This window comes from Equus caballus, chromosome 16, assembly GCF_041296265.1.
Source record: "Equus caballus isolate H_3958 breed thoroughbred chromosome 16, TB-T2T, whole genome shotgun sequence".
Taxonomy (NCBI): Eukaryota; Metazoa; Chordata; class Mammalia; order Perissodactyla; family Equidae; genus Equus; species Equus caballus.
The window spans coordinates 92,970,359-93,031,306 of NC_091699.1; the positions used below are offsets into that span (position 1 = coordinate 92,970,359).

Below are 60,948 nucleotides of genomic sequence, written 5' to 3' on the forward strand. Positions count from 1 at the left end.
ATTTGAGAGGTATAGGGGTGCATACGGGGATTAATCAGCACACTAGAACATCCAAGTACCCTTTAGATTTAAGGTAGGAATTGGAAAAGTAAACAGAGTGCTTTTTGGAGTTCGCCAAGTGACAACAGCATGAAGAGAAAAAGCATTCAAGTTCATTCCCTAAGAGAGTGGTTGTTACAAAGCTATTACAAGACAGCCAATTTAAACCCAATGCTCCTGTAACCTGTGCTTTTTCTCTGCAAAAAGGTATGATCCTGTCTTCTGGAGTGAAGAAAAGAAGTATGAAGTTACATTTCTAAAACAATTTATACTTGAAAATTATTATTCTAACAGACCCTATGATCCAGCTATTCCATTCCACGTATATGCCCTTGAGAAATGTGTGTATAAGTGGAGCCATGTACTGGAGTGTTCATTCCAATAACACCCATAATAGCCAAATGTCAACCCAAACGTCTATTCACAACAGAATTCATGTGGTAGGTATGTTCATAGAATGAAAGACTCTATTACAATGAAAATGAACAGATTAAAGCAATACGTAGCAACATGGAAATTTCTTACCAAGTTTATGTGAAGCAAAAGCAGCAAGATGGAGACAAATACATTAACAGCAGGTTCTATCTTTATGAAGTTTAAAATCTATATTGTTTAAAGATACATTCACTTGTGGAAAAAGTATAAAGAAAAGCAAGGAAATGATGACCACAAAGGTCAGCATTGTGCTGGCCTCTATGGGGAATGTGATAGAAAAGAGACACATGGGGGGCTTCTGACATGCTGGCCATGTTCTATTTTTTGACTTGGATGGTGTATTAGTCAGCCTGGGCCACCATAACAAAATACCGCAGACTGAGGGGCTTAAACAGACATTTATCTTCTCCCGATTCTGGAGGCTGTAAGTCAAGATCAAGGTGCTGTCAGCATTGATTGAGGCCTCTCTTCCTGCCCTTAGAGGGCTGCCTTCTCACTGTGTCCTCACATGGCCCTTCCTCTGTGTGCTTGTGGAGTGAGAGAGAGCTCTCTTGTGTCTTTTCCACGTCTCATAAGGACACCAGTCCTTTTGGATTACTCACCCCCCCCCCCCCCATGACCTCACTTAATTTTGTTGCCTCCTTATTGGCCCTGTTTCTAAATACAGTCACACTGGGGTAAGGGTTCCAACACATTTCAGTCCATAACAGATCGTATTTACACAGATGTTTGCTGTATATTTATTTACTATAGTGTATGTTTATTTTATGTATTTTTCCATATGTGTCTAATATTTCAGAATGAAAATGCTTTTTAAAAATTATTACCTGAGTCTCTTCTACTTGAACATTTTGAGTTTTACAATGAAGAGCCTTCTTGGTAATTAGATAGATGATTCGTTTCCAGGAAACTGTACGCTTTGAAATAATTTCCTTTGCTTCTTAATATTTAATTATAGCACTCACCAGATATAATAAATTAGAAGGAAAAATCCAAAACATTTTGTTTCTGCAGCCTTTGGAAGAGACATCTTAGGTGTATCTCTATGGATGAAGACAATGTGTCCCGGAACATGTGCCAAGCATCTGTTTTTGGAAGGGATACAGCATAAGAAAATATAACTGCATGGTTTGATCTCAGAAGAATTATAGTATGGAAACAATTAATAATTGAAATGATATCAATGTGCCAAAATATATATATAAATTTGGATTCTGGATAATTTTAGGCTCAGGGATTTATCAGGGTAAGGGTCAAGATTAGTGATGAGAGAGTGATGTCCTCAGGAACAGAGAAGTGGAGAGAAAGCAAGCCTAGAGCAAGAGGAAAAGGCCTACCGAAATTAAATTTAGCTTTATAAAATAGAGTCCTAATTCGAGCTGTGAAATAATTTATTCAAAGCATAATCTAGGCTTAATATAACATATTTGATTTCTATTCCTTGAAATTTAGAAAAGTTCCATTACACCATTACAACATGCAAGCGTGTTGGAGATGACACATCTTAGGCAATAGGAAATATTTAAATGGTAATTTAGGGGATTTGAGTATTATCCTTTTCTGCCAATTTTCTTTAACTTTTCTGTATTTTTACATAAAACGTAATTTTACCTAAAATCCCTTCCCCTGTCAAACTCCTTTTCCCAACATATTTTCCTCATGAGCTAAAATGTTTCCATATTAATTATGTCTTTATGCTCGATCATTCTTCCTTTTTAACGCCTTTCCCTGGGGCCTCCTTGCCCTTTGTGGTTAGCACACGTTAAGGACTCATGGAGCTGAAGGCGTCAGGAGTCACTGCATTGAGCGGGAGGGCAAGGAACTGTTAGTCCTCTGTCGGGTCAGGTAGCATTATCTCCAAACTGCTCGGGATGGACGGAGACCCCACCAAATGCAAACTGCAGGCACAACTGAGTTTTTAGCACACTTCTTGTGCTCCCTCACTATTTTTAGATTATATTTCTACAACATTCCTCAATTATTTTGAAAGTAGAAGAAAAATAGATGGAGCTTTTGACGTGGTTAATATTAAAGTTATTTCAGCATGGATTAAATAAACTCTCTCTATTATTTTTCAACCATTTACAAACATCTCTAAGTTTTCGACAAGTTTTTTTCACCCTGAGGAATAATCCATTTGCCTGCTGTCTGACTGTCAAGTAGCTAGAAAAGGACTGGGGGATGGCCATGCCAAGGCAATTGTCCTACGAATGACATCATCAGAGTAGGTGCCTAGACATATATACAGGAACGACCTAAATACAGTTATGTAGCTGAGAGTTGTAATTCAAGTTTCCTGAAAGATCTCAACAATTAGAAGGCAAAAAGTAAGACTAACTATAAAAGGAATCAATATACATTTTCTTTAAATTTCCAGAATGGAAAACAACAGGGAAATGGCTCCATTTTAACAGAAGCCCTTAAATCAAATGATCTCTAAGTTAGAGTAAATAAATGAATGTTTCATTCAAATCTCATCACCAATCAACTCTCTTGCATGTTGCAAACTAACTTAGAAGTAGGACAGGAAGGAGGATACACTAGAAAGGGGACTGGAGCATGAGTTAGTGTCTAGTTCTCATCTGCTCCCTTAGCTAGACGTCTTTGGGTACATTTAACCTTTTATCTTCGGATTCTTCATCTGTAAAAGTGGGCAGTAACACCAGACTTACCTGTCAGACAGGATTATTTTAAGGATCAAGTAGAATTCCTCTTAGCCGTCTTAGAAGGCGTCTTAGAAGCACCGTTCAGAATAGAGCCCACTGGGAAAGGATACACTGGCTCAACCAAAATTCAACCAAAGGGCACAGAGAACCAAAGGGAATCTGCCCCGCTGTGCACAGAATCCCAGACCCTCCTGCCTTCCACAGGATCTTGTTCTGCCAAGGATCTCTTCTCTCGTAGATCTATAATAGCTCTTCTTTTTCACATGGCTCTTTTACCTCCAAAAACTGGTCAAATTACCTAAATCCTAAAATGAAGGAACAAAACAAAACCTCTCTAGGCATTACCTTTCCCTTAAGGCATTACCTTAATTCTGTCTTTTCCTTCCCTACCAAACTTGTTAAGAAAGTCTCTATATTTTCTCCATGAACCTCCTCATTATTCTCCAACCTATTATACCGAGGTTTTTGCTCGTCTTCTCTAACGAAACCACTTTCACTGGATCGTCAACTACCTCCTATTTGAAAGATTCAGCAATGTATTTAAGGCTCACATGTTTATGTCTGACCCTTAACACTCCCTTTTTCCTTTAAACCAAGGTTTGGCAAACACAGCCTGCTCACCTTTTTATATCGCCCATGAGCTTAGAATAGTTTTCTCATTTTTCAAAGGTTAAAAATATCAAAAGAAAAATATTTTGACATATGAAAATTACATCAAATTCGAATGTCAGTGTCCAGAAGTAAAGTTTTACTGGAACACAGCCACACCTATATGCTTGTCTACAGCTGCTATGGCACGTCAGAGGCAGAGCTGAGTAGTTGCCACAGAGACAGTATAGCCCGAAAAGCCTAAAATATTTACTATCTGGCCCTCTACAGAAAATGTTTGCCAATGCCTACTTAAAACTCCTCCAGCCAAGGTTTCAGGATGCCTTTCCTGGACAAGCTCCTACTTCTCTGTTAAGTTTTCCCAGAGCTGTTGTGAAGATTAAATGAGACAACAAGTACCCAAGACGGCATCTGTCTCACAGTTGGTGTTCAAAGCAATGTTAGCTCCCTTGTCTGTTGACTCTTCTCCCTCCGTCTACCCCTCAGATGTATGCTCCTGAAGATTTCATCTTCATTATCTTCCTCTTTTCTCTCCACACTCTTTCTTGTAAACCTCACTTCCTCCCAGAGCCTCAAGCATCATCCCCACACTCATGACTCCCAAACCACATATCCCAGCCTAGTTTCTGCTTTACTTTGATGCCCTTCAAGAAAGCAAGCTGAACACATCCAAAATTAAACCCATCCATCCTCTAAAACATCAGGTATTCCTGATCTCAGTTAATAGCACTGCCATTTGCCCAGCCTCCCAACCCAGAAATCTCACCCTTTCCTTTCTACCTCTCTCTCACCCTTCATGTCCAACCAGTCAATGAATCCTTTCCACTGCATTTCAGAACCTTGTCCCACCATCCACAGAGCCACCACTTTAGTTTAAGTCCTCTTCATTTCTCTTCTGGAATTTTTAGCTCATCTCCTGGAATTTCTATCTCAACAGGCCCACAATCTGGTCCCATTTGGATCCATCCTCTACATTTCCACCAGAATTACTTTTCATCTTCTTCCATAACACATGGGATCAAGACTCCTTGCTCAACAGCCCTTGTGACTCTCATCACCCACAGGGTAAGTCCAAATACTTGAACCTGGCCTTTCACAATCTTGCCCTCACCTCATCCATTCATTCCTTCAACAAATACTTATTGAGCATGTACTATGTGCCAAGTGTTATGCCATACTATGAGTAAAGCAGCAAATAGGACCAGCATGGTGTCTGCTGGAGGAGTCCAATCCAGGAGACGAGATCAAGATTAAACAAAGAACCATTATATTTCCCTTCTACCCATATTAAAAAGGGCACACTGTCATAGTGTCATCTGCACATATACCTCTGTCTATAATACCCTAAACTTCAAGGCATGGCTCAAATACCTCCTCTGGTATGGGAACTTTCTCCAACTTGTGGCTATCAGAGTAATTCTGGCCTTCCCTGTATTCTCTGAGCATCTCTATTATTTAGACACAGCATTATATATCCCTGTTACTCTTACCTCACTGGATTGCAAATATTTTATATTCAAGGACTAAACTGATTGATGTCCTCAGGCCTAATCCAGTGGTCATTATAGGAGCTTTGATTAATTAATTGTGACTAAAGGCCAAAAACATGCTTATATATACACTATAGTAGTAAGCAATATTTGAAAAAATCAGAGTAAAAAAATACTTAAAGAGATAACATATGTTGCTTACAGATAAGTAATACAAACAAAATAGTGCTTTATCTGCATTTTTAAGTAATTAATTTTAAAAATTTGACTTTTACATTTTGTTCATTCGGGAAAAGCCAAATGATTTTCCAGTAAAGCCATGGTTAGCTGTTAATGCTTAATTTTTATCTGCTAATTTTGTTTCTCATTTTAATATGTTCAAAGTATATTTTAGTGAAATATAAACATCTTTGTTAAGAAATATTTGAGCGTATCATCCTCACAATAAGATATTTGCTTTATATGAATAATATGTTTATATCCTGTAGATCTTCAAGTCATAAACAAGGCAGAAAATAGAGAATGATGGACGGGCTGCCGGAAGACTCAAGAAAATAATTATAATAATAACTATTCTAATCTTTGAGATGTGCCAATGGGGAGATCCAGGAAATTACCAAGGAGTTAACGTCAATACTAGGAAAGAATCAGAACAAATAACAGCAGAATTGATCAGGAAGTACTTAGGCAAGAGCAATTTAATGAGCAACTAGCAGCATGAGTTCATGGAGAAAGATCGTGGAACACAAACCAGAAAGTGTGAACGCAAGCAGAGTCAGCCAAAGGAACTCAAATTTGTCTACTTAAAATTATACCAATTGCCATGTGAAAAAGTATCTTAAATTAACATAATCCTAAAAGAATAAATATAAAACCAACTTTTGGCTGATATACTAGAAAAGACAGCACTTAATTTAAAAAACTTGCTGTTCAGAAGACAACATCTACCCCAACACGCCTCTACCTCTGGCTCCAAGTGGTGCTGATGAGTGCCAATGGCATTCCTTCAACACTCTCACTCCATCTCCCAGCACATGATTGCTCAAACTCTGCTAATAAGTGGTTTTTCAAGCCAGCCAAATATAGACTATTTGTGTAGACTGTCTTTGCGAATGCCTCTAGCATGAAAGCTAGTGTGGATGAAATCCTAACAAGATGCCAGCTATTAGCAATCCAGGGGTGCCAGGTAAGTCCATCAAGTTTTACTTTTTTAAAGAAAATTTGTTTATGTGTAGGGAAGTATTTGGACTGCAGGGCCAAGTTAAAGATTCTAAGTGGGCTAGAGGAGGTCATTAACTTCATTAGGAGTTGTTTCTACCCTCATGGAGCTCAGATCAGCTATAAACATCTCCCCTCTGTCAGAGACATGCATTTCAGGGATTGGGGAGAAACCTTCTGCTTGGACCAGGAATCACGCAGCTCGATCAGCAGGATGGGAGCACGCCCTGGGCCAGCGGGGGCGTTCTTAAGGTGGCCTGGTGCCAGAGAAGCATCAGCCAAGTGGACATCCTGATATCATGACCTCGGCAGTGAGTAAAGGACGGCCAGCATGATTGTGTGACTGAACCAACGGACAGTAAATAAGGGGCCACCCACCAAAATTGAACCAAGATATGAAATATGGTAGAAAATATTTGGATTGTATTCTAAAGACAATGGGAATTTAAGTAAAATTGGGACAGCTGAATCTCCTTATCTTTCCTCAGCCAGTAAAATTCAAAAATGATTTTGCAAATGTTGCCCATTTTTCCAGAATTTTTTCTGAAAGCCTGTTGTGTTCTTTACATGAGCATACTGTTTGCCATCCTAAATACCTACCTGGCTCTTCCCAAGAACTTTGTGTCTCACCACCTCCATTTTTTCGAATTATTGTTTTAGAAAACTTCCTTCTTTTAAAGTTAAATATTTAAGAAACTGATAGAACTCTTATGGATGTCAGTTCCTCTCTACAGAGCATAATGTATTTATTCAATGATTGTTAACAATGATGTTCATAGATTTAAAACATTCACATATTACGAGATTCTTGTTGGGAATTTTATTTGTGTAGTATTTTTTAGTTCTTTCCTATCATCTATCAACATTTCTACTAGTAAATATAGTAGCCTTGCTTTTTTTAGAAAATGAAATTAATTCAATACTAAATTTATCCATCCTCATTTACTGCCTCTGACTTAATCTCTAAAGCTTTATTCCTATCACTTTTCTCCTCTTTCCTCATGAACATTTGATTTTAAATATTTAACTCAGAGCTAAAGCAAAATATAACTTAGAATAATATATTCTACTTTTTAGCTTCTTCCAAGCCTCTACAAATCATCTCACATTCACCAGCTTATTGGATAACACCCTTGCGCTCTGGCGAGTTATAGAACCTTGCAAATGTTCATTTTCCAACTTATAATTGAAGGTGATAAGGGATCGTAGAAATCCTGTCTGATTAATGACCTGTGAAGTTTATAACTGTTTTTTTAAAAAAAAGGTTACATTTGTAAAAGGTAGAAAATAAGAGGGGTAAAGCAGTTGTTTACTCAGTCTACATACATGACAGTACATAGTATAGAATATACATGACAGTATACTCTACAGACAATTGAAATAAACCACCTGAGACATAGCCCCTCACCATAGCACACAACATTGTAAAACTCAGTTACATTTAATGAGGCTGTCTAACCCCGCCCCAGTCAAGAACATTCAACAACGCTGTTTTGTTGTCATATTTCTCTCTTGCTCTATATTCCTGTGAAACTACTTCAAGCAGTGGGGATATCAATTTTGGTAAAGTACATTGAGTAAGATGCATCCCTAGCTTATCAAAAGGAGTTCTTAGAATAGTGACTGTATTTGAATATTTGGACAACACACATGTTTAGAATTATTGGGATTAATTAAGAAAAAAAAGGTAACATTTGTTGAACGCTAACTATGGACCAGGCACTATTCTTTTGTTTTACGTGTATTAATTCATTCGATCCTCATTACATTGAATTAGGTGCTGTTGGACCACATTTTACTTTTGAGTAAACTAAGGCATAGGAGGTTAAATAACATACCCAAGTTAACAGAACTGGTAAACAGGATATTGGAAAATCCTTACTTCAAGGAAAGATCTAGAAGTCAGCTGGCTTGGTCAGCCTCCACCGAGACCTCTTTAGAGAACGGAAATGGACTCCAGGTCTCTGAACTCCTAGTTCACATCTCCTCCCATAAAATCATGCTACTTTATATTTTCAAAACAGTACATAAAGTTCAAAGGAGAAAGTGGTAACTTCTGGCAGATGTGAGCAGGAAAATTAAAAACTGGCATTTGATGTGAGTCTTTGAGGATAGGCAGTTTTCAAGCAGCAGAGGTTGGAAGGTAGCCTAAAAATGGATCGGCACGGGCAAAAATGGAAATAACAAGCCGAAGAGATGTGAAGGGCATGTCTGACACAATCTAGGAATATGACTGAAAATTTTAAAAGCAGGAGAAATATTGGAATCAAAATGAAGCTTGACGTGAAAATTTAAAGTTTGTAAATCTTAATGAATTCTTTGAGAAAAATTTTAGAATAAGAGAAATATAGAAAATGCTCTTGTTTTCATTTTGAGTAATGTAAGAAACCATTTGCATGAATTTCAATTTATGATCTCCACTAGCTACGCAATGATTTCATTTGGAAGTCCGTGTAGGATAAGACTATGCACCAGCGATCAGTCTAACCCAGCGTTCTCTCTGAGACAATAAACTGAAGTACACACAGTAGCAGGCTAGGTGAATGCCTGCCAGAGTATCCATCTCAAAAGCTGGTTCTATTCTCTCAGCATGCCTGCGGTCGCTAGGATAGACCTCCACTTAGAAACAAACCTGAACTTGGTGAATATTTACATATTTTTATAACACCCTTTCTCATGTAAATACCAGATACTGAACTGCTACCAAATGTGGGCGAGCCAATTGCATCCTCTACACCATAGGAACGCCCTAAAGTACGGGTGTAGGTTCATTCACCTGGTTGAAGCCACTGGGCCTTCAAGTTTAGAGTCAGCAAAGACTGTCCACACAGATAGATGTTCCTTGCTCTCCAAAAAGCCCCTGTGCAAAGTTCCCTGCCTTCTTGTTCATTCTGCTAATTATTTTATAGTGATATAACTGGTATATAAAATATGGATAAATATACACAAACGTAAAAAGAAAGCATAATTTAAAAATAACCATAGTCACGACATTCAGAAACAATCACTTCTGCATTTAGTGACTCACCTATGCATCCAGTTTTTCTCTATGCATATGCATGTATATGTACACATAGAAGTAAAACTGCTATTCAAATCTCTGTCTCTAGTCATAAGTCTAAGGCACACTCTTTTGCATAGGATCAATGTGATACTGTAGTAGAAATTGAAGCGTTCAAACCATATCATTACTCAGCTGATTTATCATAATAATAATGATGCCATCAATTTCTTGGAAACTTGTCCTTCTCATCTGCTTGTTTCTGATGATATAATACCCCTAAGAGTAAATCCCACCCTTTTAAGAGGTTTCACCCTAAACAGCTGACCCTCTGAGAAACTTCCAGTCCTCAAAACTATGATCATTTCTAAAACCAAGTTGGAATTTAGTACAGGCATGACTATGGTCAATGATTTATAGCACTAAAGAAATTTTAAAATATAAAGAGTCTTAAAAATAATCATAGGAGCATTTCCCAATTTCACTCATAGACTCTGGAATTTGGTTGTCACCCACTTCTGGCTTTTCTACAAAGGTCTTGTGATAAATGGTTCCAAATATCTGTGATGCTATGAGACAAGTCACAAAATGTCCAACTTCAAAACCAAGCAAACAAGTAAATTAATGCCTAGGACAAGCTTTACACTATCCGGGAGGGTTGGCTGTTCTGAGCCTTCCCTCTGGTCCCATAATCATTCTGGGACCATGCCAGCATTTCCAGGCTGCAACAGAACCACCTGCAAACATGGCTGCCTCCCTCGACCCCCTCCTGTGAGAGGAGAAAATGCCAGTGACTTTGATCTCTGTTCCCCATCCCTTAGGATAGCACCAAATACAAAAAGCGCAAGAAACGTTTGCTAAATAAATAACCTAGGAGAGAGAACTGAAAACGATATACACAAGAAGGTGTTACATAAATAAAAAGAAATATTGCTAGTGTGAGTTCTTGATTGCTGGCAAGCATGGTAGGAAGGGGGAATAACACATCCAAGAAAGTGTTGTCTATTTAAAACAGGACATGATAAGGCTTGAAAATCAATGCGAAAAGGCAAGAAAAGTCCCTGGAGCCCTAGAAAAAGTGGCTGACAATCGCTATACCTTTGCTCTTCGTCTTTCGCCCACAGCACTATCTGCAAAGGCTCCACCCCATGCCCCATTGGGGTAACTCTCCGACTGTAGTGTTAGTCCCAACACCTCCCCTCTCCTGTCTGCCCATTCTCTTTCTCCCTGTCTCTTGTTCTCCCATCTCTGCCTATGGTTTCCTAAATTTTAAATATAGGCCAAGGTCTCTGTTGGATTCCATGGCTCTCTCTCTTCACCACCAAACTTCTTGCAAGGCTCATTTCTGCACCCACACTGTCTCCTTTGATCTCTCCCATGCTGCCATTTCCCTGATCCTGCTGTGCTCTCCCCTACAGCACAACTTTTAGATCTAATTCCTGGCAACCCTAGTTTCAAAGATAAAGACAAATCTTTAAAAGCCCCCGAAACCATTAATATCTTTTCCAGTAATTTGAGCTAATAACAAGCATTCCAAGAAAAAATGAATAAATAAAGCCCTTCAAAAGAGGTCATCTCTCTCCCAATTATAATTGCCAGTGGGACATCTGTGAAAGGTCCTTAAATAAATAAACCAGCTGCCTCTCACGACCAGCTCAATGCGTCTCCTTCCCGACCCACCTCCCTCAGTTATTTCCATAAGTTGTCTCTATTCTGTCTTGGCATTGTTCTAGTCCTAATACTACGTAGTGTAGATCCTTGTTACTTCTCGTCTGGTCCACTGTTATCCTTGCTTCTAGCATCTCCATGCTCTGATCCATCCTACACATCACACCCCTCCTCAAAAGCCTCAGTCATTCCTCAACAACCAAATTAAATGCAAACCCCTCTACTCATTTCTGAACTCCACAATCACGCCAGCCCTATCCTTCTACCACTACTCTCTCTTAGCAGAGCAAATGTGTAAGCTCTGATGCCACACAACCTAGAATCGTGGCTCTGCCCCTTACGAATTGTGTAACCTTGGGCAACTCGTTTAATTTCTGTACCTCAGCTTCCCCATCTGTAAAATGGGAATAATAATGTACCTGTTTATATATGAGTTTTCTGTGATAATTAATTAGATTAATAGATATGAAGGGCTTACTAGATGTCTGATTTATGGTAAGAATCCAATAAATGATAGCTCTTATTATTACTTATATACTCTAGAAAATTCCAGCAACCCTCTCTCCCACACAAATGATAATATTTTGCCAAAATACTTTTACACACGCTGTTTCCTAGGTCCCCAGTTCAAAAATCCTATCCGTCCTTCAAGATCCATCTTAAACATTTCTTCCAAGACACATGGCTTGTATGGAGTCAAAGTCAGTCTTATCTCAGTGGTTTGTGGGGATTCTTGCCACATGCCAAGCACCCTGCACATCTAGAGAAATGAGGCGGCACCCTGCCCCAGAGGGACAATTGAGTGGGGAAGGGCATGCGCCTCCCTGCCGGGTTAGCACATCCAGGGCTCCAGGACCATGTCTGCCTCCACCTTGCATTCCCACCAAGTCCTCCTGCAGAAACCTAAGCTTATTACATCCTTAATCACATTGTAGTAAAGCTGGTATTTTTAATTTTGTGAGAATTCAAAAAATATGTTACCATAAGGCAACTCTATGCTTAAGATTTTGAGGAGCTGCAAAAGTGTTTTCCAAAGTGGCAGCACCATTTTGCATTCCCACCAATGATGCCTGAGGGCTCCAGTGTCTCCACATCCTCACCAACATTTGCTAACACCTGATTCTTTGATTATAGCTGTCCTACAGGTATGAAGTGATAGCTCGCTGTGGTTTCGATTTGCATTCCCCTGATGACTAATGATGTTGAGTGTATTTTCATGTGCTTACTGGCCATTTGTCCATCTTCTCTGGAGAAACGTCTATTCAGATCCTCTGCCCATTTTTTAATTGGGTTATTTGTGCTTTTATTATCAGTTGGGAAAAGTTCTTTATATGTCCTGGATATATCCTTACCAGATGAATGATTTACAAATATTTTCTGCAATTCTGTGGGTTGTCTTTAACTTTCTTGATGTCCTCCTTTGAAGCACAGATGTTTTTAGTACTGGTGAAATCCAATTTATCTATTTTCCTTGTGTTGCTTAAGCTTTTGGTGTCTTATCTAAGAAGATTTTGCATAACCCAAGGTCACAAAGATTTACTCCTATGTTTTCTAATTTTACCTCTTACATTTAGATCTATGGTCCATTTTGAGTTAATTTTTGTGTATGGTATTATAAGGGATCCAATTTCATTCTTTTGCACATGGATATCCAGTTGTTCCAGTATCATTTGTTGAAAAGATTATTCATTCCCCATTGAATTGTCTTGGCACCCTTGTCAAAAATCAGTTGACCATATGTGCTGATTGAATTTCTAGACTCAATTCTATTCCATTGAGCTATTTATCTATCTTAACGCTAGTAACCCACTGTCTTGGTTATTATAGTTTTGTAGTACATTTTGAAATTGGGAAGTGAGAGTCTTCCAACTTTGTTCTTCTTTTCCGGGATTGTTTTGGCTATTCTGGGTCCCTTGCACTTCCATGTGAATTTTAGGATCACCTTGTTAATTTCTTCCACAACAGCTTGCTGAGATTTTGATAGGGATCGTGTTCAATCTGTATATTAGTTGGAGATTATTGCCATTTTAACAATATTAAGTCTTCCAACCCACAAACATGGAATGTTGTTCCATTTGTTTAGGTCTAATTTAATTTCTTTCAACATTGTTCCCTGGTTTTCAGAGCACAAGTTTTACACTCTTTTTGTTAAATTTATTCTTAAGTACTTTATTCTTTTGTTCTATGGTAAATGCAATTTTTTCTTAATTTCATTTTTTTATTCTTCATTCCTAGGATATAGAAATAAAACTGATTTTGTATATCGATCTTATATCCTGAAACCTCACTGAACTCGCTTATTAGCTCTAATAGTTTCTCAATTGATTCCTTAGGATTTTCTAAATACACAGTCATGTCATCTGTACACAGAAATAGTTTTACTTTCTTTCTAATCTGGATGCCTTTTATTTCTTTTTCTTATCCAGTGCCCTGGCTAGAACTTCCAGCACAATGTTAGAATGCTAGAAATGGAGAGAGCTGACGTCCTTGTCTTGCTCCTGATCTTAGCTGCAAAAACACTGTCTTTCACCTTTAAGTATGATGTTAGTGAGCTTTTCACAGATGCGATTCACGGTTTGGGGAAGTTTCTTTCTATTCCTAGTTCGTTGAGTGTTTTTATCATGAGAGGGGGTTGCATTTTGTCAAATGACTTTCCGATTTATTAAGAAGATCCTGTGGTTGTATCCTTTATTCTACTGGCATGCTGTTTGACATCAGATGATTTTCAGTAAACGAATCTTGCATTCCCGCGATAAATCTCACTTGGTTATGGTGTATTATCCTTTTTATATGTTACTGGATTTGATTTGCTAATATTTTGTTGAGGATTTTTATCCATATTCATAGGAAATATTTCTTTGAGTTTTCTTTTCTTCTGATGTCTTATCTGGTTTTGGTCTCAGGGCAATACCGGCTTCATAGCAAGAGCTGGGAAGTGATCCCTCCTCCTTTTTTTTGGAAGAATTTCTGAAGAATTTAATTCTTTCTTAAACACTTGGCCATATTTAGTTTTTTAACTTTTTCTATTTTTATATCTTAAAAGAATACAACTCTGATAGCATGTCCAATAGGAGGAAATGCGTGTCCACCCTTTCTCTCTGTAACCCTGAAATTAATCTATGGGATCTATGATCCACGACAGTATTGTCAAAGTTTGAGTTAACTCATAGGAAAGAGAAAAAAGTTCCCCAATTCGTCCTTAAAAAGTTTTCCAAGTTTAAAAAAAAAAGTAGGGAACATTCATCTCCGCGTGAACAGCTTCTCCTGTCACCCCAGCTCTCCTCCATTTCGAGACCCCTCCTCGATGCGGAGTTACGAACCAGGTGCACGCAGGTCGGATGGGCGACACTGGGGAGGATTGTGGCATCATCCTGCTTCCGTCAGCATCTGGAGAGGGAGGGGTTGGGCCGAGAGGGTCTCCCGGGGCGGGGCGGAGGAGGAGGGAATGCAAAACAGAGCCTCGCCCCTGGAACCCAGGGAGCAGCAACGCCCCTCGCTATAAATTTGGAGCCGCTTGGTCGCGAACGATTCCAGCGCCTGTCAGCCAGGGACCCAGGCAGTGGGCCACAGAGCGCCTGGGCGCGCGCGCAGCAAGCAGCTTGGCCGGGCCGGGGCGGCGATCGATGGGGCGCAGCCCAAGCGGCCCGCGGGAGTGAGGGCGCACAGCCGGCCGCCGAGGCTGCGCACCCAAGGCCCGCACGAGCGCGGCCAGCTCGCGGCCCGACGTGGGCGCAGCGCCCCGCGCGCGGGGGAGTCGGCGTGGGCGGGTCGGTTTCCTGTCTGGGTGTCCTAACTCGGGCGCTGGGCTGGAGGCGCCCGGGACGAGCAGAGAGCCAGCACAGTTCCGGTCGCCGCGCACCCGGAGCTGGCCGCCCTTCCCCAAATCAGGTAAGGGGCGTCTGGCTTGGGAGGGAAAAATTTGAGCTCGTTTGCCGCGTGCCCCGGAAATTTCAATTCTAATTTGACAAGACTCTTTCGAGTTCAAGCAAGAAATTTGCAGAAATGGGATGCAACCGAGTAAACTTTCTTCCCGAGGCTTTTAGCTAACTCTTGTCTTTTCACCGTGCCTTGAGTGGGAAGCCGGTATGACTCTGCCGGGCGTCCGTTTAAAAGTTGCGCTAGCTCTAAGGTGAAGTTAAAAATTTCCCCAACCTCCCGCTCTGCTTCCCAGGCGATGCCCCAGCTCATGTCCCCCTCTCCACTCCCTGGAAACCACATCGGTGGATCCTCGGCAGCGGACACCGCCCCTGCGTGGGGCAGACGCTCCCACCTTCAGGTGTTCTCTGCTGCCTTTGATTCATCAACTTGGGGAGGGGAGAAGCGGGCGTCTCCACACCCTAAACCCCACAGACTTGGCCAGTGCACATTGTAGCTGAGGCAGGATTGTAGGAAAAGCTCTTGCTGGCTCACTCCCTCCACCTCTCTATCTAGCCCCCATTCTCCAGTTCTCTTAAACGTCCAGCCTACTGTCTCCACAGTGCCAGCCCGCTGAGGTCTCCGGAAGACCTCAGCGTCTTCCCCAAAGCGTCTCCTGCCCGTTGTCTTTGGGTAGCTACTGGAGACCTGGCTCTTGAACCTGTCGGAGGCTTCCTTACCTAATCCGCGCTTGCTAATGGCCCAAAACCCCATCAGCGGTCCTCAGGAGCCCTCTCTTCTGGGTGAAAGTCTAGGTGGCCTCTTTCCTCTGGGCTCGCGTTTGGGACTTGGTCTATTTCTACCGTCATTCCGGGAAGAGAAAGTTTAAGTGAGAGAGGTAAGAAATCTGGCGCTGCTGTTCTGTTTTATAACTTTGTTGAGAAACTTGTATCTCTTCCTGAAGATGTCTCATCCCCAACATGGCACTTACCACCTGAGGGACCTGGGTCCCCAGGCGTTTATTCCCTTTAGCATCAGTTGTATCCCCCTTAGAAGTCTCCTCTAGTAAAGAACCAGCCTGCTTCCCTTGCCTGCTGGAGTGTTTCCCCGACTGCAAAGGCCGGGCGTGGGTAACGTCTCCCCGGGCTGTGATGGATTCCACCCTGCTTCCCAGCAGGGGACTGGGAAGGGAGACGCCCACGTAACTAGCGGGCGTTATTAGGAGAGTCATTTCAGAACTCTGAACCTCAAGTTTCCCTCCGGTGATAAAATTCAGTTCCTTTTGTTTCCAGTTATTGTTTGAAAAATAAAAGTTTAAAGTAATTCCCCTTTTAGTCCATGTTTGGGGTCCTCAAAACTGTCTAAATACCTCTCCTGGTAAATTATCTGCTCTGGGAAAGCACTAGGTTTGCCCATGCTGGCTCCTAGTGTCCATGCCCCACGTCATGGCTGGCAGTTCTGATAACCTGGCTGAAGGCTCAGGGAGTGGCCCCGAGTTGCCAGGTCTCAACTTTGGCTAGTTTCCTGATTATCCTGATTATCCATGTCAAGGCTGTTGCATACTCTGTCCCCCGCTTTTTGTCCTGACTTCTTTGTTCTTTGTGCCCATGATGAGGCCTTGATTTCTGGTTCAGCTCTTCTTTGCTTTAAACTGAATCAACTGCTCCATCATCCAACTCAGAAGAAAAGTGGTTTCCGCCACTGATGCCAGGGAAGACTCATCTTCTCTGAGATGCAGAAAGTGTCTTTCAGTCTCTGTTGCTTCGAGCAATGCTCCACACCTCAAGAGCTCTGAGCTTAGACCTTTCCTGTCTCTCTCCAGCCCTGGTTCAGTGTGCAAAAAAGGGCAAAATTGTGGATCGTTCAGGTTTCTTACTTTTTGAGTTTTTTTGTAGTTTGAGGTAAGATTTGTGTGTATATAATTTTTTGGTTTTTTGCTGCTGCTGCTGCTTATTATTGTTGTTTTGATGACTATGACTAATTATTTGCCCTACGCTAGAGGGAAAATAATGAAAGAAAATTTAATCTGCTACTTACCCCAAACCCAGGTAAAATACTTAGCTAACAAGGAGTTTGAAACTCATAGTTTAAGTGTTTAATGTGTGTCTCCTATAGTTTTATCTGTGCTGTCACAGTGTCCTTTTCAAGCAGCTATCTGATGCTGTGTTTTGCTTTCGAATTTGTTCGAGGGACCAAGATTGAGTCCTGTCACACTGACACATCTCGGCTGCCTAGTGCCGGCTCCCGGGCCTCTCCCCACGCTCACTGCTTTACCTAGATTTTTCCCCTCAGTGAGGACTGGGCAATGCCAGAGAGTCTCCTCAGTAGGTGAGCAAGTTAAGAACTTTATTTAGAAGTGCGAAGTAAACCCAAGTGTTGTGAAGATTAAAAAGCTGTCTTGAAGACACACTGTGGCAATAAACAAAGATGGAGCCAGAACAATAAAATATGACAGAGGATCCAAGGCCGGTGTGGGAATGCTTTCCTCCCACGTTATCTGGCAAACTGGACAAATCAGCTTTTAAACTCATCACTGTTGGAAAGTGGTCTTATTTTTCTTCAAAGTAGTTCTAAGGTTTCTCTTTCAAAATCGCCTAGAGTCATTGGATTACATGGTTTGAGTTCCTTTTCACACAGGTGCTTATTAAAACAGTATACTAAAACCCCCATGAGCAAAAGTAAATTTTCTTTCTTTCTGCCTAAATGTAGCTATGACTTTAATTTTCTATTTTATTCATGATATGAAGTTTTTCTACCAAAAATCACCTTTTCAGTGGTTTAATATATAAAGCCATCTTAAACCCAGGAGTATCTATAGGGATTTAAGGTAATATTCAACTGATGTGGCAAGTGAGTGCCCTTATCCTGTTAAAGCTCTAGAATATATTTCAATCATAGCAAAAAAAAAAATCTGAAGAGCTATAAATTTGCCAGATGTATCAATTTGACCATTGGAAGTAGAAAACAAAGTATATATTTAGAACAGTCATAGAAACGGCAAGTGAATCTTGCTATTAGCTGTGGTTGCATTAATATTAAAAGTTTTGCCATCTTATTTTGATTCTTTCTCTTTGTAGCAGATGGTCACAGGGGAAAAAATTCCCTTGAATATGAAAACCAAAATTGTCTTTCAAAATATTTTACATACTAACAAGAGTATTGACTATATACTGTAAATGCTGTAAGACTGTTTTATTTTAAATTATTCTTATACTTCAACTTAGAAGAGTTTGGTTTGGTTTGGTTTGTTTGGTTCCCAAATAGGTACATCGTCTAAATGTCTTAACTAGAAATAACGTCTAGAATCTGCCAGTTATACTTAGAGTTTCCTTCCTATACCCAAGAATACTTTAAATTGTGTTGCTAGTCTCACGTTTCATTACTTTTCCAACATGTACAAGTTCGGAAAGTGGGTGAGAAATGGGTATGCTTTGTTTTTCACAATCTCACTGTGCCTTCATATTTCAAATCCCAATTCTAGATGTCCTTAAAATTTTAAATGATAGAATTAATAATCATTCAGTTTGGGTCAACTTTTATGTGATTTCTTGTTTATTTTATATGCTTATAAGCTGCTGTGTTCTTCTCCAAATGATGTTAAAATCTTATTTATATCAATAGATTTAAGTACTTTGAATGGTTAACTTCAGACTAAAACTATTGGAGAATACAGATATGGGTTGTGCACTCTTAAAGAGAGTTTATGATTGCTAATTCACTCTAAGTTTTCTTTAGATATTTCCCATTTTATATCAATCAAAGCTCTTCTTATCTACCTTGGAAAATGAGGACTCATGTCTATGAAATGTGTCAACAATAGTAGAAGATACAGAGGAAATACTATGGATTTGAGTGATATCAGGCCCTGAGGACATACTCAATACAAAAATGGTCTTTGCCCTAGAGAGATGTTGGTCAAGCTGGTACATATATACATATGGGTCTGTCTCATCATCTCAGTGCCACTGGGGTGGGAAGCCATTTAAAAACAACCCTCCTTTGTCCTACCGTTCAGACCAGTTAGATGTCTACTGTGATCACATTGTTTGACTCCAGCCACTTCCATAATAACCACCACAACTCTCCCCTCCCCATGGGATTATAATTCCTTTGATGGTATGCACCACATCCAGTTCATCCTCACCTTCTGTCACTAAATGCTCCACAGCTCACTTGCTTGCCTGTTTGTTGTTTGTTTGTTTTTGGCTAAAGCTATGGAAAATGTTAAATACATTTCCAGATCCCTATAATTTAGAAGAGAAATGTTAGAGAGAAACCTTTTTTTAATCTCGTTTAAGTGTTATCCTATTACAATAAAATGATTTAAAATTGATGCATTAGTCTTACTAATTGAGGAACTAAGTATTAATACAATTGTTTTAGTCCAGAGCTAAAATGGCAAGGGAAAAGTAGAGGAAAGAAGAAGAAAAGTAGAAATGAAAAAGGGTAAAAGGTTGAAGTATCTAATCAGTGGTTCTGAAGGTGTTAGGGGACAAGTAAGGCAAGTGTGGTACGGTCGCCCGGGGAGCATTGTACATCTCACGGCTGTCTCCACTTTCCCTTCTGCCCCCTCCCCACTTCCTCTACTGAGAACCACCGTATTTCAAAGAGGAGCCACCACAATTACCGCAGGTGTCAAGGTCCACAGACCAGCAGCCTGGACATCACCTGGGAGCTGGCAAAATTGCAGAATCTCAGACCCGACCCAGACCCACAGGATAAGAATCTGCCTTTTAACGAGATTAAAGTTAGAGAAGCCCAAGTGCACAGGACCTATGCCTTGTTCAGAATGATGACCTGGAGGTTATTTTCTTGGCTTTTTAATAAACTAACATTTTAAATAAAGCTAGCAGCACATGTAATGTGCCACGCACACCATGTTCAACCTTTAAATACTATGTTTTATTTACTCCTCCTAACATCTCTATAAAATAGTCACTGCTTTAGCCTCACTTTATAGGTTGGAATACTGAGCAATAGTGCGATAAGTAGCTTACCCCAATGTGCTAACTGGTGGCGTCAAGATTTAAACCCAGGAATTCTGACTCCTGTGCTCTGAGCGGCCACCCCACTCTCTGCTCTGCACTAGGCTGCCTGCTTTTTAAGGCTGACTAATTGTTTGAGAATTTATTTCAAGTAATAATGTGAAATCAAGTTCTGTTTCCCTCATAGAAAAAAAACAAGATCTATTCCATTTTAGCAATAATATTTCCCTGTCATCTTACCTTTAAGTACAATCATGAAGAATTCTAGAAATTCCTTCTTTACTTGGGAAATAAATACTAAAACTATGACAGCTCATTATTTAAAACTTAGAGTTTGATATCTCTATTTTTTTCCCATAACTTAATTTAAATATACTGTTTTTACCTTTTGGTGTTCTGATGCTATGAAAAAAAAAGTCCTCTGTTGAATAAGTCATTCCCTACATACAGAAACTGTTCAGCATTCCAACTCGAATTATATCTCACTCTTTCAGCTTTCAATATAAACACTTGTTTATCTACAAGCAATGGCTTACAAAACTGTAGTTGAATATGGTTATTAACAGTCAGTCTGCAAGCAAGTGGTGACTTATTTTAAGCCATTGACTCCCCAAGTGATTCCGCCCCTGCACGATTTCTCCCAGTGCATGTAGATTCTCTGACAGTTGTCAGTTGGATCCTGCCAAATGTCTCTTGTTTTGACAGGGACCCATTGATCTTGCTCGAAAGGCTAAGGTGAGTCTGGGTTCCTTGTGACAATATTTGAGAGGGGAGAGGTGTGTCAATAGGACTGGAGCAGCCACGATTTTCTCAGTAATAAAGGGACATTCTTGGGAGACAGAATTTCACCAGCTACTTGGATCTAGACCTTTAGATACACAGGCAGCACTAACAGTATATCATCTAACTGGTAAGTTACAGGTTGGGGCAGCCATAATGCCAAGTAGTCAGGGTTCGGAAGGGAATTGGTGCCCAGGAGACATCTACACATAGCAGGCAGAGTTTCTTTCTTAGTGCTAAGAAATTATGAAACACCAACGATCTCTTATGACCCTTCAGAGTCCTGCTGGTCTCACTAAGCCCAAGTATTTGTGACTGCGGCTGAATATAATCTGCACCAGGTATTTCTCTAAATAAATTGAAAAAATATCTCACAGCATTTCTTCTAGTAAACTTTATACATCACATATAGTTTTCTTGACTTTTTGACTCCAACTCTTCTTGTTATCCAATTCAAATGCATTTTACATACTTCTGAATCTATGTGGTATGCCCCTAGAACAAGAATGTTCCATTAACCCAGCTTTAGTAATCTAACTCTCCTTCCGTTCAAATGATGTCACTTCACATAAAACACATTGTACCCTGATGTCTCCCAGCTCTTAACCTTCACACAGCTAATTGCTGCCACTTTATCAGGAATGGACGAGAATCTGATATGATTCCTACGTAGTGATTTCTTGAATGTGTTCTGGGTTTGATCTACCAGGTTAAGAGAATGGATTTTTGAGAGAAACACAAATCTATTCCTATTCTTTTAAATTCCCATTAGGTTAAGCCAAATGATGCAATATTATATAGTCATTATATATTTATATAAATATCTATTTAGTAACATTTAATGGCAAGGAAAGGTAATCATAAGTGAATAAAGCAATGTATAAAACATAAACCATGAGTGGGACCCAGTGTGTATGTGTGTGTATGTGTGTTTTGACAGATTCTTGTCAGGGTGGCATTAAGGTCTTACTTGGGTCTTTGGTGTTCTAATGAGAATAATTTAGTTATATTAAAACTGATTTGTGAGTAAAATCATTGATATATTTTTTAAGTGCCTACATATTTGTGGAACAGATAAGAAAGACGATGGAAACTATATAACAAATCTTAAAAGCTTTTGAGGATTATTAAGATCAAGGCTAAGATCAAAGGTGACTTTTTTCTTTCCCTTTTTTTTTTCAATGTGCTTTCAAAATTTCCTATAATGAACCTTACTTTCATACTTCTTACTTTTTGTTTGTCTTGGAATTTCTCTCACTTTCCTTGTAACCCACGCTAGATTTCAGATCCTAGACAACTAGTGTTAACTCTCTGGAGAACAATACTAGCAAATCTGACCCCGTCTCTAATTTTTTTTCCTGAGGTTCACTAGAGCCTACAAGAGTCCCCAGAATTCAGAGAGTAGTGGTATTTTCATAAGAGAAGCATGTTATGAGAAACTTCTTTTGCTATATCAGCAAAGCCACCAAGAAATAGAGGTGAAAATAGATCCTTCTAATGCCAAAATTCTCCTGTGCAACAATGCTTTAGTAAGTTGACGTATGTTGTTAACAAAAAAAGTAACCTGTACACAATCTTCTTGATTAACTCTTCAGCTTTAAAAAATTTCTTACTTAAAAAACTGCAAACCTATAATGAAAAATATTGATGAACCTGGCTACATAAGAAATTAAAATGATTATATGCTAAAAGCACCGTAAAGTCTAAAGATAAACAGGGACTCAGCAAGCTATTTGCAACACGTTATGTGTAAAGGTCAGTTCCCTTAACATAACATTAGCTCTTTAACATAAGAAACAGTGAACAACCCAATTGAAAAATGAGCAAAGGCCACTGGTAGAAGGCAAACTAGTAGAAGATTAACTCCATAAAATAAGAAAACAGAAAAGCTCAACCTCATTCATAACCAAAAAAATGAAAATCAAAACAGATATATACTTTCCACATGTCATACTTAGAAAAAAATTTAAGATTTGAAAAAAGTCAGATTTTTGGCGTCATAATTGGTGTAACCTTATAGAGGACATTTTGTAAGTACCTTTCAAAAACTTAGAGTGTACAAACAATTTGCTTCAATAACTATGTTTGAAACTTATTCTACTGATATTCATATAAGTACAGAAATGTATATATATATATATATATGATCAATGAGGCATTTTTTTTAAGCAATCAGAAAGGGAAACAAAAAAAATCTTTAAGGCCCATTAACAGTGGGCTGGTTAATAAATAAATTATCATTTATCAGTGCAATGACTAGAATACTGTATGGTCATGAACAGGAATGAGTTACATTTATGTATACTGATGTAGAAAGTTCTGCTAGCCATATCATTAAGTTAAAAAAAAGAAAGAAAGCAAAGAGGAAAATAGTATGAAGAGTAAAATGAAAAAACATGGATGTACACATCTATATGTACATGTATACATTGTTTAAAGTCCTGGGAAGATCCATAAACTGTGAGTAGGAAGCATCTCTTGGGAGTGGATCCAGAGACAATTAGAGGGGCTTGGAGACGTGTACTTTTATTTTCTACTCGTCCATAACGTGCCCTTTATACCACATGCATGTATTATTATTTCTATGAGATATAAAAACAGAGAAAGATCTTTTAAAACAATATTTTAATTATACTGTAATAACACTGTATCAGCTCTATATTAAAAAGAATCATTTATCAAAGTTTGCAGATTCACAAAGATCTAATCTGATATTTCTTATATTTAGTAGTTATATCTACAGAAGTGTCTTAGAATAAAAGTGCACTATTTTACCCCCAGACCTTCTTTTTCTCCGTCTCTCATGTGTCTGCGAGGCTATGGGGGAAGGTGTTGACTACAAGCAGGAAGGGGTGAGACCCCATGCCAGAGAGCCGCTCAGCACAGCGTGACCCTGGGTAAGGGAAAATACGTCCTTGCTGTGGACCACATGGTTTCATTCCCTGCAAAAACATTCTAAGATGTAGTGTTAATGCTTACTCTGTAGATTAAAAAATAAAAATCTGACCATATTCAGTGAATCACATTAATCTTTTTTCCTTTCCAGATTTGATGCATGATAAATTGGTCTAAAATAGCTGGGTGTCTATCCGACTAAGTCACTGAAGCCATCCCAGAGGGTCTGCATCCAGGTAAATGTCTTACACCTGCAGCACTGCATCTGCCAGTAGTTTCCTCTAATGTGTCGACAGTGGAGGTAGCACAGGAAGCCACACACACTATTGTCTGGTGATAGAAACAGAGGAAACAGAAAAGAACGAAATTCCAGTCTTACCCCATCCCTTCCAATATGCAGCTGAGGAACATATATATGTACATGAGTTTAAATATAAACAGCGTCACAATTACCACGACATTCACGCATTGATGATAAATCACGTGAGAGCTTTGCAAACTTTTGGCATCAAGGATCTCCTCGTGGCCGCGTGGCCGTGGGTGATTGTTCTGAGCGGCTCTCTGTGTATGGAGGGCTTTGGAGAGGCGGGAGGGAAATGATTGTGCTTTCTCATCAGCCACCAAGTGGGGGATGGACTGGGCTCTGTGATGCCCCAGCACTTACTTCCAGAGCACGTATCTAAAGACCGTAAACCTTGACACTTGACCTGCTCACCTCTGCAAACCCAAATGTCTCGGAGTGTCATTCTTACCAACGTCTCCCGTACTCCAAGAAGATACAGGGAAACAGGCCATATGAAACTGGAGCCAGAGGAACCCTTCAGTCCACGTGGAGTGCAGCCCCTGGGAGATGTGAGTGCTGTGGAGTTTACACAGGCATTACTCTCAGAGGCTGAAAGGGCATGGGGACAGCTCTGTCGGTCCAACTCCCGTCACATTGGCTTGTAGGATATTTTTTTCTTAAAAACCTCCTGGATTTACCCAGCTCACAAGATTTTTTTTTCCTGACAAAAAGTCAGCTCAAAGAACAAGCCTTCAGTTTCCCCAACTGATGGGAAGACACTCCCTAGTCCCTCCGGGGAGAATGAAAAGAGTAGCTTGTCCTCTTCTGCATAAGTTGTGACTGCATTTTGTCAAAGCGGAAGAGAGATGGGATGGGTGGTGGGCGAGGGGACAAACGTTAGAGTCGACTTTATGCTTTGCTTGATCAGGTGGGAAACACTGGCTGGACGGCGCTCCACGGTGCTGGGAGGAAACCAGGTCTGCTCTAATCTTGGGGACAAAACTGTAGTTCGGTGGCTGGAAATATTTAGGGTTCTTTTTTGGGTTTTTTGGCGGTGTAGGTAAGCTTAGGAAGCTGGGCTGTGCGTGTTTCTAGCAAAAATTCAGCTCTGGAGAAAATGCATTAATACAAATGTCCCAGTTAGGAAGACTCTAAGACAGGAAATTTTATTTTACATCCTAAGAGGACCGAGCAGAAGGAGCTCTTTGTCCGCGATACCCCGTCCACCTCCCCGCAGAAGGAGCAGGACGGAATCCCGGGGCTCCTGCTGAAAAGGATTCTTGCACCAGCCACTCTCGTCCTGCATTTTCCAAGCCCTCGGTTTCTGACCAACACTCATACATTTGTAGCAAAACTTTCGAAATAACTATGACATTTTGCTTACAAATAACAAAACACAGAAGAAAACATTCTGTAAAATTTTAAACTTTGTCAAACTTTTGTTTCAAATGAATAAGCAAAACATGCTTAATTCTAAGAAGTTATTTTTTTTCTTGTTAAAGAACTGATGCTATACCAATTCTGCCACAACTGGCGACTTTGCCTTTGGTTTCCTGTAAAATACTCTCCAAGACCCCATTTCAGCCTGTGGGCACTATAGTGAAAGAGAAAAACTTTTTCAGAAGGACCCTCGAACTTTGTAATGTACCTTTTACCAACTTACAGTGACAGAACTCTGACCTCTCATTGATTTAAACCAGTAATGTGTAAACAGCAGTTCAGAGCTTGTTTTTGTAGGAGCAAAAGAATTTAGGTTGAAATCTACTTATGACAAATGGGGAAAACCCAATTAGGACATTTAAAAGAAGAAAGACCGTATTCGGTGGCTTAAAATCTATAGACCTGCACTGTCCAAGATGGTGGCTATTTGCCACATGTGGTTATTTAAATTTAGATATAAATTAGTTACAATTAAAGGAAATCAAAAATTCAGTTCCTCAGTTATACTACCCATATTTCAAGTGCTCAATAGACACATGTGGTTAGTGTATTGGACAGCACGGGTATAGAGCTTCTGTCATCAGAGAGAGTCCTACTGGACAGTACTGCTATAAACAAATTATTAATAATGCATTGGACTTCCATTGCCACTTGGTAAGAAAGTTTATATTCTTTTAAACTTATGTGGAAATTATAAAGTATTTCTTAACCTACAACTAAGAACATTGGAATTCATCTTGTGTATAATTCTCACAGGCCCCTTTTCCTTTTTCCTATTTATTTGCATATTAAAATATATGGAAATAAGTATTCTATGTACTCTTCTAAATTTAGAGGTTCTTGTTTTCTTAAAAATTGTGAAAAGAGGTACACACAGTTATATGGAGCTGATATATGGCTGTTGGCTTTTTTCTCTGCATCACTGACATCTCCAGATAAGCAAAACTAGAAAAGATGTAGGATCATTTTTAAAGACCAATATTTTTTCTTGACTGTTTATGTTCAATAATATTTTATTTTTTCTACAGCTATAGATATGTCTCAATTGTATTGACTTAACTAAAGCTGATTTTTTTTAAGCAATTGGAGAGCTAAGCAAAATATTAGACTGTTTAATTCTTTTTTCTCTTTTTTTATGGAAATGTACAAAATATTAGAAGTCTCGGGGCTGGCCCCATGGCTGAATGGTTAAGTTCGCACGCTCCGCTGCAGGCGGCCCAGTGTTTCGTTGGTTCGAATCCTGGGCGCGGACATGGCACTGCTCATCAAACCACGCTGAGGCAGCGTCCCACATTCCACAACTAGAAGGAACCACAACAAAGAATATACAACTATGTACTGGGGGCTTTGGGGAGAAAAAGGAAAAAAATAATAAAATCTTTAAAAAGAAAATATTAGAAGTCTCTACTTTTATTTCCAAAATTGTATGTATCATGGATGTTTATTTTTAATTTTTTTTTTAAAGATTGGTACCTGAGCTAACATCTGTTGCCAATCTTCTTTTCTTCTTCTTTTTCTTCTTCTCCCCAAATCCCCCCAGTATGTAGTTGTATATTCTAGTTGTAGGTCCTTCTGGCTGCGGCATGTGGGACGCTGCCTCAGCGTGGCCTGATGAGTGGTGCCATGTCCGCCCCCAGGATCCGAACCGGTGAAACCCTGGGCCCCCGAAGTGGAGCACGCAAACTTAACCACTCGGCCACAGGGCCAGCCCCTTTAATTTTTAACTAATATAGTCATCCCCTGTTATAGTATATTCTTAAAGTTCTTATTCACCACTTTTCCGCTAATATGAAACGTCATTATTAAAACATCAGTTTCAGTTATTCTCCAGTCTCTTATGATGCGGGGTCGGTGAGCCGAGGAGTCGAAAGAAAGATTTCTTAGACTCTTAAGATCTGGCAGTAGTGCTCTTTTATTTAGAGAATAGTGTAGCATGGGGACAGGAGCCATGGGCAGTCAGAGCTTCTGCTGCTGCCTCTGCTTCTGCTGCCCCCGCTGGCATGGGGACAGGACCCATGGGCAGGCAGAGCTGGTGCGTGGGGACAGGACCCACGGGCAGTCAGAGCTCCTGCTGCTGCTGCTTCTGCTGCCCCCGCTGGCATGGGAACAGGACCCATGGGCAGGCAGAGCTGGTGCGTGGGGACAGGACCCACGGGCAGTCAGAGCGACTGCTGCTGCAAAGTTGGGTGGAGAGTAAGGCTAAATTTAAGGCATAGGTATTCGAGTTATCTCTTTACAAGACAAAAAATATGTAAAAAAGTTAAAATGGTATCAGTGCCTGTATGGTCTGGCCATTTGGCGGTCCCACAACTTTTAGATAAGAATCAAACCGGATTGAGTAAATGGCAGAAGTCACCGCTTGAATTTTATCCTCGGCTATAGACAAAGGAGGATTTGTGTGTGTGGGGGGGTGGGGGTCAGTTACATGAGGTTGCCAGACAGTAACCAACTTAAGTTCTTGCCTCTGGCATTGATTAAGAGCTTCTAGAGATAAGACCATCCCCCCTTCTTCCTGGCACAAAGAGGGAGGCATCTTCACAGATAGAGGTTTCCCTTAGAAATGTAAATGTTTCCCAACAAAGGGGCAAACAAATTCCACTCCTTGGAGCCTGAATTTCATCTGTAGTTTTAAAACTAACCAGCCTAAAAATCCTCATCATAAGCCATTTTAAAATTAAGCAGCCTAAAAATCCTCATCATCTTATACCTAGTAGTTCAATTACATTTGGTTCCTGGACTAATGGTTGTGTGTTACACAAGGCAAAAAATTAAAAGCAAATTTGTCTTTGAGTCATCGAAGCATCGAGGATTTGAAATAGCTATGTAACTAGCTGTGAGAAAGCATATAAATCTCCAGCCAACATTCCCTTTACACATTTAATAGTGTCATTTTTCAGGGAAAGCATAAATAATAGAAGTTTGGACCAGTTTGGAATCATTGAATATGAATCCAAGAGTCCAACCAATGGAAAAAAGGCACAGTAAAGGTTGGCCATTTGTGGGGTGTTTTTTCAATAGACAAAAATATAGCTTTCTTTAGAGATAGCAGGTTTACTCCAAATAACCTAATATTCACACAGTTTATCTACAGTAACATTGTTCCTAGGCTTGAATAATATAGCTAGATATGGTGGGCACATAATTGACCATGTAGGAGATTCTAATTTAAATTAGATTACCATTAATATTTTTATGCTTAGAAGAGCTCAGAGAATTAGTCTCTAAATTTAGAGGGTCTGTTTTGCTGGCAAGAACTTTTGACTAGTACCGGAAGTGTTGTCATCCTGTCCCTTAAGCTAGTTAGCTGTTCCTCTTAAGAAGATTTAGACGAAGAAGAGTCATTTTTTAAATTCCAGAAAGGTCTAGGATATCTCAGAAACCGAATAATACAGTGCAGACCTGGCAGAAGGCAACCAGTTATCTAAAACTCGGTCTTTGGCACCTTTGCAGATTTTAAAGAAATGCTAGACTCGCCCAGGGGGCCCTGGGACAACAGGAACAAAGCCAGACCACAAGTCCAAAATCCAATCAGTAGCAGTCTTCCTCCTCCTCTCATCCACGCAAAGCCGGGATAACTTCTGCCCTCAGCATGGGCCACGGCGGAAAGCATGCGGAGGCGCTGGAGATAAACCCGGTTGTGGGTAAAGGCCCTCTCTTGACCTAGAGCCTGAACCTTGGCTCCTCAGGGATGCTCCCAGGTCAAAGAAGAACGCCAGATGGGTGTTTTGCTGCTTCCTGGTCCCTCCAGTGCAGTCAGTTTGTGGAGCAGGAGGATAAAACTACTGAGTGTCTTCCTTAACAGTGCAAGGCAAGAAATGCATGCAGCCTGCTTTGGCAGTGTGAAAGCAATGCAAATTCGAGTCATTGAGGACAACAGCTTCTTGTATGACATATACAACACTGATGGGCCAGCCATATTTTATTCAACTCTAAACCATTAATGAGTACTAGTCTTCGTTTTGCATAGAGCATCTTTATGTATACACAGTTGAACAAATAGGGAGCGTTGGAAATGGCCGTGTGAGAAGTATTGGCCTACCGTGCATCAGCTTGGTTTGAGGGAGTAGTAGGCTGCCCCTGGATTTCTGCTAAAATTTAGATTTGATTGGATGGAGGTAGACAAAACAGGCCATCTGAATTAAAGAGTGAGAAATACAATATGCACCAGTTAAGTAAAGGAAAACTTACACTATGAATAAAACAATAAATGTCAATAAATTTAAAAGTTTATCTTAGCTTCCTTAAGATATATGACAAAGTTAACAAACCTAATCTGACATCTTAAAATAAAGAGATCTATGTAACCTATTTTGCGATTATCTTCTTAAGAGGATGTTTTGATATCTTTAACTTTCATGTTTAATCTATTTTTTTCTTTTTTTAGTTTCTATGGTATAACTATCCATCAATCCGTATTGGTTGACTTTATATATATATAAGGATCCCTAGAGAAAGTAATTCTGCAGTCCTCCTCAGCAGTTCATTCTAACAATTAAGAACCCTTAAGCTAAATAGAATAATTCATTTCACAGGAAACTTTTATTCAATATGTATAATTAGTTTTAGTTAACTTTATTAATGAAATGTCGCAAATCAATTAGGTTTGCAATAATCAGGTGCTGAGGACCCAGGAGGGGCCATCTCTCTCACAAGAGGGGAAGGTGACACACAATTTAGTTGGGAAGCAAATGTAATTAGATATGATCAGTTGAGTATTCCTGTCCAATATGGAGTCGGGCACATACCCAAGCCTGAGTACACAGCTTTAAAGAGGTAGAAAAAATAATGTGACTTAGAAAATTTCTTCACGGTCCTGTGGGCCACAAACTGACAGCCAAAGGGGGCCTTTGAAACTACAGGAAGACAGGTTTTCTTAAGACAGAGCTATGCTGTAAATTTCTTTTTCAAATCTAAATGCCTTTAAGTAGGGTAGTATATGAGCTCTCCTATTTATTACAGACATCACCATTCCTAATGGCTTATATTGGGGGCTTCACACATTTATTTAACTGCCCAAATCCTGATGACATTTCAGTTGCAACTAAACGACCTAGAAGTTTGTCGTTGAATGGGTGTGGGGTAATCCTAAAGTTTCTTTCCTCTGACTCTAAAATAGGAATGGCAAAGAAATGTTATGACAGTAAGGATCCTTCTGAATGAGAATTACATTAAATACAAGTTATTCCTATTTAGGGCTGCAGTTTGCAACAGATTCTGCTATGATTCATTCAGTAAGGGTTTTTGCTGGACACCTAACATGCCAATCACTGTTCTTGGCACTGAGGACAAAATGTGAGCAAATCAGACAAAAATCCTTGGCCTCTAGAACTTACATTCTATCTAGACAGAAAAGCAATCCAGTAAAATATACTATATGTTGGATGACATGGAGAATGGGAATAGAGTGTGGAAGCAATGAGAGAGGGAGGTGCCACTTTAAAAGGGTGTTTAGAGAAAGCCTCCTTATTAAGAAGGAAGGAAGTCTGTGGACAGCTGGGGGAAGGTTGCTCTAGGCAGAGGGCAGAGCAAATGCAAAGGCCCTGAGGCAGCACTATGTGGTCATATTCAAGGTGCGGCAAATAGGCCAGGATCCTTAGAAACCACACAAGAAAAATGGATAACAAAGGAAAGACCCAGTACTGAAGAGTGTGAACTAACAGGTAGAACCTGGAGACAGAATGGATGCTAGAAGAGGGTAAGCAAATGGAATTTTAAAACCTAAATGGTTTAAAGACTTAAAATGCTTTGAAATGTAGGGAAATGTTTCCAGCATCGGAGATTTTGAAAGAAGTCAGGTCTGTGATTCGGTCTCCAATGGCTGGTTCTGTGGCTACAACTCAACTCTCATGGTTAGAAACCTGCATTTGATGTTAGTGCCTCCTGGACACCCAACTGACTCGTTTGGTGCCTTTGCTATACTTCAGAAACACTTTGCCTACCCTGACCTGTAATCGTATGACTCTGGCCCGAAAATCAAACTCCTCAAGTAGGTTAGGGGTGCATGGGATTGCCATTAGATTCTTTTTAGAGAAAGCTTTGTCTTCTTAGACAGATACATCAGTAAACTTAACAAGTCCCAGGGACACCACCGAATGTGAAATGATTTCGTATGCTGGTTACTCCATTGAGATTATTTTATCATCAAGTCCAACAAAAAGAAAATTTTAAATAAGATACATTTGGGATCATATATGTGGCATCCATCCACATATAACTGGGAATAAAATTATTTAACAGAAAATTTCAAATTCAACCAACTCTAAACACACGAGATAGTCAGAATGAGAAGGAACAATCCTGACTTTGTGTTATTTTTTAGTGGTGGTGTTTTCTCATAATCCTCATGCTTTTTTCCTGTCCTGCTATTCTTCAAGATTTCCTAATGAGGACTGGGGAACAGGTGTATTTAACAATCTGTATTTGCAGGCTGGAAACAAGAAAATGAAGACTAATAGTTTCTCTCCCGCTAATTTGATTTTCTACAGCTTCTCTCCTACCAGCTTAGGCAAAGGACTGAGTTACTATTTCCAGCAGATGGGGCCAAGGAAAAGACAAGCATCTGGGATGTCATGCTTCCCCCAAATGGGCGAGCCGCCCTACAGGCCTCCATTAGAGACTTCCCCAAGAGTAAGAAATGAGAAGTGATCATGAACAGAAGGAGAAAAAATTGCAACTTCCTTTATTCTGGAAAAGCAATACTCAATGGTTAACAGTGCTACCGTAAACATTCTATACATTTCTCCTGCACATGTGGCAAGTGTTAGGGTATGTACTCAGAAGAGAAAGTGATGATTTGACTTCCAAAGTAGTGGTGTTAGAAGGAGGTTCCTGGAAACAGGCTGTGCTGAGATGACAGAAAGCCGTGGGGTTCAGTCCTTAACTGCCAGTGTGTGGCTGGCTCTCTAAAACGAGATACGACCCAAAAAGAAGCTCTCCTGGTGTAATTCCACAGGCTAGCTAATGGCACAAATACCTGTTTATTTATAGCTCTCCAGGAATTTATTTTCCAGTATCCTCATATCACTGACATCCCATTAAATCAGCCCCGCAAGGAACTAGAACATTTGGCGAGTCTGCAATACAGAACTTTACGTGAGAGGTTTTCCTTTTCTCACACAAAAACATGAAAGTTGGTTTGAATTGGCGTGGACGCCTGTCCAGACGAGTGCCTCTGATTTCAGGAAGCGTGTACCTCTTTTGTCATTCCAGTGTGTCCTTGGAAATTGCTGCCTAAAGGCCAGCCTGCCAAGTCTGGCCCTTCTCCTCTCAGGAAAACCCTTTTAGTTGAATGTCAGTAGCTGGTCTTTGTTCTCCTCAGTGCTCCATTGCAAAATACAGCAATTCTAATTCTAAATCCCAATAGTATTGGGAAGACAAGTTGAGTTAAAATAATGCCTTCAACTCAATCAGCATTCTGTCCCTAATAAAAAGCTGGTTAGTCACAGCTTCCTTCAAGTCCGTCTTGCACAGATTTCCCTCCTGAAAGGAGAGACTGAAAGCATTTTAGGGAAAATAGACTTCTCTCAGTCGCTGGCGGTGGAGTAATGAAGGGGTTGAACATAGCATTTTTAGCATGATCACGTTTTTTTCTTTCAATTCCCTGAGGTTGAACCGATCTTTAACTTCAGTTTTTTAACTGCCCTGAAAATAACTTCTGTCTCTAGTTCACTCTTATTTCAATGCAATATTTTATCTTCTTAACCTGGTAGATTGACAATTTAAGTCATCATCCAGATCAGCAAAAAAATATGTGAGACTTAAAGTCATCTAAACGGCACAAATCTTCGAAAAAATAAAAATGGAAAATCTCGAATCTAGGAATGAAGCATCCTTGAAACTCTCCCAACTTGCAATCTAGTTTCACGGGTGAAAATTTTAGGAGATGAGTTTGGGAGGTGACCAGTGCTAGGTACTGTTTCATAAGATAATCTTATATGCCTCTCACAACAACCCTCAGAGGTTGCTACGATTCTTGCCCTGGTCTTACATTGCTGTTCTATAAATATAGACACAAAGGAGCAGAGAAAATAATCGTTAACATCTACTAATTGGACACTTACTAGGTCAGGCACTTCATCCTCACTTTCTTACTTTTAATCTGCCTAGAAAAACCCCTGCAGGCCAGGATCTCTTGTTGGGTTCACTTTTTCACAGACACTGAGCCTAATGGGCCCACATTGCCAACCAGTGCCAGGACCGGAACTGGAGTTTGACACGGACTCCAACGCCCTGCTTCTGACCATTGCTCTCCCAGATGTAACCCATCAAATTCCCCAGAGCCTGAGAGCTCTCCATTGCTGTTTTTCATTAACTGCTACACTATCAGCATTTTTTTTAAGTATATGTAAACAAGTGAACGCTGTGCTAGTAGTTAATTATAGGTTTGTACTGACACTGGGTGCAGGTGTAAGCTAGCATCATTGTGACTAATAGAAAAGTCAGGAACTGTGAAAAGAATGTTCAGGGCTGGCTAAATCAGATATTTTTCTGTCACATTTCAGTGAGAAAATTTAATTCATATGCCACCAGCCATATGCAGAAATGCAACAGGAAATGAAGAAAAACTAAACTACTTTAAATAATGTTGTCTGTAGTACAAACAATCGCACTGTGAATTAGTTTCCTTCTGCTGTAGAATTGATCATTTGGGTTATATAGACCAGCAGTGTAAGACATTCCTAAAATTATCCTTGAATCCTAGCCTTGAGATTTATATAAAACGCTAGGCAATTTGCCTGAGAGTACATAGAAAACATTTCTTAAAAGGACTGGGATGGGTTATTTTCCCTTCTGTTAAATATTAGCCTTTGAAATGAACCCAGCTGATCTGCTAAATAACACTTGCAAATTGTTGTGTTTTAATAAAGTGACAGACTGAGAGAGAAGCCACACTAGACACTCATGCTTCTGGAGGCGTTGCGGGCCAGGAACATTATGCAATAATGCCTTTTAAAAGAAGGGAGCCTCTCAGTGCCGCACCTTGCCTGGCAACAAATGTAGCCACTTACTCCAGATGCAGGCATAATTAGAAGCTGAAAATCCAGCCTCAGAATCCCCACCCCCTGGTGCAATACTCAGGAAATTACAGCTTTTACGTCTGTAATATTTTCAAGCATTCCATTTAAATATGCGAATATCTGAGAGTGTGATGTTTTAGGAGACCCGCTCCATAATGCTAAGGAAAGGTTTCATCATTATTAATCAGATATCCCGTGAAGGGGACACCTTGGTTTTGGATCTCTGGAAGGCTGAGAGCCTGCAGTGCTGGCGGAGGGCCGACCCAAATGGGCCACTCTACTGAAAATCCCAGGTGAACATGAAAACAGTGAGAGCTGGGGACCCAAGGTGCAGAAGATGCCGCTAGCAGCCATACGCCTGTGTTGTAGCTTTAACCAGGCAGGCCATGCTCATGCATTCGTTTCCAAAATTGCAGCAAAGCCTTATCAAGTAGGCCTGAAAGAAGTCTCATTTTAATCTGATCTTGGATGACCAATAAAGAAAATCTTCATCAAAAACCCTCCTAAAAGTAATAAAATTGGTGTTTTAAATGAACTACACTGAAAATTAATTAAATTACTTTAACTTTTGTTGCAACAGGAAAATAAATGCCTTAAAATTTAAAGTTACAGCACAGAGGTCTTAAAATATATTCGGGAAAACCCTATTCTGCAGAAAATAAATTTTGTCCTCATGATTTGTGGCTGGCCACCAATTTCTGAGTTTCAGATTATGAAGGTGTGCTCAGCTGACCCCTAGGAAGAGCGGGGCAGGCTCGGTCCCCTGCTGGATGGAAGGTTCCTCTTAGCTTTTCTCCTTCATTTCCTAAAGTGTTGTGACTTTTATTCCCTGGTGTTATGCCTTTAAAACGTTTTACATCTTAAAGCATAGAAATAGGTGTTGAAATTGGGAGCGGAAAGTCTCGGCCAGTTGGGTATGATTTTTAAAGTAGGGAATACAGACCTCTAGTGGTTGAACAGTTTGAAAGCCTCTGCAAGGAAAGAAAATTGTGAGGCAAGTGCCTGCATTTTAAGGAGAAAAAACAGTTGTTAGTTAAAATTACTCACATCGCCAAATTCACATATTTCATACAAACAAAAAAAGGTGAAACCGTGCTTCGAGGGAAAGGGGAGCACTTCCCGTCCTTTTCGATGCTCCTGAAACAGGCAAGGACCCTCCCACCAGTCCCAGCAGGAAGTCCAGCTCTGTATTGGTTTTCCTCTAACAGATTAACATCCAATTCATTGATTATACTAAATATATGAATGGAGCTGACAGATATTTGTGTAAGTGAAATAGTTTTATTTTCCTTGGTTCAGCTTTGCCTCTTTGGGACTTTTCCTCTTTACTCCAGTGGCTGCCCGAGAAAACGCAGGAGCCCCTTGCCCCGCCACAGCCCGCCTGTCCTTTCTCAGGCTCTCTCCATTGCAGCCACACTCCACTGGAGTAGGCTCAGGGATTGCGGTGGCTCCCCAGTCTACGTGAGCGGCAAACTGTTTAAGTGATGCTAAATGTCCCTCCAGATCCTGCTTCTCAAACCTGAATGGATACACAGCTCACCTGGGGCATCTTGTCGAAATGCAGCTTTTGACTCAGTAGGTCTGCGCCTGGCGTGGCTCTAAGCTGCCAGGTGATACTAAGGCCACCCCTCCAGGACCACACTTGTAGCAGCAAGGAGACTCTATAACACTGTTCATTTTTATTGCACTTTGTGTTTTCACCGATTTCATCTTTTTTCTTTTTCACTTTAATGACATCTCTTAAAATTTAATTTTTCCGTTTATAATACTTTTAAAGCTCTCTTTCACGTAACTGTGTACAACCGTCACTGGGAACCTGTCATTCAAGTTTTGTAAAGTTGATCTTACATTTTAAAAATGGATCCGCTGTCATCTGTCTAGCTTGGTGGGTTTGTGGGGGCTGTGGGCGCCTCTCTGAGCATGGGGAGTCCCTGGGCACGTGTAGCCACAGTAAATATCTGTTAGCCACACTGGGAGAGGGGCTGAGATCAGGTTTTGTGCATGTTGAAAAACTAAGGTCCCAAAGAGACAGCCACATCGTAAAATCAGGCAAAAAAAAAAAGCACAAGCTGAAACTGTTAAGAGTCAACAGATCAGAGTAAAACATGGGAAAATACATTTTTTTCAGACAAAATCTATTATAATTTCACCATCTGAATAACTTCCTATCATATCATGTTGTCAACCTTGATTTTGAAATCCATAATTTTAGAACTTATGTCATGGGGTAGTCTTTAAAAGCCTCTTGCACACTTTTAAATCTAGTTTTGCGTCAGAAATAGTATATTAAGAAGGCGTAGCATGGAGGGAGTACATAAATAACCATCATTGCCCTGCATGAACAGTAATTCACAGGTTTGGCTCAGACGCAACTTAGATGAAATAATTAACTTTGTACAGTACTTAACAGTATAAAAGTAATTAATCTAGCTGCCTCATACTGGTTTGGCCTAAATAAACATGCAATAAAAAAGCCATATGATTTTATTCTTTTTTCACTCATGTCAGTTGTGTAAGTTGGAATTTTAATGTCAGAAGATATCCTTCCCTTAAAGCATCACTTTCTTTTGAAATGTTAATATACTGATTATAAGCTGAATGCGTTCCATATATTCATAATTGTGGGCAGATGTTCTCAATTAATAGTTTTGTGCATTCCATTTCACAGGAGTTTGGTGAAAATGATTATCTATTTTAAACTAAGGTGTACATCAGAAAAGAAAATGATTTTTTAAAATACAAATCCCATAGACTGTTGATTGTGGGGGTGTAGCTTTGGCAAAATGCTTCAAGTAAACTTGCTTTTTGCCCCATGGGTTCTGGGAGGAGACAAGTAGCCTTTTGGCCCAGTGGCCCTTTAGTCCACAAGGTAAAGGGCAGGGTCATTGGTTGGCCTGAGGGTAACAAATAAGGCAAGTATCCCTGTTTGGGCAAGAGAAAGGGCTCCCAAGTGGGAGGTTCACCCCACTAATCTTAGAGACCGTGACATGTTCTCCCCTAGATCATTCCATTAATTAATCACTCTATTACTATCCCCATTCCATAAATAGCCAAAGAAGAGGAGGAAGCTGACTAATTCTTCCAAAATGAAATAGCACACAAGATGTAGGGTCAGAACTCAACCCAGAGACTTCTGCTTCCAGGCAAGCTGGAGTAACAGGGATTTACCTTCTCACCTAAAACAATGAAAACAATGGTTTTCAAGCCAGTGGACATCAGGCACAAAGGGCAGTGATCTCTGAGGTGGGAAACAGATGAAGGGAGCCCTATGACTGCCCAGCTCGCTGCCTGGAGGAAGTTTCCCACTGTGGCACGGGGAAGGAGAATCCAGAAGGAGCTCACAGGTCTCCCTGAGTTGAGATGGAGCTGGGAGTCCAGAAAGACAAGGAGCTCGAGTCCACAGGGCAGAGTAGCAGAGAGTAGAGAGCTTTACAAAGAAAGAGCCCAGACATCTGCAAAGGATCCCCCTTTTGTTTCACTGCGTATGTGGGAGGAGTCACCCAGAAGGCTTAGATAATCCTCAGAGATCATCCAGAGCCAGAAAATGCTTCCTGTTCCCACCAGCCAGAGCGGAAAAGCTCATAATTCATAGGGCATCAGGTAGCACACTGAGAAGAGTTTTGCCTGGGGAATGGGAAAAAAGTCAGCCCTGGACCCCATGCTGCTCTGGTTCCACCTGACTAAGCTTAAAGGCCAGATCTAAAGGGGTCAAACCGTTGACAAGCAACATGACTGCTTCCCAGAACAAAAACGGGAGAATTTGTGTAGGAGTACAGAAACATCCAATACCCAAGAAGGTAAAATTCACAGTGTTTAGCATCCATTCAAAAATTACCAGGCATGCAAAGAAGCAGAAAAGTACAATCCATAAAGAGAAAAAAATATATCAATCAATGGAAACAGACCCAGTAATGACACAGATGATAGAGTTAGTACACAAGGACATTAAAGAGTTATTATAACTGTATTCCATATGTTCAAGAAGTTAGAGGCAAGTTTCAACATGTTAAGTAGAGACATGGAAGGTATAAAAAAGACTTAAACTGAATTTCTAGAGATGAAAACTACAATGTCTGAGGTGAAAACTCAAATCGGGACTTCAGATACTGAGACCGCGTTCCTTCCACTGCCCCCACAATATTCTTCCCTGGATCCTGAGTTTGATCCCAACAGCCTAATAGTTAATCTTTGCTTAATACTAAAACTCCCAGGTGAATGCTTCCTTTCAGAGGGGCTTAGCAGCTAAGGAGAAGAGAGTTCCCAAGGCCAGCGTGTGGGCCGTTTCCCGTCTCACTTTGATCACCCTTCCTGGCCTGTCTGGCTTGTGGAACAGATTCCACCACCTTCCATGGGCTGACACTCCTTCTCTCTAGCAGGACAACTCCTCAGTAAAGGAGCTGCTAGCGGTCCTCAACATGGCACCTTCTGTGTAATAAGAAAGTTTACATTATCAGACCACCATTTTCCATCTCGGTTTTGTCTCTTGAAAACTTGATAGTTTGAAAAAACATGAAATTTGATCTCTTCACAAGAAATAAAATTAAAATGGAATTTAGTACTTTAGCAGCCCCCCACCCTTCCCATCCAAGGTACTGTGTCTAAAATCGTGACTGTGTTCTTCCAGTGAGCCAAGCCATTAGCCAAAATGTACACATTGCTCTTTTATGGAATTCAAAATAGGCTCATGAGAATTAAACTATTTTCCAACAAACCTGAAAAACCAACTTATTCTCCAGGAAGTTTTGTTAGGGCTGGAATCCCAAGAAATGTATATGCCAGCCACCTGTTAGAGTTCATCAGAAACATTCCGTATTCATCCATCATTGATCCTGTGTAACTCCCTCAGTCAATGTACCCACCCAATCGATAGGAGATATGTTCTTCTAATGCACTTTTTTTGTGTGTTCCCAAACCTGCCGTGAATGAATTTAGGAAATGAATTAATTTCAAAAACACAAAGGTAGCATTTTAATGTAAATGTGTATATAATTTCATACTTGGAGCATCAGACTTCACTTTAGAAACATTTGATAATGAAGCTTTCAAAAATAAATATTCTTCAGTACTTACCAAAAATATTTTAAAATTTAACCTCATCACCTCATAACCAGGGCCATTGAGTCGATGTGGCTATTTCATAAAATAGCATCAGTCCCTTTCACTATTGATCATCTTTCGGGCACTAGATGATTTTTGTTGAATAAATGTTAAAATAATATGAAAAAATACCTGAATATCACAGGTTCTGTGCTGTGTTCACCCACATGGAGACATCACTTTAGTGAAACGCAGCAACAGCTCTAAAAGACATCACAGTGTCTTTAGCAATATAGAAAAATGACAAGGGAAGGATAAGTGGCTGGCAGAAACAATGAGTGGGGAGGTGAAGTCCCGGCTGCCCTTTGAGACCCTTCTCAGACAAGTGAGGCTGCTCTTATGCACCCCCAGATGGGGCAGCCCAGCCGGAGGAGAACAGGGCTGGATCATAACTCATCCCATGGCGTCTCCGTGTGTTTCCACCACCAGCTCCAGCTCCTCAGTCAGGGGTTGCTGTTGAACATGGAAATGGAAGGGGGCTGTCTAACAGAGGTGTGCTTCAAGTACTCAGTGTGGGATGGAGGTCTGCAGCATCTTGCCAGGGCTTGGAGTCTGTCTTCTGAGTTGTAAAATTAGGTGGCTGGCCTGGATCCTAAGTTGAAAATTGGCAGCCCTTGGACCAAATTTGATCGGCAGAAGAGTTCTGTTTAGTTCCACAGGGTGTTGCTTTTTTTTCCTTTGCGTTACTTGAAAACATTTTAAAACAGAATATTTCACATAAAATTTTAAATTTCCAGCTTATCTTTAAAACCAGCCTGCATTTCCCCTTGATCCCAATTGGCACAATTGGCTGTAGCTGGGAGGTGACTCTCCCAACTGCTCCCTCCCTCCTCCTCTGGGAAAGGCGAGAGTCCTCCATTCACCACCATGCCCGCTTCAGCCGTTTGCTACTCCAGCCCCCATAAGTAATTGACATATGTGAGCCCTGCAGCATGTGATTTCTAGGGACCATTCCAGCAATAAAATGTTATGAATCTCTGACTTAGGTTCTTTCAATAAAAGCAAAAGACTGTATAGAATAATAGTTCAGCTACATTATATTTTAAAAATAGGCTTTGCTTTGGTAACCTGACAACCGAAACACCATTTACAATACAGTAAGTGTGTATTTTACAGGGACAAAGGGCATACACATATATTCCTGTATTTCTCTGAAGAAGGAAAGTAATAAATTTGACCCATAAATTTCCTTCTATGGCAGGAATTTCTGACTTCCTGATCCACATTGAGATAAGCTGCTCTCCAAGCCGAAATTGAAAGTCTCTAGTTGCAGAATGACTTTTTATGTAAAGAGAGCATCTTAATTTGTTGGTATACCATAAAGAAACCAAGTAATTTGTGTGGAGATTGGCTTTAAGCTGATCTTTGACATGTATACAACGATGCCTACTGAAATAGACTGATTTCTAAACGTATTTTCTCTGAACTGGAACCTCTTCATATCAAGATATCCAAAATTATTAGCATATTATGTTATTCTCACAAAGTTCTAATGAACTGCACAAATCTGCCTGCTCTGAGTACAAAAATATTTAGCCTAATTTGTTTTTCCATTATTTTATATAGCAATAAAGTGATACCAAAAATGTTATTACCAGAAACACTACAGTGTTGTATAATTATTAGAAAGTGAATCTCATGAAATCGTATTAAAGAACAACAGTTACCACATGTTAAGTCACATAATTCAAGGAGGAGACTTATATGAATACTGGGGGAGCTGTTGGATAAGAAAGTTTTTCTCTGAACCCTGCATTTTGAAGGAAATCTTTGCCATTTAATTAGTTGAGGTATGATTCACCAAGCAAAGGTCTATAATGAGATATTTTTTTCCCTCCTCCAACTTAAAGTAATCTTCCAATCATGCGAGCTTTAGATGTTCGTACTTTCACTTCTTCTTAAAAACGGATCCTGCATGGATCCTTTCATTGCTTTATGGGTGGATAACAATTGGCGTCACCAGAGTGTATTGTATCGACAGGGCTCCTAACATCATTCCAATCTGGTTCTTGGCCATGTGTAATAATATGACAAATTACACGTGTAAAAAGTAAAATTTTGTGGGGTAATCTACTTAGTATTTGTGGGGGGACATAAGAATGTATATTGAGAATATAAATAATGATGTAATAACATTTATTGAGTGTTCAATATATGGAAATTGTTCCCCCGTGTTTATTTAACCCTCATATTAATAGTGCACAAGGAAGTTTTTATTCCATCTGAAAGACAACAAGACTAGGGCTCAAAGAGGCTGAGTAAATTAGCCAGTTACAAGATTAGCCAAATGCGGAGCCAGGATCGTAACTGACCGTTGTGACTGCAAAGCTTATGGTTGGTTGGTTTCCTTTGATGCCTGCGAGCCAACAGACTCTGCTAATGTGAATTAAATTAATGTTCCCTTTTAAGATCCAAAGTACGGAATATATGTCTCTTGATATACAACTTAGCTTTCCACTTCAGCCATGCATTAAACTTGTTTTCATGGTTTGTAGTCTATTCATACTGAGTGTGTATGATATACTATCTTTTGAGGAAGTTATTTTAGACATATAACCTTACAACTGTCTTCCAAAAGCAAGGTAGAGGCTTTACAGTATCATTCTCCCCTATCAGATCAAAGTCCAGGCGAGGGTTGGTGACTTGCCTGAGTTTCTAGAGAGGCAAAGAAAAGGCCCCAAGGCCTCCACCCCCCAGTTCTAGACTGGGGGTTGTTCTGAGTCCTTTTTCCTCTGCTAAATCCTGCGATCGGCTGATTTCTACTCTTTAACTTCTTAAATTATGTTGCTTTCGCTTTTGTGTATTAAGATTAGGCATCAGCGTTCACTATATCTTTTCCCTGCTAATTCTGAGTTCTTCCATCTGACTGTTTAGTTTTGTACTTTGTAGGCTTTTTCTTTCTTTCTGTTTTACCCCAATTAGCCAGGAGAGGCTGCCTGCATCTCTTGAAAGCTCTGATGTTCCCAATGGAAAGACCTTGTAAATGACCTTGTTGATCTCCCAGGGACATGCACACCACACGTCAGAGGCCTCCCTCACATGCTGCCCGTTTGGCATCAGGATACAGAACAGGCTGCGCTTTGTGAGAAGTACAGTGGGGTTTCCTGGTGAGAGAACAGAGCTCCTAATGGGAAAAGGGGGAAGCATAATTTCCACAGAGCTAGCTGGTGTTTCAAACACAAGTGTGCTTCTCTTCCAGAATCAGTCTATAAGAAAATACCACAGGAACCAATAAATTAAAATTTTGGTCATAGAACTCAATTATTATTATTATTTCAAAACCCTTTTTCTAAATATTATTGTTATTTAGAAACTCTAGTTCTTTGACTACAGAAACAACTACTCAGTGCCCTCTTAGATCAGCACAGCAGTCAGGCAGAGCAGGCAAGAAACAGACTCAACAAGTCATTGAAACTCCTTGGTCGCCACACTTCCAGAGACTCTGGTGGTACCCGGGTATGTTTATCCTCTCTCTTTCTCACTTTTCTCTACTTGGTTGAATTCTAATGAGAGTCTTGATGACAGGTTACATTTAATGTGGTGTTCCACAGAGAAAACAAGCCAAATGTGAATGCAAAGTCGAATTTACATTCAAATATTGCGAAGTCATTTCAGACCCTGTGATGCAGACTGCCTCCCGCTGGCCTCAGTTGGATTCCCACAGGCAGTGCCTACGGCGGTGACACCACCAGAGGGCAGGGTTTGACTTCCACACCTGGTGGCTTCCTCCCTCCCTAGGCAACCTTGGGACCACTCTAACAGCCATCAAATCCCTTGAAGACCTTATAATGAATCTCTCTTCCAGTGTACTTGTGCAGAATCCTGGAGGTCCAGAAAATGATTAGAGAGGGTAATTTCTAGAATGATCTGACACAGCAGATATTTAGTCAACTCGCAATTTCAGAGCTCCTGCTAAGTAGTACTCGACATGACTTTGGAGATTTGAAGGTTACCCAACAGGATTTTATCTTCTGAAGGATCTATAGTTGCCCTGGGAAGATATGAATATAATATATGAAACGAAAGCCACCAGTAAAACATAGTATACTGTTAACTTATTCCATAAAAGATAAGAACTACAGATTATCAAGAACTGAAAAAAAAGGAGGGACTAGAATAAGGTTTCTCAACAGCAGCCGTATTGACATCTTAGGCTAAGTGATTCTTTGTTGTGGGGCCTGTCCTGTGCCTTATGAGCTGATTAGCACCATCTCTTGTCTCTACCCAGTAGATACTGGTACCAACCCCCTCGTCCCTCTCCCTCTGTTGTGAGAACCAAAAATGTCTCCAGACATCGCCAAACATCCCTGGAGGGCAAAATTACCCCTGGACTACAGCATGAAGAGATAACCTTACCAAAAAATAAATAAATAACTGAGCCTTGAAACTTTAGAGTGTGAAAAATGTGAAGACTTGCTCGCTGTGCCTCGGTTTCCTCATCTGAAGAATGGGAATACGTTGCCGTCCTTCATAGGCCTTGTGTGAGTTTGCTAGGGCTGCCATAACAAGGTACCACAGACTTGGTGGCTTACACAACAGAAATTTATTTTCTCAACATTTCTGGAAGCTAGAACTTCAAGATCAGGGTGCCGCCAAGGTTGGTCTGGTGAGACCTGTCCTCCTCACTTGCAGATGGCCACCTTCTCGCTCTCTTCACCCGGCTTTTCCTCTGTGCAAGCACTTCCCTGGTGTGTCTTCCTCTTATAAGGACACCAGTCCTATTGGATTAGGGCCCCAACCTTAATAACCACGTTTAACCTTAATGACCTCTTTAAAGGCCCTATCTCCAAACACAGTCACATTGGGAATGACGGCTTCAACCTGTGAATTGCAGGGACACATTCAGTCCACAACAGGGCTCTTGAAAGGATGAAAGCAATTAGCACAATTCTTGGCACATGGTAAGCATTCAATTAATCATAAATCATAAATGTTACTCTTGTTAACGTAAAGCCACAATTGTAAGTCCTTTTTGTGAATCAGATACCACCAGAAACACAGAAGAGTATCAAACAATTGTCCATTAAATAAGCTTGCTTGAACACTTGTGTGTCACTTTGTGCTGGAGTTCTGTGGCTGAAAAGTTTAAATTGATATTTTCCCCACTGACGTAGCTAATCATTTCAAGGATGCTCCATCCTCCTTCATGTGGAAGTCAAAGGGCAGTAGCGCCTGCCTCCCCAGCATCTGGTGAGCAGTTAATGATCCAGAAATAAACTTTAATGCTTTGGGGATTTCTGTGTGTAAAGAAATTCTCTGTAAATATTTTTCCAAGAGAAAGCTTGAGAGTGATAATTCTCTTTCACCCTCTTAATTTGATTTACAAACTTCACCTGTCTTACAGGAGCTAAGAACGAATATAAATTAGGGAGAAAAAAAATTTCAAAGAGCCATGTTCTTCAGCTGGAACCGACTAACTGCAGAGATTCTGAAATCGCATGGGAACATTGGCCTTCTTCAGCCAAAAATATCTGTGTATAAAAACTAGAAGGTGTTGGATATTTCTGTCACACTGGCTTATCATTTGAAATTTCTACTTGCTCAAGTGAAATTGTGCTGGGGGTTCCCTCCCTAAGCACAGTTGCTTTAGTTTGGAGGGTTGTAGCTTTGAGGACAGGAACGGAGTGGGCTTAGTAGCTGCAAGAACAAGCGGAGAGTTTGAATATCTCCTGAAGAAAGGGAAGCACCAGCGGGGTGGTCCTTAGCGCTGGTTCAGGAAGAGTGGAGTCAATGCTGGCAGTTGCTGCCTTGAACCGTTTTGTTGTCAGTAATAAAAGCAGAAATCGCTTCCTGAAAGGGAAGACGAGAGAAGGAGAAATGGCCATGACGAAGTTAACACAAGAGGAAATAGCGTCCTGGTGTGGCACAGGATGTTCAAAAAGATTCTCCTTGTCCTGCAAGAGTTGTGCTGTATGAGTAATGTGCCGCTTCACGACATAGCCCTTCTATGCAGAAATGCTGCATTTCCACTTTACTTTTATTCCACAACTAAAAGGGGGCTTCTTATTTTACATTTAGAAGAGCACCTCTAACAATCGAAGGCAAAAGTGGTGCAACTATCTTTTAAAGCTCTCTTGGAAGGAGTTCATTTTTTTTCCTCCTGCTCAGACTGCACACAAATACTGGAAATATATTTTCATTTTAAATCTGCTGTGTGGCATCTGGTAACTCATTTCTTGCTAATGAAGTTTTCACAGGAAGCAGCAGTCACCAGTATCTCATCGTATTTTTCAGTTGGCAAAGTGTTGTTTACCTTTTATTGGCCCAGCATCCATGCCTCTTATCACACACTGTTTAATTGGAACATACAAGTAGCCCCACGTAGAAAATGACTGGAGTGGTAAGTAATAGTAGAGGTGATGGTCTGAACTTTGTATTATAAGCAGTGGGGTGGTATCACTGTAATTTATATTTTAAAATTGTGTAGGTATTCAGGAGAATGATTAGAGCAGGCAAAATAGCCAGTCCAAGCAGCTTACCAGCAGTGGCTTCTAGGCTTCCTCTCTGAGCCTTTCCACCTTTCTGGGACTTCAGTTTCTTCCGCTTCCGGCACCATGTGCAGCTTCCCAATCTCTCTTATCCAGATTTGCCTTCAGGGAGAAAATTAGTTTTTCACACCATAGTGTGAATTTAATGACACGAACAAAAGTCTCAAAGCTACAGGATCTCATGCATCTCCACACACGTGATCTCACTCGACGTTCCCACCAATGCTGTGAGCCAGACTGGACAGATATTTTTTAGTTCATCATTGTCATGAACTTCCATATCATTATCATTTTCCAGATGAAGAAAATCAGTCACAGCTTAAGAAGCTGAAGGCCCCGCGGCTCATGAGAAGTAAAGCATGACCCTGGTTGCGGTCCTTGGGTTCCCATCACCGTGCTCTTCTACTCCCTCAAGTCTGCCTCTCACCTGAGTCAGGCAGTGTGTCTCCTCCCCCAGGAAGAGCTTGGTTCTAATGGAGGTAGGGAGGTGGGTATCGCCCACCCCACCCCAGTTAAAGAAATTCCAGACCTCTGTGAGTAGGTGCACAGCGTGTTTTCCTAGGTGACATCCTGTTGGGCACCCCTAAACTACGCCAGGCGTGGATGTTTGGAAGAAATACACAGTTTCACTCATAATTCTCCAGCTGCCCTGGGGAGTCTGTCGTACTTCAGGTTGTGATGCCTCCACGGGGCCGAATGCAAACATGGTAGTCGAGGGCACTTTTGTTGTTTGTTGGATTTGTTTTTGCCTGTTACTCATGATTATCAGCATATAAGCCAGAGTTGCAAATTGAGACGCCAGTCGGGCAGTGACTTTAAAACATTAGTGCGCGTCAGAATCACCTCGAGGGCTCAGTAAATATGCTGGCCCCACCCCCAGAGTTTCTGACCCAGGGGGCCGGGTGGGGCCTGAGATGTGCACACCTAAGGCGTTCCCAGGTGATGCTGATGCTGCTGGTCCAGGGAGCACGCTTTCAGAACTGTTGCTGGAAGGCTAGGTAGGTGACAGAGTGAGAAGGGCGCCTAACGCTGTGCTGTGCAGCCGGTGGGCAGCCCGAGGTGCCTGGGCACCTGAAGGGCGGCGAGTCTCAGCTGAGACGGGCTGGAAACGTAAGTTAGACCCAGGATTTTGAAGACTTGGTACAAAAACAGAGTAAAATATCTCAATTTTTATATTGACTACATGTTGAAATGACTATTTTGGATATATTGGGTTAAACAAAATATGTTATCAAAACTAATTCCACCTGTTTCTCCTGACTTTTTTAATGTAGCTACTACGAAAATTTTAATTACATATGGGGCCCGCGTTTTCTTTCTTTTGAACGGCACTGACCTAAAGAATCAGAAAATAGAGAATTGGTTGGGATTAGTGAACCTCAGAAGATTCAAATCCCAACAGCTGTAAGCACTTTGGGGGCCAAAGAAAATAGATGTGTTGGTCAGATTTAGCCTGAGGGCCCCACTTTGTACCCAGCCCTTTGCTGTCACAAGGATTAAATGCAGAAGCTATTCGGTCTCTACCATTTTACCTTTCTTTCAGCGTTAGTCAAGTGCCTTGGTATAGTTCTTGAAATAAAAGTGTTCAGTTAAAATAATGAAAAATATTTCTGCTGAATTTCTGAATGAAAAAGTCCATTAGTCTTTTGAAGTTCCGAGCTTTCTTTCATTAAATTCACTTCAATTATCCTCGCATTGTGGAAAGGTTCTATTTTCAAACTGCTTTTATGTCTTCCAAAGACCTCACTTCTTACCTTGAACAATCTATGGGACAGAGGTGAGAACAGGTGCTGGTATTCTCATTCTAAATATTTCGTAATATTTGAGGAATAAAGAAGTAAGAGATGAAATTTCCTGCATGTGATGGCGTCGCTGGTTAGTGACAGAGCACGCTCCTCAACAGGCCTCTGGTCCAGTGCTTTCTCCACCAGACTGTTTTGGTGTCTCTTAGTTTTTACAGCATTTTAATGAAAAAAAAAAGTAGCATACAAAACTGTGTTTTAAAAAAAGATAACTCTATGAGAAAGTCATGGAAACATTATCCTTACAAAATTCGTTTTCTTAGGACAGAATTCTATTTAGCTCTTCCAAACACTGACTAATATAAATAGTTCAAAGTATTATACTAAGTAATACATTACTGTGAGGTTCTTTTATAATACTCTACCCTCACCTCTCTTTTTATCTGGGCAACTGAACCATGTTAACTATTAGCTAAACTTGAAAAAGTTGTATTTTCCCCATGAAGAATCTGTGAGTAGGTTAATAAATTAACAATGGCACATTGCGCCGCCGTTTCCACAGGACCGTGCGATCTGGACTCCTAGCTGCAGGGCGTGCTTGTAACTTCGACGTGCAGCCGCAAGCCAGTCCGTCTGGACTCTTCACCTGGTGTCGCCAGGACGAATGCGGGCACGCCTCAGAGGCTCACAGGCTTTGGCCACAAATGCAGTAAAACCAAGTAGTCTAGACGGGGCCCAAACCTACAACCTTGACCTCATTAACCTAGGGTCACAACCACTATCCAAATGCTATGCTGGGCAAACATTTTTTTGAGTAGATAATTAACGTAAAAAATGGGGCAAAAAACCACTGTCACTATAATATAGTAATCTTACGTGGAGTTTCTTTGTTCATCTTTGATCGAAGGTGAAATTCTTTTGCTTTTAATACAAAGAGTTCTTGTCTATAATTATAGAACGTTAAATCATTGTAGCACTAATAATATGTATATTGACAGCTAGACAGGAAGTTGGCTGAGTTAATGATTTGTCGGGTCATTTCTATTTGTCAACCATTATTGCCTTTATCTTCAAAAGATGTATATGTATTCAAAAGAAAGATTATGAAATTTCAGTGTTTCAGGAGACTTTTTAAGCATGTACCAGCTGCCTAAGGATGCAGAGGTCCGGAGAAGCTAAGTGACTGGCTCAGGGTCACCTCGCTAGTGAATGGGAGAGTCAGAATTAGAACCCTAGTCTTCTTGCACATTGCGGGACCACGTTGTAGGCTGTCATTCAAAGAACATTCCTACTGCAGTCAGGACGTGGAGCAATTCAGGGAAAGGTACATGCACTGAATAGTTAGTCCTTTGAGCTTCATTTAAATTTTATAGTTATATGGTTTGTATGTTAAAAACTTTAATCTGAAGTGAATTGCCATGTGGCCAATAATCTCTAACATAAAACTCATAATACGTATAAACTCCATAATATTATCATAATTTCTTAAGGATAAAAATTAATTAGTGCTTCCTTTCCTGCCCAATATCTTTCTTCATACTCCTTAAAGTGGAATCTGAAATGATATGAGTAGTTTTTGCTGCTGAATTAAAGTCTCAAAGACAAAATGAGGAGTGGCTTCCCATATGGAATCGGGGGTTTTGTGTACAAGTTGGATGAAGCAGCTGTTGTTGACTGAGATGCCAACATAGATGCTGCCTTTTTCATCTGTTGCGAAATAAAAGCTTGTGAACAGTCTCCAAGAGCCATATCATTAAAAATGATATTTCCTCCTCTTGATGGCCAAAATGCTGATCCTTTAAAATGTGATTATGATTCCCTGGGTGAAATTCTGAGTCCATAAGTTTGAGGAATTTGGGAGTGTAAGAGGACAAGGGCTCATTTAGATATAAGTTTTCTTTCAAGCTAGGCTTTATTTTCCTCTTCTCCTGGTCTCCAGAGCACTGCTCTTTCTAGGCTCACTGGAAAGCCTTCCGTGGCCCTCTGTGCTTAACATAGCAAGAATGTTTCCTACTAACACCAACATGTCAAAGGAAGATTTTTAAGCACATGATTAGACTTAATCATATATCTTTCATCCCTACCTGTTTCTCCTTTCTTTTTGAAATTTAAAAAAAAAAAGTCTACAGGGGCCAGCCCAGTGGCATAGCAGTTAAGTTCACATGCTCCACTTCAGCAGCCTGTGGTACACAGGTTCAGATCCTGGGTGTGGACCTACACACCGCTTATCAAGCCATGCTGTGGCAGGCGTCCCATGTGTAAAATAGAGGAAGATGGGCACAGATGCGAGCTCAGGGCCAGTCTTCATCAGCAAAAAGAGAAGGATTGGCAGCAGAAGTTAGCTCAGGGCTGATCTTCCTAAAAGAAAACGTCATACAATAAAAACAGCCAAGAGTTTAGGATAGAAAAGAGCAGGAGGAAATGTAGGCATGAAGGGAGTTGTTCAGGGGGCTTGGGGTAGTCACCACAACTGAGTTGTTTAAACTGTGATTTATGACAAGTAGGAGCTTCTAGAGTGGAGAGAAAGGTCATTGTAATTTGGTGTTACATTTTTAGATATTAAAGTACTGAATGATTCCCAAGAAGCAAAAATTTAGGATTAATATTTTACTTTCCTTGAAATTTATACCCTAACTTGGAAGGAACTTCTGAATTTCCTTTCCTAAAGCTGAGTTCTTTAGGCTCTTGGACTATTTGGGAGGGCTAGTTGAGGATGCCAGAACGTTTAACCACCATCGCCACAGTTGGTTACAATGGGTATGTGCAGAAATAAGGAAGCAGTATACACTGTTTTCATTTCTTGTGAGTGCAGGCCACAGTGGATGATACTGACTTGGGAAGAAGGCCAGAAACCTCTATTTACCACTTAGACATATCACACAGCCATTCATTAAGTCTGAGGAAGCTGAATCTTAAGTACTTAATTAGTATGGCATTAATACTTCTAATAAAATATTTTTGTATTAAGGGAAACGTTCATCCAGGAATTGTAGAGGTGAACAAAATCATCTCCAAGGAAAGTATTTAACATAGAGCAGTTAGGCTGGGATTGCCAGCCAGGAGCATGACATTCTCCTGTGCATCTGACTTGAAAGCAATTCTAGTCACTTGCCCCATGATGCTAGGCTCTCTGCTGTGCTCCCTGATTCATGGCTGCCATGTCTACCAGCATGAAGGAGGGTGTACCCAGAAAGGCTTAGATGCCTCATCAAAGGGCATGGTGGGGGGCAGGGGGAGGTGAAGAGGGGCAAGACTTTAATCCAAAGCTTATTGGGTCCAAGCAACTTAACTATTATCTCCAAATAATGTGTAGGGCAACTTCCAGTCAAGATGAAGACAATGGACTAAAAAATCGTGGACATTACCGTTCTTTCCCTAAATACATAAAATCTCAGATCACAGCTCTGAATAAGAATTGAGACCACATGGGCCAGGGAAGAACCAACACCAGATACAAAAGTGAGATAAAATTCTAATGAGTTCACCGGGATGGAAGTCAAGACCGTTAGACTCATGTCCTAAAGACAATTGAAAGTGATTTCCTGGTTCAAGCCAGGAACTGGAAAATTACTGCTTGTTGTGAGCAAACACTAGCTAACTTCTGTCGCCCGGCAAAAACTTGAGAATGCGTGGAGGGCCTGGTCTGCAGTAACTGCAGACAAAGTGTGAAGTTGGAAATTGGGCTGAAAATTGGCACCAAAAGCTTTTCCAGGTCAAGTGATGTATGCCCAAGCAGAAATTTCACAGGCTACCACCCTCCAGACACTCAGGCCTCCTAAGGAAGTTAATTCCCACTACAGATGAACTCACAGTCCAAGATTACAAAACCCAAGATGGAGGCGAAGGCCAAGAAAGAGTGTCCACAGATGAAACGTGTAGAATTTATGCCTGAAGAGCTACAAATAGTAAAGAAATTGGATGGGGGCTCGTAACACAGAGGTGTTCAAAATGTTTAAGGAGATAAAGGTAGAGATAGACCCCATAAAATAAGAACTGAAGGTTAAGAAATAAAACACGTGGATTTGGGGGAAAAAAAAAAAGTGGGAACCCTAAAAGTTGTACTGCCAACTTCTATGATTCACTGAATTCACAAATGGATACTGACTAACAGTTGCATCCTGGAGAATGCCTCGTTCATTCCTTGGGGAAAAAACACAGGAGCAGGAACGCCTGCTTTCTAGAGTCTGAATTATAAAATAGGAACAATAAAGAGGATGAGTTTTGAACAGGATGGTTTATTGAGCTGTCCAGCACTACAAGCAAATGACTTACGAACACTGGCCTACTCTTTTTGATATTTGAGGAAGGTACTTTGATGGAAGTCTATTCTAAAATATAATTACTTGGTCTTTAGTTCTCTCTTTATTATCATAGGGAACTATGGGGTATTTTTTTTCTTTAGATTACAAACTCATTAAAAACGGAGCTTGTAATGAACAATTTAATTAGATTGGTTTTGGCTTGCCTAAAAGCTTAAGAAGGTATTAATATTCTAATCAAAAGTCTTAGGGAAATATTCTTAGAATTTTTAAAAAAAAAGAAAGAAAGGAAATCTTCTTTCTTAGGCTTGCTTTAAGAACCAGGGAAGCTGTCAGGGAATACGAGCTAACTCCTACGGAAACAAGCCATGGAGAAATGTGGTGTGCCCACTCTGTGCCAACCGTGTGTTTGCAGCAGACTGAAAGTTCCCACCTGACTCATGGCAAATTTATTCAGCTGCTTAAGATTATTTTTTACTCATACATTGAAGAAACAACAGCTTGTTATTTTTAGCCTTTTACTGGCAAGAGAAGGAGCTTACCAACGATAAACCTTTTGTTTTTCTCTCTCACGCCTTTTCGACCCATGGCTGAATCAGTTCTTGCCTTACATTAAAAAAATAATAGTAAAGCTTCAAATAAAACACATTTATTAAGCACTTACTATCTGAAAGCTACGCCCAGTGCTCTTTCACGTTACCTCATTTAATTCCTATGACAATCATGTGCAATAAGCATCATTGTTCCCATTTCTTAAAGGTGAGGAAACTGAGGCTCCTGTTCAGAGAAATGGGGTGATAGCCAGAGTAACACAGATTTGTAAGTTGCAAAGGAAGATTCCATTACAAGTATTTTGACTCCAAATCCCATTTTCTTTCCCCCAAGAGGAAATAGTGCTGTGGAATTCATGTAGGCCACAGAACCTGCGTAAAAGCTATGGTGAGACCCAGACACAGGGAGAGTGGATCTTCCTGTGTCTTTTATCAGTTTTCTACCTGGCTGTAACCCTGCTGGGAGGAGCAGCAGACTGAGATGGGAATGTAGCTGCTTTCTGGGACTCCTAAGTTTGGTGTTCCTATAGATCACATCTCTCTCTCCTGCAGCTTCTCACCCAAACAGCATCCTTTCAGCTTCGAAGAGAGTAGAACGCCATTCCTTCCCACTCATTTGTCATCAGTCTAAGGAGGCTGCCAATCACAAGGTTCCATTTTGCCTCTTTCCTGAGAAGCAAGTTTCTCTACAGAAGCTATCTGTGGCAACAGTGCAGACCAGAGGACAGTATTTCTTGCACACCAGGATGACCTGGGTCGCATCCCTTCCAGTGCACATTCAGACCCCACACCCCTGCCCAGAAGGCTGTGCAGCATCTGTAAATTTACAAGCTCAGTTTCCCATGGATGATGCTGTAGACATTTGTAAGGAGGGAGAAGTTCAATGACGACACGATCTCTACCCCACCTTCGCCGGCCAGCTGGCTGCCTTTAAGTTCTAGCCAGTCTGTTTCCCATACATCCTCCACATCCAAGTGGCATCCTCTCTGGGAAGTGTCCTTAATCATCCCTGTACCCCCACCACCAGGCTGGGTCAATGACAAGCACAGCACGTTCCACATGCCGCTAGTATGGCACAGTTTAACACACTGCAGATAATTCAGTTTTTAAGACTCCTTCCTCCCAGCTATACTCAAATGACTCCAAGAAGGAGAACTGTGACTTGACTTATTTTGCATCTGTGACCCTAGAACGAAATAGTTGTTCAGTAAATAGGGGATGAATGGCTGACTGCCTGCTGTACTACTTGCATCTCTGCTTCTCTGCTCTTGCTCCCGCTGTTTCCACCATGGAAAATTCCTCTCCAAGATCCTTCACCCTCGAGTAGGAGAAAATTAGTTTCTTTACTAGGTAGGAAGTCTTGGTCATTACTTATATAATAAACTTTATGTAAAATGTTCTTCTAGTTAGTATATGCAATGCTACATCCAGAGTTCTCAAGTGATATACTCATTAAAATAATAAATACTCACTAACATTTCCAGGCATGCTCCGCTAGTTGTTCAGAACAACCTTTTACATATTAAATATTAGTCAATATGGATCGATGGGAATTGGGGAAAAGGCTGACCTCAGATTGTGAAGGAATTGAAGTCCAAAACCATATTTGTAGGGGGCCGGCCTGGTGGCATAGTGGTTAATTTCTTGCACTCTGCTTCGGCGGCCCAGGGTTCACCGGTTTGGATCCCGGGTACTGACCTACACACTGCTCATCAAGCCATGCTGTGGCAGCATCCCACATACAAAAAATAGAGGAAGACTGGCATAGATGTTAGCTCAGAGACACTGTTCTTCAAGCAAAAAGAGGAAGATTGACAACAGATGTTAGCTCAAGGCCAATCTTCCTCACCAAGAACAAAACAAAACTGTATTTATAAAATGATCCTTTCAAATGCAAACTTTTTCCCTTGGAAATTCTTTTATAAGTGATGGTTAAAGTTCCAGCCTAGTCAGTAAACTTCTATTCACTCTCAACACAGGATTAATGGAACCAACCTGAGTTGTGTGCCCTCAAAGTGGGTTCAAGAGAGGAAAGAGGAAAGAGAGGAGAATTTCCTCCCTGGTTTCAGGCGCCCAGGCTCAGGGCACCTAAGGGATCCTAACACATCAAGTTTATTGGTTCCTGTCTTTTAGTGCCCTTTTGCCCAAGCTGAAACAAATATTTACCTCTGCCCTAGTTTTCAGTTGTGCAGTTCACCCAGGCCACTTTTAATCTTTAAGCTTCTTTAACCTTGACATTTCTAATTTTTTCCTATGCAAAATCCAACTGATAACAGATGTTAGAAGGAGAGCAAATAAGTAAATTAATCCACGTTAAGGTGTAAATGACTGCTAGCCCTTAAACCTTTTATGAAGCATTTAATTTTTAATAGAGAATATTTGTTTACCTAAATGAATTATGCTTATCAATTGGCATAATTTCAGTAACTGTAATAAAATGAACTGAAAAATTAGCAAAGAGTAGAGAAATCCTTCTGGGTGAGGAAGAGATGGGTCATACCTGCCTGAGAGCCTGGCCCCAGCTTCCATTAAATTATTCCTTCTTTTCATCCTCTGTTTTGTAAACCACAGATTTCTAAAAGTGCCCAGGGTGTTTTTGTCAGTTTGGTTTGGTTGGTTTTGGTTTTGGTTGTTTATCCAAGGGGAGGCCCAGGTTGGCACTGAGCATTTTCTGTGATTCTTTGGGGAGCAAAATATAAATGGATTTCATTAGCCCGAAAGAAATTAGTCTCAGTACTCTACACTCATAGCTTTTAAAGTATATACTGTTCACTCATTCATTTGTCCACTCGCTCTGTTATTCAGCAGACGCTTGTCGTCTGCCTCCTGGAATGTGCAGGGCCTACACTAGCAAAGCAGGTGATTCCAAGCAAGCCCTGCCCTAAGCAGCTGACAAACCATGGAGAAGAGCGTGTATCAGACCTTTATACTATAGTGTCAGAACCTGCATCCTGGGTGCCAAAGCAGCTCAGAAAGTGGAACAGCCAATTTCCAGAAAAGTCAGGAAGGTTCCACAGAGGATGTGACATTTGGGGTAGATAGTGCCTGTTTGTGGAGGCTGATGCCCCGGTGAATGAAGAGAGAAGAAAGGGATCTAGATTATTTAAAGCTGAGTACAAAGGAAAAGATAATGAGGACATGGAGACAAAAACTTCGGCAGGGAGAATAACTGCCTCCTTGGGGAGGCCAACAGGCCACTAAAGAGCCCTTTTATTCCCAGTGTTTCCTCTTAAAACTCGGCCGCTTGAGTCTCATCCCTCTCAGCATCACTGTGCACCAGGATGGACACTACCTGGGCGCACGTGCTTCCCCAGCGCTCCCGGATGCCAAGCACAGCTCTCCTGGGCAGACTAGTGCTGTCTTATTCCTGTTCCTCTTCTTGCCCAGGACCATGCTCATCTAGGGACCTGCTCCTGGGGCAGCAATAGGATCTTTACCCAGCACCACTGCCCTGCCTGCTGGCCTTGCCTGTGCCCACTGCTAACCTTCACCTCAGAGCATGCCTGTGCCACAGCCTGAGATGTCTCCCTCGTGGAATCTTCAGCCTCCTTCCCAAGGGTTTTCAGAAGGACTCTTGTATAGGGCAGAATATGTTGATTTTCTAAATCACATAAATGAATCGTTTGATTGTTGATTATGTAAAATATTAGAGCAAATATTTACAGAAGTCTTTGTGCAGCTCATTCCTGAGCATCTGATTTCTTCCTAAAATCCTAAAGGACGGCTGGTATCTCAAGCCCCACACAAAAGATGTGGTTTATTGATATTCCTGACCTAATCTGTTCATTTGACATCCTTGCCATACAAAGGGTTAATCTCAGAATTGGCTGGTGGGCACAAAATTACGAGATTCAGGCCCTTTTGTTAGACTGAGTTGGAAGTTAAATAAGTGGTTACTGACTGTAGCAGCCTGGAAAACCATGGAAAGAATGCTATTCCCCAAAGTCTTGAGCCTCCCTCTTATTCCCTCTAACATCAGTTCTCACCATGACCGATTCCTCAGCAACCTAGAGGCGGCTATTCCGCCCACTTCAGCGAGAATGCTAATAATTTTTGTACGTAAGTAAAGATTGTGAGATGAAAGAAATGGTTTAAACAATAAGATAAGGATGTGTCACACTGCTGAGGTTAAAGACAAATTAATTAGCCTTGCTCACCTCAGGGAAAACTCATGTCTTTCTGAATAACATTTAATTCTGCAGTGCTTTCTGAGATTTAGATTGTTTTTTAATCAATTTGGAAGCTAGGATTTACTTCTAGAAAAAATGCAAAGGACCTAGATAAGTTTATTCACATAGGACCCCACTTACATTTGTCTGGAGAATATTTATCACTCCCTAAAAAAGCAACATGTCCTAAAAATTAATTTAAATGTGCACTCTTAGATTTCATCTGTTCACAGTTTTCTCCATTAAATATGACCTAATTTTTTTCCCTAGGACTAAAGTTGAGTTACTGTGTTTATGATTGAGAAATACAACTATTTGTTTACAACTGGAAGTTAAAATGTTTTTACCTTTTCATTTTTATTTTCTCTAGGTGCATTTGGCATAGTGTCTGAGCCTAGTTAACCCGGGAAATCAAAATGATGCTCAACTCTTCCACTGAAGAGGGTATTAAAAGAATCCAGGATGACTGTCCCAAAGCTGGAAGGCACAATTACATATTTGTCATGATCCCTACTTTATACAGCATCATCTTTGTGATCGGAATATTCGGAAACAGCTTGGTGGTGATTGTCATTTACTTTTACATGAAACTAAAGACCGTGGCCAGTGTTTTTCTTTTGAATTTAGCACTGGCTGATTTATGCTTTTTAATGACTTTGCCACTATGGGCTGTCTACACTGCTATGGAATACCGCTGGCCCTTCGGCAATTACCTATGTAAGATTGCTTCAGCCAGCGTCAGTTTCAACCTCTATGCCAGTGTGTTTCTACTCACGTGTCTGAGCATTGATCGCTACCTGGCTATTGTTCACCCGATGAAGTCCCGCCTGCGGCGCACGATGCTTGTGGCCAAAGTCACCTGCATCATTATTTGGACGCTAGCCGGCTTGGCCAGTTTGCCAACTATAATCCACCGCAATGTATTTTTCATCGAGAACACCAATGTCACAGTTTGTGCTTTCCATTATGAATTCCAAAATTCAACCCTCCCTATAGGGCTAGGCCTAACCAAGAATATACTGGGTTTCTTGTTTCCTTTCCTGATCATTCTTACAAGTTATACTCTTATTTGGAAGACCCTAAAGAAGGCTTATGAAATTCAAAAGAACAAGCCAAGAAATGATGATATTTTCAAGATAATTATGGCAATTGTGCTTTTCTTTTTCTTTTCCTGGGTTCCCCACCAAATATTCACTTTTCTGGATGTATTGATTCAGCTGGGCATCATACATGACTGTAAAATTACAGATATTGTTGACACTGCCATGCCCATCACGATTTGCATAGCTTATTTTAACAATTGCCTTAATCCTCTCTTTTATGGCTTTCTTGGCAAGAAATTTAAAAAATATTTTCTCCAGCTTCTGAAATACATTCCCCCAAAGGCCAAATCCCACTCAAGCCTATCAACCAAGATGAGCACGCTTTCCTACCGCCCCTCAGACAACGGAAGCTCCTCCAAGAGGCCTGCCCCGTGTATTGAGGTCGAGTGACACCCTGGAAACCTGTCAGTGAATAACCTCATGAGAGAAGGAGCAAGAGAAACATTCCTCTACAACATGTCAACACCGAACGAGCACGAGCTACTTTTTCGAATTTAAGAAAAAAACGGATTATGTGGACTGAACTGACTTTTCTAAAGCTCTGAACAAAATCTTTTCTTTTCCTTTGCAACAAAACAAAGCAAAGCCACATTTTGCATTCGATAGATGATGGACACTCAAAGGACCATGTCAGAAACTGTATGAACATGTTGGTTTAGAAAATTTTACTGGCAGAAATGCCATCTCCCCAGTCTGCTCTTGTTCTGTTCTTTTTGATTTCCACATAAGGTATTTAGAATATGGTAAACTTTTAGAGAAACAACGGGAGATCAGAGTGTAAGATTGCTCTGCCCAATTTCCAAAGGGCAGTAAAGCTTTTGTGCCTATTCAGCGATGAGCAACGGTGGCCCACCCGTAGCTCCTACTACACATTTTGTAGAAAGCCTTGCTAAGCAGTAGTTGTCAAGTTTCAGAAATTTATGAAATTCAACCAGTGTCTTATAGATTCACACTGCCAAGACATGCCAGCCAAATGGCTTCTCTGTATAGTGATGTTACTGAGTTCAGCTACTTGTCAAGGTGTTACTCTGGTCCCAAGTAGTGGTGTCTTCCTAGTCATATTAGTTTTATTTCATATCTGAGAAGTATATATATTTTGTGGTAAAAAGATTGTATATCATGAAGTATGCCTTACTGTTTTAAAAACTATATATTCTACCTATATATGTGTGTGTATATCTATATCTCTGAACTGTTGTTACTTGATTAAAATCTGGTAAAGTTATATTTACATTAAAATAAAATTTTATTGTAACGTATTTAATCTTCATTACTTAAAATAGGGGCTGATTTATTTTTAAAACAAGACAACTAAAACAGTACATATTTCCATTTAGATCTTGATACAACTGATAGTCTAATACTGTTGGTTATAGATTTTATATCCTGCCACTGAAAAGATAAAGGACACATTTTATTCCACTACACAACATGAAATAAATACATCATTTTGAATTTTCCAAAGTTTTTCATGAAACAAAGGAGAAAAACTCATTCCTTATAACAGTAAAATAATACATTATTTTATACATGAATTTTTAATATTAGAATTTTTCTAATTATATAGATAATCATTGTAGGAAATTTAGAAAATATAGAAAGCACAAAAAATAAGTCATATTTAGTTCTCCTACTGAAAAATTACCATTTTTAACAGTTGGGTGCATTTTCTTCTACTTTTTTTATATTCATTATACACACGTACATACATAAATCATGGTATTGGAGTCATAATGTGATAGTACTTTGTATACAGATTTTTCACTTAATGTCATAGCATAGTAGTTTGCTATGCCATTAAATATTTTTCGAAAACATTTTAAGAACTGCATAACATTACAAAATGCACACATATCCTGACATAGTGAGCTAGTCCCCAAATTGGACCATTTAGCTTTTTTCTGATTTTCAGTATCATAAATCGCACTGCCATGAACACTCAAGTACATGAATCTGACAAATTCCTCATGACACGCTCCCAGAAATGGTACAACTGAGTGTACAGATAGGAACTTTCTAATATTCTTAAAACATATTGCCAAATATTTTCCAGAAAACTTATAACAATTTACAATACCACCAATTATGTATGAACATTTCTCACCACAGCCTCAGCAGCATGGAATATTTACTAGATTTAAGCAGAAAAGGCAAATTTACTGTAAGGACCCAGGTGCCACATGCAAGAGCAGGGATGACACTGCCCTTGACGACAGCACTGTAGCATCTCTGCTCCCCTTGGCCAGAAACCTCATTATTCTCCCCAGAGGCCTTCCCTGCGCCTGGGGTCCACACGGAACAGGCTGAGGCACTCAGTAGGCTCAATAAACAGTGGCCAAAGGATGGGGGTGATGTATAAAATAGCTGATGGGAGGTGTGGCGGGGGCACATTCAGAGAGGCCTTGGTGGGCTGCACAGAGTCTCCACAAAGCAGCCTGTTACGTTCATATTCCCAAGATTAGAGTTAATTTTGTGAATAAATGTGGTTCCACATGTTTCATACTATTTTCCTTTTATATTGTCTTAATTTCACTAATATAATACCAGCCACTAACTCCAAAGTTTCTTTACTATTTTCAAAGGATCATCCCTAAAATATAAATTCTAGCTCATCCAAATTATAGTGTAAACTTATCCTATTTGAAATCCCTCCAAGGCAGCTTTATAACAGTTCTTTTTTTATTCAGTTGTCATCTTAACCCAAGTGATTACAAGCACTTTGAACTTGTTGGACTTTCCGATGTTATAGTGGATAAGATTTTTGGTAGGTAATTATATTTAGATACCCTCCAACTCATCTCTTTATTAACTGGTGTGAATCACGTGTTCCAAGTCTCATTTTCATTTTGAGTTCATCAAGTTACGTTGTGATTTTTCCCCATCCCATTTTGTGAAATAGATACATATTGATAACTTTGATGATTAATCTTGCTTTTTCAGTGAGACCAACATAATATTGAAATGAGAGTCTACTTACCAAAATGTTAGGATGGGATGGCATGATTTACGCTTCATAAACATATTCAGAGGTTAGGTAGACTTCTTATTTTTTGGATTATTTTTAAAATTTTTGCAGAAAGGAGTATTTACCATAAGGATCTAGGTGCCCAACAGAACTCAAGGGCAATATGTATATTCCAATTTACATTCCAATTCTT

General features: G+C 40.4%; 1 protein-coding gene across 8 annotated transcripts; it reads left to right on the forward strand.

Moving 5' to 3' along the window:
- The first annotated feature begins 14,511 nt into the window (after positions 1–14,511).
- On the forward strand, positions 14,512–59,049 carry AGTR1 (angiotensin II receptor type 1). Of its 8 annotated transcripts, none has more exons than XR_011427054.1 (4): positions 14,512–15,014; positions 23,528–23,643; positions 23,793–23,877; positions 26,522–26,756. XR_011427054.1 is itself a non-coding variant. In XM_005600972.4 (4 exons), exon 4 carries the CDS (start codon positions 57,104–57,106, stop codon positions 58,178–58,180), a length of 1,077 nt encoding a protein of 358 aa, XP_005601029.1. In that variant the 5' UTR covers positions 14,512–15,014; positions 23,528–23,643; positions 23,793–23,877; positions 57,058–57,103; the 3' UTR covers positions 58,181–59,049. The 8 variants fall into 8 exon arrangements, 5 of the variants coding, with proteins under 5 accessions (XP_005601029.1, XP_005601028.1, XP_005601030.1 ...); XM_005600972.4 differs by lacking the exon at positions 26,522–26,756 and adding an exon at positions 57,058–59,049; XR_002800826.2 differs by lacking the exon at positions 23,528–23,643 and having other exon boundaries at positions 14,536–15,014.
- The last annotated feature ends 1,899 nt before the right edge of the window (positions 59,050–60,948 follow it).

What these genes read in the sequence shown, in the direction of transcription:
- AGTR1 (XM_005600972.4), top strand. Translation starts at nt 57,104, where the DNA reads ATGATGCTCAACTCTTCCACTGAAGAGGGTATTAAAAGAATCCAGGAT.